General features: G+C 32.9%; 1 protein-coding gene and 2 long non-coding RNA genes across 4 annotated transcripts; 2 read left to right on the plus strand and 1 right to left on the minus strand.

Moving 5' to 3' along the window:
- Positions 1–1,095: 1,095 nt before the first annotated feature.
- Positions 1,096–3,379, minus strand: LOC149797587 (uncharacterized). Of its 2 annotated transcripts, none has more exons than XR_016421534.1 (4): positions 3,306–3,379; positions 2,363–2,501; positions 1,663–1,756; positions 1,096–1,199 (listed from the first exon to the last, which is right to left on the minus strand). It is a non-coding gene; the product is annotated as an uncharacterized LOC149797587 (long non-coding RNA). The 2 variants fall into 2 exon arrangements; XR_016421533.1 differs by having other exon boundaries at positions 2,363–2,542; positions 3,306–3,339.
- Positions 3,380–22,783: 19,404 nt separating this feature from the next.
- On the plus strand, positions 22,784–25,409 carry LOC149797588 (uncharacterized). Its single transcript, XR_016421535.1, has 3 exons — positions 22,784–23,056; positions 24,595–24,655; positions 25,272–25,409. It is a non-coding gene; the product is annotated as an uncharacterized LOC149797588 (long non-coding RNA).
- An 11,925-nt stretch (positions 25,410–37,334) lies between these two features.
- Positions 37,335–40,527, plus strand: LOC149797589 (uncharacterized). The gene is made up of 4 exons (XM_089960435.1): positions 37,335–37,395; positions 37,691–37,972; positions 39,674–39,734; positions 40,313–40,527. The coding sequence occupies exons 2-3, from the start codon at positions 37,693–37,695 to the stop codon at positions 39,721–39,723; spliced, it is 330 nt and encodes a 109-aa protein (XP_089816561.1). The 5' UTR covers positions 37,335–37,395; positions 37,691–37,692; the 3' UTR covers positions 39,724–39,734; positions 40,313–40,527.
- The last annotated feature ends 31,562 nt before the right edge of the window (positions 40,528–72,089 follow it).

Below are 72,089 nucleotides of genomic sequence, written 5' to 3' on the forward strand. Positions count from 1 at the left end.
TCGAAATTAAATTGCATATCAACCTCGATTACTACGTTTAGTTATCTTCTCTTTTCCGAACAGACTCGAAACCCACTCTTACATAACGTTATACTATTCTGGGACAAATGCTAATCCAACGATATACATTGTACGAGTTACACATTACCTTCATTTCTCAAGTACTGGGAATTATTTGATTGAAGAAAAACGTTTACGCTATTCTCTCTTCAGTATTTTATCAAAAGCACTGTTAACGAGTTATAATCTAAAATATTCACAAAGTACTAATTGACGTGAATCATCCCTGCTGTGTTTCAATTAATTCATTGAAAAGATATGTATTAGACACTTGATAGATAATTTGAAATGTACATATATATAATTCAATTCACTGTTTCCCATTATACTTATAAACGTGCACTTAACAATCCGCTTTTAAGCGGAATGAGAAATATATGGCCACTTTGTTAGTCTTTATTACACTGCATATAGCCAATGTTAAGATGTGTCCAAAGTCACGTTTGTACAACTATCGGGAAATAAGTCAATAACAAGATGGCCTAGAGCTTATTACGTTTAATGTGGTTGTACGTGCCTTTGGATGTTTTTATCATTTATTAGGACTACCGTTTTATTTCCCAATATAGCTTTAATGCGCTTGAGGTCTATATGTCAACCGTTCTCGAGTCTATTTATTAAATGTTAATTAAGAAAGAAGCCTCAATAAATAAAATGCACAGGCTTAGTTAGTAATCATATTTTGAAATTAAAACTATTTTCTTTGCTCCAACAATTATTTTCCATGTATTCGGAAAAAAGTTGTAACTCCTGCAGAATAAAGACTATCGTTACCAGTTTATATTTTCCATATCTAACTGTATCTCTTGAGCTACTTTGTTATGGTTCAGTTGCAATGTTTGTTGTTTATGAACCTAAAGTAGCCATGTACGTGATTGTGTCAAACAAGTTTGCCATTACAAATATGCCTATATATATATACATATATATATATATATATATATATATATATATATATATATATATATATATATATATATATATATACACACACAGAGAGAGAGAGAGAGAGAGCATTGTACAAATGTAAACATCTGTTGTATTACACTTTATTAAATGATCTCATGGAAAAACAAGTGTTGTATCCTTTGAATGAATTTTCATTTCTTTTAAATCTGTGTACATATTTCAGCTGTATCCTGAAACAAATAGAATATTTTAAAAAGGACACTAAACGCTGCTTGGGATGCATTAATTAATTAATTTAAATCGGTAACATGGAAATGAATCAAATCATCTTCATAGAAATTCGTAAAGCATCGAGCTGGCATAATTTTGTCTTGATATTGTCGTTAAAATACGATATGTTTTTCCTCCACTAATAGTGCTAAAGATTATTTTACATAAAAATGTCACAACTGTTTAATGGTATTCAGTTTCAAAGATATAAAAATACATTACTTCATTCATTTAGCAGAGGTATTATTTGAATAATTTATCATATTTACATATAGTTTGCTGCTTAAAAAATAGCTTTGTTCTTATCGCTGTTACTGTTATTCGTTTCAGCAGAATAATTTTTTTTGCAAATAAGTACATGCTAATAAACACGATATACTTTAATTTTTTCACTAAAAAAAAACAGTTCAGTCACGTAGTTACCTCGAATCTGCTAATATTTGGTTTATTTGGTATTAGTACTTCAGGATGTTGGTTCTTTGGAGAATGATCAACAGAATTATGACAAAGAAAAGTGCTGCAAAAGTAATTAATTATAACTACTGTACATATATGTTTATATATTTACAAATATCAAGCATGAATAATTCAGTTTCTGATGCACATGACGCTTACTTTTTTTATAGTGACAAATTAAGTAACCAAATCTATCTACCTATCTATCTATCTATCTATCTATCTATCTATCTATCTATCTATCTATCTATCTATATGTCTATATGTCTGTCTGTTTGTCTGTCCGTACGTCCGTATGTCCGACCGTCTGTCTTTATGTCTGTCCGTCTGTATGTCTGTCCCTCCGCCTGTCTGTCGGTATGTATGTGTCTGTCCATCCGTCTGTCCGTCCGTCCATCCGTCCGTCCGTCCGTCTATCTATCTATCTATCTACCCTTAAAAACGTCATTGAAGGAATCCATCTATCTATATCTGATTTTTCTATACTTTCCAACGACTTTTGATTTTGCGAATAAGTTAGGGCTCTAACATATCCCAATTGACAGAAAAAACGCAAGTCTAAATAATTATGTTACTTTAAGATATCCATTTAGATCACATATTAACTGAAATAAAGCGATGCTATATTGATTTCATACATATGTTCTCAAATAGCTATTCAACATACATGACATTATGCCTTGACCTCCTCCAGGACCGAATTGTGTCCCTCCAAGAAATGGGCTGATGAATACATATCCCGATGCGACACCAATGCTTGAAATGATGGCCACGATGCAAAACACGACGAGCTTGTTCATGTCTTTCTGAAGTCAGAATTTGAAGATTTCCTTATAAAACAGTTACTCTGAAATAACAATCTTTCTCAAATTAAAATCCTCATGTGTGCAAATGCTAGCGTCAGAATATAACAAAATCAAACGGCAAACTTTGCTCACTCATTTATTTCATTATAAGTGTATTGATAAATCAAATGTACTAAGGATTAAAATTTCAAAAATACCTTCCAAAATGGCCAACATTTGCATTCATTTTAAAGGTGCAACGCATGGCATTCATTTCAGAAATATAAACTGAAATCTAAATTTCATGTTATGCTTTTTTGATTGTGGCTTCCTTTTCTGTGGTACATATATTTGTGATAGTTCTGTTCGATTGGGCGCATTGTACTAGACATTCAGGTACACGATTTAGGTCTTTGGCTTTGAATCTGGCTACGCAGACAGGCCATCATTGAAAGAATGTTTCCCGACGTCAAAAGAAACATATGAAACTCGAGACTCTTCGCATCTGCTACGATATAATGAACATTAAAAAGCCACAGTAAGTGAAACGGTAAAGGCAACAAGTGAGACCAACACATAAATGAGCTTGTGACATTTACAGTAGTACATCTATATGTACCTTTCTGGAAAGCTAATCAAGAAAAAGTAAATCCACTCACACCACCGTACAACCGCTACCAACACAAACACACACCTTCGGACGTCCCGCTTCCCACTCCGGGACCGTATGATATATTTGCATTCAGAATAAAATATATAAGGTTTCTGAAATTGACCATATAGTAAAAGATAATGGGTTCCTAATTAAACGAACGCTAACCTTACCTTTAAAAAAGATGGTAACTTCACAATTTGCCAAATCGTCGTCGTTATAACATGACACCCACAGTATAAGTAGGAATCCCCCATCCTAAAGATTGACGTATCCATCGACCACCGGAACGAAACATTCCCTCTCAGTCACTGTGTCATTTAGTATGAGATAATATACAATCCCCCTAAATTCCATTGCAATGTTTTAAGCACATAAAAATAGCTGAGAGTATATATATATATATATATATATATATATATATATATATATATATATATATATATATATATATATATATATATATATATATATATATATCTATCTATCTATCTATCTATTTATATATATATATATATCTATATCTATATCTATATCTATATATATATATATATATATATATATATATATATGATTACTCACCATCGCCTAGAATTGTGTCCCTCTGACAATAAATATAACGATACTAATCAAACACCCATATTTCACTTCTTTTGTGCATGTAGAAGTAAGTGTTAAATAGGAATCTAAGGACATTTCACACCTTAAGCAACAGACCATTGAAGTTTTGGGACTTAACTTTTGCAAAATATAGTTGTCGTGCTCTTCTTTCCACGGACATGCATTGTATTTGATCTGATATCATGCACTATTCTGATTTTGAGCAATTTTATTTTGTGTGCGAAGAAATGTCCAGTTTTCTGTTACCAACTCCCGCCGAAGATACTGATTATCATATTACAATACAGTTATGCAAAGCTCTCACTGTCAAAGGAATTGTTCCTGTTTCAAACTAGTGTTCTTTTATGGAAGCAATAAAACAAATATAGTTGGATCTTTTCTAATTATTAATTGTGCATATGTGAGTTCGACAAAATTTGAGTTTGTCATAATTCTGATCGATATTCTTGAAATATCTTTTGGTAGATGATAAGAGTTTTATATAAATGTGACTCGGAGAAAAACAGTTTTGAAATGTGCTGATTTCCGTAGGATGCTAAAGAAGGAACGAATGTGTATGGGATTTTAATGTAGGTAAAATGGTATTTACATTAGTTTAAGAATTGTTTAAAATATACCAAAATTAATAGAGCTCGAATGTACACACACACACTTACACACACACACACACACACACACACACACACTGAAGAAAAGGGTTCATCGGATCAAATATTTCAAATAATTTTTTATCCATATGTATATGCTTGCAACAATGATTCCAATCTTTGAATCGTCTCGTGTTTTAATCGCTCTACATCGGCACTGAGTCAAATTTGGTATTAAAACAAAGGGAACAAGAAAAGGAAGTACATGACATTCGTAAGGTCGACTTTTTTTCTTCTTATTCAAATGTGTGCCAATACTAATACGGTTCTTCGATATGTGAACGAATGTGAAAACATGATCATTAAATTAGGTATCCTTTTTAGAACAATAAAGGTATTATAGAACGTTAGGTAAAAATATCATCATTGTAGTTAAAATTAATAAAGAAGATTGGTGACATAAACATATACTTTCATCTTTAATTTAAAGATGCTTGCCGCATCATAGACAGACAATCTTCATTTTGATTGGTTAATGGAAAAAGATATGACGGCAATGTTGAAATGTTGTTTCTGTTTATATCGTTATATTTTCTCATCGTTATTGATGTAATCTTTATGGGTGACCTTGTAGTACATATGAATTGTTGCTGTTGAGTTTTATTTTAAACTATTATGGTTTAGCTTTTATGATTTCACGTTCATCTTTCAATTTCTCGTTTTGACAAATTTTACACACTGAACTCACTCAACCTTTCTTTCGTGCTCGTGCTACTCCTCACCCTTCATCTTACGTTGGATATTTTTTGTCTTTTAGTTTACCGCTTTTGATAGTTCAACTTGCATTCAAATGGCACATAATAGTTTAAGATCTGTATTAAAATAATACGTTTTTTTGTGTGCATATAATTCAAAATGCATATAAAATGAATGCACGCATAAATGATTTAAAAGACAGAAAAGTTGCAGACACCATACATTTGAAGGTTAAATAGAAGTGTAAATTTAATAAATGACATATTTTTCCGTTATTCCTCAACTGCGTAAAAAAACAAGAGTGTGAATAAACGGGAATTTTAATCATTTCAACGGGAGTGGTCTGCGATGACTGACTCATTGCATGATATCTTTATATTCATGTGACATCAACTTCCGTCTGTTACTTCCTGACTTCGTTAAGGTGGGAGTGATACCTACCTATGCAGATCATATGTAAAATCACAAATATTTCGTCTAACAGAAAAAGCAGGCAAGATAAAAGAGAGTCAGTCATAGTTCCAATAAAGAAACCAATCTATAATTAAAATGGAGACACGACAAATCAAAATATGTAACTTATCAGGAGCTCGTCAAAGTGAACTTTGGTGCAATTTTAAAAAAGGTGGATTAACAACAAATATATGATATACTGTGATCAATCTAAGCAGTGGATTGCTTGAGCCTGGATGCACATCGGCTCGCTTTAAGTCACCAAGCTAGTCTTGTAATACCGACAACTGCTCATATTCACTTCTCTTTATCTTATTCTCTCTCTCTCTCTCTCTCTCTCTCTCTCTCTCTCTCTCTCTCTCTCTCTCTCTCTCTCTGCCTCCCCTCGCTTGTAAGAAAATAATAATAATAATATGACTCTCCAAATCTTTCTATAATACTACTAATATTATCAATGCACAACTCTGGAATTATTGGGATTTTTTTTACGAGGTAAGACAACTCGATTTCAATTATTAATTTAATCATTATCAATGCAAAAGTATATATATATATATATATATATATATATATATATATATATATATATATATATATATATATAGATACATACATACATATGACCTCGCGTGCACTTGTGTCAAATAGAATGTAAAAGTTAGTGCTGTTATATTTATATGGTGTGCTTGACCTTTGTCCTCTACTAAGGGTAGAGTTTTTGCGTAAATGACAATTGTCATGTTGTATCTACCCGATTGTTCACTCAGTTATAAATGGTAAAGAAAGTGTTAACTAAAATTTAAGTTCAAGTCCTGACGTTGTTTACGAATTATTCCATTACAAAAGACCAGTTTCCAGAATATCAAGTGACGTGTTAGGTCAGATGATATAAAGATGTTAGGTGTATTCATTCATTTTCATATCATTCTTTGGGAATCGATTATCAACGTTTTAATCGTGTTCATCTAGACATTGAGATTAGTCATTTATGAAAATTAATGATTGGAATTACCAATTACTGACACTTTGGACTAAAACACTAGCTTGGGATTATTGTGAAGTAATTCAAAGACGTTCTGGATTATGCTAATGTGATATATCAAGACCCTTGGTACATTAACACATTGAAGACTATTGGTACATCAACATATTACAATTTTTTTGTATATCATTTTGAGTTTGTTTCTTCGCTTGGACTTCCATTTGATCATGTCGTTTATTCGGAATTTAATTCACGATATTTTAAACGTAGTTTGAATTTTAACTTTGTATACATGGAAACAAAATTTGTTAGTTTTGCTTAGTTTTGTTACCTTGAAGTGCGTTGATACATTACGGCTCCTATCATGACTTCCTTTTAGAAGGGAGTCAACTCTAGAAGCATCTGCTACTAGCAGGTAAGTTTATCTGGATAGAAACCTCTATCTATACCAACTTGAAAGTCATTAGGAGAATATATTTTGGTGTATATATCTCTCTTAGCTTTGTCTTTTTGTGTTTGACTAGACAGTTTTGAATTTACATTTAATCTGTACATATAGAGCTATTACTTCCATCTCCCAGAAGACAGGAAGTGACAGCCGGAAGTTGAAGAAGCGTGTGTATAAAGAGTCACACCCTTTGGAATGATTACCATTCGCTTTGAAATGTTGGCAAATTATCTCAGACCACTCCTGCCTAAATCATTAACTGTGGTTTGATTTGCGTTTTGTAGGATAATAATGGAGAATAAATATTTTGTTATTTATCAAAGTAATACTTTAATAAGACCTTCAAATGTATCGTGTACTCAACCAATCATTCTTTGAAATTATTTGTTAGTGAAGGCATATAGCGATGCGCATACATGTTTACTTCCTTTTTTTAGGAACAGTACGTTGGAAAATAGAAAGACAAAGGAAAAGTTATGGATAATTCAAAAAGTTAAATGAAATTGTTTAAATCTTACATGCTTGCACGAGACCATTTCTGAACCACTTCTACGTTTTGTACCAAAAAAAATAAATGAATAAACAACTGACTGAAAACTCTTCAACAATGGTGATGTTACGGAGCAGGGCCACTCACAGTGTTAGAATATTAAAGAGTTTTCGCAGATGAATCTACCACTTGTTGCCTTTAACGTGCAAGTAACAATCACAGGACAATGAATAACATGCACTTGTTTACAAATTTCAATCGTGATGCATTGATTTACAAAAGAACATTGGAGATTTAGATATGTTACTTTTAAAACCTGCATATACATATCTTATAATATTTTAGAACAAATGTACATATAGAGTTTACAATATTTGGCGTTAGCATCGAAATCAACTGCGGCAAATCGCATAGCAAAATGATAAATACCGTATACTACTATAAGGAAGAAATACATTACTGTAACAGGATTTGACCTGAATGGATGCTTGTATCAAATGACAACACAACCCATGATGAAAGATGGAAGTTTATGAAATGAATTAATAACATGTATATACTCTACAAGTATAGTGATTCTTTCACGCCCTAAACACAGACTCATTCAATTACTTTACACAAACATTCACAGATACGAAAACAAAAATGTGATTCATATATTCTCGTGTAATGAAGGGAATATTCGTATATAGTCTCGTTGATGAAAGTAAGATTCATGTAATCTTATGTAATGAAATTAAGATTCATATAATCTCACATAATGAAAGTAAGATTCAAATGATCTCATGTAATGAAAGTAAGACTGAAATAATCTCATGTAATGAAAAAGACTCAATGGTACTCATTTGAAACAACATAATCAATTGAAACAAACATGACTCGTGACCAAATCTTTTGTACAGCCGTATGACTCATAAATACTTGCAAAATCTTGCAAACGTGTCCACTGACAAACCACACAGTTCTCCTGAATTCTTGGGTTGGCACACACTTGTATTCGCGACACACACCTTCATGGTCTTGATGGTCACATCAGCTTTCATCCCCATACAGACACACAGACGTCCAGACTGACAGCCTAAAATACCCGCACACATACGTACGCACAGTCAGATACAGTAAAACCAAACTGGTCATAATAACATGTACAGAATTAAAATCTTTAAATCAATTTTACTAAGCTAAACTCCTAACATCAACTTTTAACAATTCAAAAGTTTACAACGTTTCAAATCCGCGTAATGGTAAAGGCAACATTTCACACCACGACATTAAAAACTGAATATGCTTCACATATCAAATAACATAAAAATGTAACTCTTACCCCTATGACTGTAGAAGAAAAATGGGGAACGTACACTCCATGACAAGATCCAAAAAGACCAGTGTGACAGTTAGAAAAGAAACTTGTGTCTTAAATTGACAGGAGAATAAGCATCAATTTGTAAGGGTAAAATACCCGTGCATACCCTGTTTTTAGTGACTCTAGCCGCAAACGATCTACGACGAGAAAAACAATTATCCACCATAGTAACACTGTACGCATGTATGACGAAAATCATCAAATGATTATAAGGCGAAACCATGTTTTTTCTTGCCTTATTCTGTGACAATTACGTAATTGAAGTTGCTGAACATATATATCTATTCGGTCAAAGATATAGTACAGTTCGAAAATCTTATAGATTTTACAAATATAATTTAAAGTGATTCAGCAATAATCATAGTAGTAATTTATGGAATAGTTGTTGTTGTTGTAGGGTTTACCGCCATTTGTCAGCACCAGATAGGCTATACATGGTTGCAAGTATTAACGGTGGAGGAAGAACCCCGGAAACCCAGGAAAGGACCAGTAACCCACGAGAAGCTACTGGCAAGCTTTCTCACATACCCAAAATGGCCGAACCCGAGACTCGAACCTACACAGACAGAGGCAAGATAGCAGTGTTCCGTAACTGTGAGCGTTCTAGATTACTCGGCCACTCGGGGCCCAAAATATATGGAATAGATGGTTTTCAATACAAAGCAGCACAAAAGGGTAATATTTAGCCGCTTTTGAAACAAGATTGGAAATGAATAACGAAATTAAATTAATATGAAAACGTGTAAACATTTGTTCCGACTGAAGAAACGTCGCTAAGTACTGAAACTAAACTTTAACATTATGTACTCATGCGTTGTCGACATTACCTCAGGAAGTTCTGTTAAAAGCATTCTTTGAATTTTTTATACCGTTTACACACATGGTAAAAGAGTTTCAACAACAAAGTGTTAACGATCTTTAACGTTTAGGTGCATGAACAAACACCTATAGAGTTTTCCACTAAACTGCAAAGGACAATAAGAGTATTTCCTGAGAAAATGGCCCTTAATGGACGGTGATCAGTGGCAGACTGATACTAATGACATGCAAGCATACACAAATACACATTTTAAAATGGAAACGCCAAAGTTGGAGGAGAATGTATCAGAAGAGATATATCACCTTGAGAAGAAGAAAAATCGAGAATAACGGTCTTCTATCTGTTTCGTGCAAAGTGCGATGTCAGCGTGTTTCATCATCGTTGTACCCTTGCCTATTGTATTCACAGTACCTATCTCTGCTCTCATCCATCCAAGTGTTTGAGTGTTTCTACATTATGACATTTGGCAATATATTCAAAATCTATAGGTCTCTAAAATTCGATTAATTCTTAAGTTTACTACATATCGGACTTGTATTCAATTGCATCAATTATTAGCCCAATTTGATTTTAAATTATTATTCACTATATAAAATAACAGTAGAAGTCATCTTACGTTTTGCCTTTGCTTCGAATTTCCATGCCAAATAAATGGAAGGTGATCAACAGAAGAAAAAGTTTAATAAACGATTGTGTAATCATCACGCAACAAGTCAAGTCACAAAGCCCGAAGGCTCATGTCAAATTCAGCTTGGATTGGATCGAACATAGAAACCCAACGATATATATCAAATTACATGATACTGAAATAACACTACTTGAAATAATTCAAACAAACTTGACTATGTTCGTTCTCCAGATCCAAGCAACATCCATTAATTTGTAGTTCATGGTCATATTGTAAAAGAAATTAAATTAACATCGAACAAACATTTAAATCACATGAACTGAATACAACTAGTTATGTATCTCGCAATAGCGAGGCGTAGAGATTCTTCATCTCTATATTAGAAATGTTTAAGAATAACTCTAACTTTTCTGGCTAATTCCTAAAAGGATGCAATGAAATACGATTAGATATACAATTTTAAACTCTTGTTGAAAGATCTGATCTTATAGTTGCTTACAATATGCTTTAGGAAACTCTATTGAAGTTTACTATTGTTTGGAATAGCTACTATAACATTTGTTTCACATGTCTTCATATAATTTAGCGGATTAGATATAGGAAATGCTTCAAGAGATTTGAAAGATTAATTAATTTGCAAACAGGTTATAAAATATGATTGAATATATGCTTTGCCAAAGTCTAACGGTATATACTAGGTGATACTCAAAGCGATCAGACAAAATAAAAATATCCATGAAGGTTTGCGCCGTCAGCAACCAAGAAGCATTCAGGAACAATACATACAAAGGAAGACAAAATATTGAAAAAATCAGAGGCCATCACAAAACTTACTAAAACCACAACATAAGTTGAAAAGAGAAAATGTCGCACAATATTTATTATGATGAGTAAAACTAGTACAACAGTTTATAGAAGCCAATAATTAAAATTGTTACGTACAAGTTACCAGCATAAGTGTTGATAAGTTTTATTCTGACAATAGTAACATTTTGTTTGATTTGATTGGTACAGAATATGATAGATTATATAGCAGCGGTCTTAAAGTAGCCAAGATACAAACGGTATCAAACCAGTAATATATATATATATATATATATATATATATATATATATATATATATATATATATATATATATATATATATATATATATATATATATATATATATATATATATATATATATATATATATATATATATATATATATATATAGCATTGGTTTATATCATTTAATGAGTCTTTAGTATAATTACTAACTTTTGTGTATGAGAGGATAACAAGAGCAAGGAGAAACGTAATAAGGAAAGTAAGAATTTGAGCATAACGAATAACGCTGGAAAACGATTTGTTGATGTAGGCCGAATAAGTGTCACTTGTATTAAAAATAATATTGTGTTCATTTGATCTAATATGCATTAAGTTATTTACAAAATTACTTTAACATACTATTTGATAAAATACTTAGTTGAAATTCAGACCTGAAGGTAAATTCGTAAACCATCAAACCAAAATCAATACATTTGGGAGCTGAAACCGTCATAATATACATATAACAGAAAGAACCATGACATTTCGAAAAAAAATGTTTTCAAATATATACAAATAACAAAGGATACAAAGACATGAAATAATTTGTGTAGTACAGGTGTGAACACCTTCATCATACAATGTTACTACTGAGAAATTCATCTGAAGCTGCAACAAGTTATGTTCATATGATATAACATGCCTACAGTTATTTACAAAATGACTACAACATAGGAAGCTATATACTAAGGCGGTTGGTGGGGTGGTGGTGGAAAATGTAAAATCTTTGATCGCAAAATATAAAACCCGTATCTCCAACAATTATTTTGCCAGTGACGCTAAGATTTCTGACCCATATATTCGTGCAACTTGAAACTATTCCATTGGCTGATAGAGTCACTTGTTCCCATTCCTGGGTTTGTTTGGCCCCAGAGGTCCTATATTACCTTGTTTACAGTGCCCAACAAGACCCATTCACCCCTCATCACAAATATCCTTGCGCTAGCGCAAATATATTTTCCAGATCTATTTAATTACAGTGAATCGGAAATTAAGCTGATATTAATCGTTAAGTGCTGATTTATTAATTCTAGTTTGATATGTGTTTAACATAATACTCCGCGGATTTGGAATATGTTGAATATGACCAAATGGCACCTATATAAAAAATTCAATATAGTCCAACAGTTTATATTTTCCGTGTTTTATCTTATCTCCAGACCGATTGCTGGTTTGATTTTCATGGAGGAATTTGCAATGTACATGAATCAAAGGAAGTCATTTTATGTGTACGTATGTAACGAACACGAGATCATAAATTGAAATATATAGAGAGAAATTTGTGCTGATTAAAGATTGTAAAAACAAAAGAAAACAGGTTTTCTTTCTGACATCACTTACTTAATTGTATTAATGAGAAAACATTCATGACTTCTAAAATATAATTTAAGGATGATTTTACAATTCAGTCTGGACTTCCTGGAAGTAAAAATATATTGATAAACGAAACCAAATTGCATTTGGCGCTGCATTATTTAGTCAATTACACTTGGTTAAAAGGTAATGAATCGTAAAAATGAAATACTATATAATCAAGCATTATATGGTTTGATAAAGTTGTGGTAAACGAATATGTATGGCGCATCGAGCTGAATATAAAATAATGTGTTACCATAGTACACTCCTTTGTAATGAAACGTCAAAACTGCTCTCTGGGATTAAATCATGCGAACAAGGAGAAGATTTAATAAATCTTATGCCTCCAATTACCTTAAATCTGCTAATTGTTTCTGTGTTTGGACTTACGACATCACGATGTATATTTCGTGGAGAAGAAATGAACAGAATGATGCAAAAGAAAATTGCGGATAAAAGGATAAATTTATAGCCTTATACACAAATGTTTATGCCCTTTAAAAGTAAAAAAGTACTACTGATATTGACGTACATTAAGATTCAGTTTCCTATTTGAAAGGAAATTCAAGGCTTAACTAAAAATATATTTATTTTTGTTATTAATAATTGAATCCATGTGTCAGTCTTGCAAAGAAGGAATACATGTACCAATATTCTGATTTTTATTGTACATTTCAATTTTGTTACTTGAATGATATTCCATTGTGCTAATGTGTTGCTCTTCCAGGATGCTCCATTTCATTCCTATTTGATTTTAATAATCTCTGACATTCCATTTGACTGAACTGGGATAAAACGGAAGTCTAAGCAGATGTGTTTGTGCAATACATCCCTTTAATTCATAACTTTAATGGCACAAATAAACTCAGTATCATTTGCATATTAATCGTCTCGAACTGCTTTTCCTCCAAAAATAGCAAAGACCTTTAACTCCTTCTAAACTGAATTCTGACCCACCAAAGTGACAACAAGAGATTGACCACGACATGACTTTCAATCGGGCGACAAGTTTCCTTACAAAATGAATGTTACACAATTGTAATAAGATTTATAACAAAATACCATAAGTTTCTTGATTTAAGAAAGATGGAACATTATCTGTGCCTTTTGTTTACATCTATCTCAGTTTCTAAATAAAGTAAATGAACATAACTCCAAAGGGAATAATCGTCCAAATTAGCCCAAATTGGTATAACATGCTTTTTAGAAATATACATCTAACATATTGAGTTGAAAGTTTATCTAGTGTGAAGGGGAGGCGGCTTCCTTTCCACTAGCACATATATGTTGCAATGAGCTGGTCTATACTTCGCAGTTTTTATGATTTACATATTCACAATTAGGCCCTCGCCTTTGATTTGGCTATATTGATGGGTCCGTAATGAAAGAATCTCGACTGTGTATTTTGAATTTATTGTCTATTTGTGATTAAAAACTTGACAAAAAATCTGAGACTGTGCACATCTACTCTTACATGTATAGGCTTACAGCACGAAAAACATTATACGGTCATATTAAAATTTGGATACTCCACTTATGACTCAGAAACCCAAAATAGACACAAAAAGTCATCCTGTAAAATTGGAACGTTTCTCATGGTGATGAAAATGCAAATCTGGGATTGGGACCAGTAAATCAAATTTGATACAGGTTTAGAATTCAGTTTGGAAAGCTACTGATTGTAGACTAATGTCTCCTGGCTTTCATATTAGCTGTAATACTATCACAGTTTAGACTCAGAAAAAAAAAACGAAATGAAATTGAATATTAATATAGTGTTCTGCTTTAAGTACTGGTCCTTTCCGTTACGTGTAGGCTGCTAAGCCCAATCTAGTAGAACGTTATATTTATTATGAGACAAATGGCACTATCTCTTAACTGTTTTCTAAAAAGCAGTATCTATTATTTCTAAGCTGTTTTATAACATATACTATCTCTGAGCCGTTTTCTGAAATATACTATCTCAGAGCTGTTATTTGTATTATTAATAAAATACTCCCTCATTTATTCATAACATAAGCTTCACTCTATTCCTTGTCAATTATATCATTGAAAAGTTGTATATCAGTTACTGGATATACCGTTAGCAATGTACATAATATATATAATTATATTCCCTCTATTCCAGGTATAATCATGCACATGTATTTGACAATCCGTTTCTTTTTAAACTCGTGTGTTTAAAATATAGCCATTATGTTACTCTTTATTAAAATGAATATACACAATGCTAAGATTTTTTGTTTTACAAATCACGTTCGTACAACTATCCGGAAGTAAGTTAATAAAAGTCTAGCCTGGAGCTTGATACGCAGAATGTGGTTTTACGTGCCTTTGGATGTGTTAATTCTTTAAAAGGATGACAGTTTTATTTGCAAATATAACTTTAATGCGTGTAAGGTGCGAAGATCAACCGTTCCACAGTCTACATATTGAATATTATTCGCGAAATACCCTGTCATGGATTAAAGTTTAAATAAATACTCATAGTTTGACATTTCGCTAAAACTTTATCCCTTGTCCCAAAACTACTTTTCGAACACTGGGAAAGACTATGGCTAAAATCCAACAGCAACTCTATAACAACTTTATTACTGATGTTTATATATCCTTTCTCATGCTAGACTTATTTTCTATTTTTCAAAGAAGACGTAATGTTCATGAACCAAAGGTAGTTATGTATGTGGCTGCATAATATGCAATCAGAAATATGACTAAATGGAGAGAGAGAGAGAGAGAGAGAGAGAAAGAGAGAGAGAGAGAGAGAGATTATTTGAGTACTAAATTTGCATAATAATTTTAAATGAAAAATACTAAACATATGCCATACGACATTTTTTATTTTATTTCAGTTCATCGACCAGACCAGTGTTTGTTGGGTTGTTTATTACTCTGCAAATATTTCAAAGCTGTTTTCATGTTCCGCTGCACAGTGTCGAGACTTCCTCAAAATATTGAAAAATCGATACCAAATGCTACTTGTGGATGCATAAAATATTTAATTAAAACTGGCAACGTCAAAATGAATCATAATCAAATACTGTGTAATTAACGTTTATGCGGGTGAAAAACGTACATGAAAATTCATAACACATCTAGCTGGCACATTGTTGGACTGAACCTTTCGTTAAAATAACTCAGTGACATTCAAATTTCATGATACAAAAAGTGTCCATTTCATCTTTGTGGCAAGCGTATTATATTTGCTTATAATTGATTTAAAATATTTTTCTTATTGCTGTTATATTTATTGTTTCTAGAAGAACAAACACAATATACCTTCAACTAATATTTGCATTAAGAGGAAGCATACAGTTTAATTACGTAATTACCGCTAATCTGGTAATACTTTTTGTGTTTTCACTTACTATTTCAGGATGTTGGTTCTGTGGAGAATAATCAAGAGAATTATGATAAAGACAATTTCTGCGAAAGAAATTAGTTATATTGATTTTACACAAACGTTTTTTGAATATTTACAGGCATATACAATTCAGAGTTATGTAATTGACATTGAAGATTTCCTGTATGAAGAAAAACGTTAGGAATATATATATATATATATATATATATATATATATATATATATATATATATATATATATATATATATATATATATAGTGTGTGTGTGTGTGTGTGTGTGTATGTGTGTGTGCTTAATTTAATTATTCAAGGTAAGGTAATGATACATGTACCAATATCTGATTTTTAAACAGTCCAAGAATTTATGATTTTCCGAATCTGTAACATTTCAAATATGCTCAAATTGTTACACTCGTGTGGTCAAAATGTCTTCATAAATATATTCCTTTATGATATCGATTCAAAATCAAATACTAACTGAAACAAAGTGACATAGTAATATTCGCACACATACTATCTTTGGTCTCCTTCTACACCAAAATGGTTTCGCTCCATGAAAAGAGCCGGTGACGGCATATCCATATGCGAATAAAATGGACTAAATCAAGATTAGGATGGCAAAAAAGAGCCTGTTCATGCCTTTCCACAGTCCGAATATGCATGGTTTTCTTACAAAACAAAACTGCATTACAATTATAAGCTTTCTCGAGCAAACAATCAAGGTTTTTAACTGTTTAGCATTATATGATCACGGTAAGTAAAACATTGGTAGCTAGTCGTCAGACTAACATACGAATGGGCATTTGACTTTTACAGTGGCACATAAGTGAGTAAATGGTTTGGAAAGCTATAAAAGGAAAATTAATCCTCTCACACCCACACTCACAACTCCACACACACTTTAGTCTTTACATATTCTCACTCACTACCTTAATTATAGATTTGCATTCAAAATAAAATATATAACTTGTTTGAAATTGACCACAATGGTAAATATGAATACATTACTATTGTTAAAAAATAAAACTAAGTTTACCTTTTCAGAAATTCTACCTTGGCCTCATCGTCGCTGCTATACCAAGGCAACTGTGTCTGTGTGCGCGCGCGCGTGTGTGTGTGTGTGTATGTGTGTGCGTGCGTGCGCGCGTGTGTGTGTAACTCTGATTTATAAATCTCGTCAACATTGCTAAAAAATGTATGTTTAAAACCTACCTAAGACTTTTAGAAAGTCTGACTTAGGGACTTTATGCAGATTTTTATATATACGAATTTCATTTTGGGGACTAAACTGGTGTTTGTTTTGGTTGTCTTGCTCCAATATTCGTCGAATTCCTTCCATTTCTTATATCATTTCACTCTTATCATATATATATATATATATATATATAATAGATTTTATACAGTTTCTATCACACACACACACACACACACACACACACACACACATATATATATATATATATATATATATATATATATATATATATATATATATCCAATTTTGTCTGGTTTCGTCGCGTATATTTTTGATCATTGATGGTTCAACGTTTATGGTTGACCATGTACCGTTTATGAATTGCTTACGAATTATCGTTAAACGCATGCCTTGTGGAGTATTTTTTTTAAAGTTTATTGTTTCATTTCTCGATGTGAAATGTTTCACATCAAGCACATATCGTTTATTGCCCGCTCGTTCCGCTCTAATACATAGTTGTTTTTTATATCATTTACTGTTCATTGAATATCCTTTGATCGTTACACTTGTTGTTTAAAGGGGTACATACATATTTTAAGATCGGTACATAAAAGCTGTCTTCAAGTGCAGTATTACATTAGTAAATGCATGCACTCGTACATGATTTTAAAGATGTTCAAATGACAATTTTTGTAGGTTTAATAAAAGTATGCATTATTAAATGACATACTATTTTCTATGCCTCGCCTAAGAATAAAAAAATGAAAAGATGTTGATAATTTTAACGGGAGTGGTAATCACTTCAACGGAAGTGAATATCATTTCGCATGACGCATTAGATGATATATCTATCTTCCCATTTCCTCATTTTCCTTCTGTCGCTTCCTGTCTTATTTTGAAGTGGAAGTGATACATACCTATATGCCGATTATATGTAAAATCACAAATATTTCATCAAATAGAAAAAGACAAAGCAAACAGAGCCAATTATAGTTGCACTCCTAACAAGAGCGCACTATACTTATGCTTAAAATCGAGGTGCATATAAAACAGAATTCTAATAATAAATGTGTAATAATATATCAGTCACCCAATATTATTTATTATACATCCGGGAAATGAGCTTTTGTGCAATTCGGAAACAGTAAATTAACAACAAAATGTATTATTTTTCTTAGGAATAGATTCCTTAAATTGGAAAATCCTCTAGGTTTAAAGTCATCAAACTATTTTCTGCTACCTCCAACTGTGCTCACTCTCTTTCTTTCTCTAATCATGCTTATAACAGTCTTCCAATATTTCTACAACAAAAACAACAATAATAATAATAATAATACTTATAATAATAGCAATTTACACTAATAATAAAAGCAAGTAATAATAATAATAATAATATCAATAATAATAATAATAATGATAATAATAATGACAAATACTACTTCTACTAATAATTATACCATTAACAATAAAAATTAATAATGATAATAATAATAATATTAACACCAACAAATAATAAAATAACAACAACAATAATAATATGATTAATAATGATAATAATAATAACAGATAATAATAATGATAATAATAATAATAATGATAAGTTATAATAATAATAATATCAACAATAAATAATAATAACAACAACGTATAATAATAATAATAGTAATACTACTACTAATAGAAACAACAACAATAATAGTATTAAAAATAATAATAGTAACAATAACAGCAACAACAAATACTAATAATAGGAATAATAATAAGAAAAACAATGATAAAATAAAAATAACAATAATAATAATGGCAAAAAATAATGATACTACTACTACTACTACTAATGATAATAATAATAATAATATTCTTTATCAAATATGATATATAGATAACACATGCATGCTTGTGTACAAAGAATGTCTGAATGTATGGCAGCTTATTGTTTTTGATAGCAACCTTAGACGAGTATTTGTTATCTACGATTCCTAATCCCAGCTTCTTATTAGAGGGAGCCAACTCTTGGAACGACTGCTATGGGCAGGAACATTTATTTGTATAGAAACTTAGATCAATACTAGAATCAAAGGCATCGGGGGATTATTTATTGTTTTAGGCCAGGCTGTATATATCTCTAATTGCTTCTTCATTCTTTCATTTTGATAAAAGATGTGTGACTATTATATTTAATTTGTACTTACGTAAATACCGTTCCTGGTTTCGTTGATGATAGGAGTAAGTAACTGTTGAGAAAAAGTGCATATAGCGATACAATTTCAGGCATTGCTTTTCGCAGAGCACTCCCGTCTAGATCACTAATGCACGTTTGAATTTGTTTCCTAGGTGCAGCATTCAAGTAAATAACTTATCATTTATCAAATGTACACTTTGATAAATCATGAAAATGTATCGTTTGCACAGCCCCTCCTTTTTGAAATCAGTACGAGTGCACTTATATAACAATATGCATGTATGTTTTCTTCGTCTTTTTTAAGTGAAGTAAATTTGAATAATGTAAGTAGAAAGAAACGATAAGAGTTATCGATCACTTACAAAGTTTAAAATCAAAATCTAATATCGTCTCGTATTGCTTTAAAAGTTCCTTTATGAACCTCTCCCATTTGTTAGGAAAAAAATTAAGACTGACTCTACAATAAATCGTTTTCTTTCTTTCCACCTCACCCGACACAGTCAAACCCATACACATGGAGATTGTTGTCCTATTTAGTGTTTACTATTACATACATCACATGTTAACTCGTAAAAATCCTGTAAAACCCACCGAAAAGGAAGATGGTGCTGCTACTTATGATGACACCTATCGATGCCTTGTACACAAAAAAGGATCTAACAGGCTTAATCACGGGTATAATAAAGTAATTAATGCGATGCAACTAATCAAATTAAAACTCCCCGTGTTTATTAGTTGCTCGTAGCATTGTTCCGAAGCAATGGTTTTAATTTTGTTCTCTCTTCGTTGATGTCTTTAGGGTTACAACGAGCATGGCGACCGTTGATGTCACCCAGTAAAACAAACTGTACTTGAGATGTAGGGGGACATATTCCAGTTCTCTAGTCACACCGAAACAGCATGATCTGCTACCGTAATGTAGACAGTCCTAACTCGATCGACTCTTGACTCCGCCCTTAGACGTCATATTCTTGCTAACAGTATATGTTTCCCTTAGGCATCATTGCGACCTTAATATTTATGGAGACATGAGGAAATTAAGTCTCTCATTGCAGTAGCTTTCCGGGACTAGCCGATTATTCAGGCAAGGCCCGTATGACCGCCCGTCCACTCTGACGTTGAGAAAGAAGTAGTGTATTTCAAATGAGTGGACGAAACCCAGTTCCTCCTCTACCAAAACACTAGGATGCTCTCTTCCACCGTCACGTGATACACCACTCGGTACGGAGACTGTCCAAATAATAGTAATCACTTTCGACATAACGGGTTGTATGTGTACTCCTCATGGGTATTCCATATATTTGAGCCATCGGGGGAGTTCATAAAAGGATATATATAATATACTCGAGTACAATAAAGATGTTTTATACTACATATAAAAGACTATCTCATCTACGAAAACAAAGTTGGACTAATGGTTAAATAAAGAAATAGGTATATTACCGATTACATGTAACGATTGGAATTAATATAAAGATGGAGATAAATTATCAACACAGATGAGACAATGATTAACAACATAAGGATATAGCCATGCAGATGTTCAGGATTTTATCGACACACGTACAGGAAGAAGCATCTGGAAATAATTTAAATGTTCCAAAAGTATCAGGTTAGAGGCTTGGTCACTTAATAATCATACTTTCCTGATGAGTAACCTAGCATATATGAAAAAAATAGTCAACAAATCCTATTCGTATTTACCAATAACTTAAAAGTTATCTTTACTATGTCTATCAAACATCACTCTAAAAATTTACTTATCTGCATATTTTATTACATTTGTATGCAGTGCTGCATTGATTATTTGAAAAGAAAACATGTTGTGATTACAAAAAGCAGAAAATAGAAATAAATCATATCTGAGTTTTCGTTTGAAAAAATATATAAAATATAGGGGCACAAAATGAAACTATTGCCATGCAGACATTCGAATAAAAGCAGAGATAAATCAAAGTTAAAACTGTTAACAACTGTCCATTATTTACATAAGTGTAGCTGCCATTCGTTACCATACATGTTGATAGATCCTAACAGCAAAAATAAATTTGTTCACATTTTGAAACTAATAATGAGCTCAAAGTTTGAATGTGCTATTTGAAACCGTGTTCATGTCTAAGAGTATCATTGCCAAAAAAGGTGAGAAAGATTTTTGTCCAGTTCACACAGCTGTGTCATCTATGTATGTATGTATGTTTGTATGTTTGTATGTATGTTTGTATATGTGTGTTTGGCAATGTATGTATGAAATACATATGCAGGTAGGTTGGTAGGTATGTAGCTAGGTAGGTTGGTAGGTAAAACGAGTAGGAAGACAGAGAAATAACTTCTATGTTTATACCTTAAATACATAACTATATACCGTATAGTTCCTTATGTTCATATAGTTATTAGTTTCACTATATTTGCGAATAAGCACTCATCTGCAAAGAGAAACGATCCCGCAAGTATCTCAAAGACAATATCAACACAAGAACAATAACAACAACGACAACAACTAATGCTACTACTACTACTGATGAAAAATAGCAATGTGGAATAAATCCACCCTAAAAATATTTTAAGATTTGATACGCTCATTTGTCGATTTGCAAATAACCCACACTGCAGTAAATGTACCAAATGATTCTGAAACAATGTCTTAGAGAACAACATGCGAAAGACACGAATTAAATTCTTACAAAAGGTGTAAGGACCTGTGAAAACACTTTGACGGAAGGCATTAATCGAAAATGAAGTCCTGTTATCGACAAGTCATATTTTATGGTTATGTATTGATATATTAAAATCATACATATGTTTAGTTAGGGACACAAGTGTTTTCTATGAGTAAAGTATCACGTCTAAAGTTTAGAGTATTTCCTTCGTCATTTCCGTCTGTCATTTCCTTTCATACTGTGGGAGTGTTATATTCCTATATAAACCTGTACTTGTCGGAGTAACTTATCTGACTATCAATTCGTTCCACAAAGCTGTTAAATAAAGAGAAATCGCCAAGCAAGTATAAATTTGGATCTCAGAAAAAGTTTTCAAATTATGTTGGCACTAATGAACATGCGAGGATTAGTGGATTGATTAGTGGATTGTGCCAACATTTGTTACCTGTGTTTATACTCTTCCTAATTTGTATAACACACTGCTTTTTACTTGTAATTTCCTGTATCGTCTGCCATGTATTTATAAAAAAAATACTAATACTACTAGAAATATACTACTACTACAGCTGCAGCTACTACTACTACTGTTAATGATATTACAATGCAAATACTAACAAAACTATTTTCGTTGTGTTTCAGAGATGTCTTTGTCCGTGTTTGTTTATGGTTTTGTCTTGATCTGCACCTTGGGCATTGCATATTGTAGCTACAGCCAAACATACGGATCATCCTACAAGGGAGTTCAGTCTGGTGGGGTCCTCTACCAGCAGGCACCCGTACCCGTATACAAACCGGTTCCCGTGTATAAACCAGTACCAGTACCTGTCACTTTAACCAAAGGAATCGGGGGATACGGTGTTGGAGGGTTCCCAGGTTCATTTGGAGGATTTGGAGGATTCGGTGGATTTGGTGGAGGTGATGCGATAACCTGTAAGTTTTACTGTGGTGGGAGCTAGTTCGGGTGTTATTTTGTCGTGTGACCAAAGCAGCCTGTTTTGACAGAATTATCGGCTATTCATTGTTAATCGGTCCCGTATGAACCATTTTAGCTAATGTGGTACATACAGACATGCCGACAACCAGTCAACCTCAATGTGAAACGGATATTAATGCTCATATCCAAAATATTGCCGAAATAAAACTATTTTCGAAATCTGCAAATATCTGATAGATATGATCCTTAGGATACGCAAAGTGCCGTATTGCAACAAATATCCTTGATGCTGCGATTTGACAACAATGACATTTCGCTACCATGGACACGGCATCTCAAAGTGAAAGTGAACCGTGTTTCGTAGACTGTATCTGCAATGATATATCATATTCAAACTGAAATCGTCATAACCTAAGTTGTGTTAATCCATTCATTCTTAAAGATTTAAGTGGAAAGGAAATTTAATGTTAATTCACAAGAGGGAAGAAATAACATAAAGTATAAGATTTTGTTACGGTATATCGTGACTATGATATGAAAACAAACTGCACAATATAAAAGCCAAAATCAAGACCATTCTTAGTTGTCAATACAAAGGAAAGGCTACGTTCACATTTATTCATGTAGAAGTTTTCTTTGGAAATGTTTTATTTATACTGTTTTGATCAAACGTTTAATTTATTGATTACCTTTGTTAATTTTTGTTTGATAGTTCAATTTCGACTTGTTGATGCCTGTAGATATTGTCTCTCATCTACAACTGCATCAGGTTTACGGTCCATGGCAGGGTTCAGCTATACCTTTGATCGGGTCAATAATCTTGTGAACAACACCGGCTAGCTTAAGCTTGTCCTCCCATTTCCTTTCACGCTCCGACTACCTATCTTCACTTTGAAATATTTGTTTAATTTATAACTCGCTTTGATGAGTGTTTGATTTGAAAACAAAAACGCAGGCTTTCTTTTTCAAATGCTTCTCTACTTGCTGTGTACGCATATTGAATGACGGTTTAGTATAAATATGTTCTGAATAATCGGCATCAAAGTATCATAACATTATTTACGCAGTCTTTAAATAGGAGCTTTTGTTAACTAATAATAAAGTTAAATTGTTGAATTCTCCATGTGAAGTGTGGATAACCTTGAAATAATCATTATAAGGCCACTGATATTGTATGAACCAGATAGATCACTCAACTAATCAATCAAGAATGTTTATTTTAGCTACCTTAATCAGTTATATATATAGAGAGAGTTTCAAGAAGATATATATATATATATATATATATATATATATATATATATATATATATATATATATATATATATATATATATATATATATATATATATAAATATATATATATATATATAAATATATATATATATATATATATATATATATATATATATATATATATATATATATATATATACATTAATCATAAATAATTATCTCTGTCGCTTTTATTTCTAATAAACTACAAAGAGCTTATATTTACCCTTTGTAGTACTTTTTATTTTCTTTCTTTCAGCTGTGATATTCTTGGTGATCATTATTTCTGTTATACGGAATCTGTTCTAACAGATGAAGTGGTAAGCCACCTTCTGCTACTGATAATGTCGCAGCCGTTAGAACTATTACTTCTTCGTCTACTTTGTCATCATCTTCATCTTCTTCTACTATTGGTACTGCAACTGTCCTGATAGTGCTGCTAAAAGTATTACTACTGATAGAACTACAAACACTGATACAACTACTACTATTACGATTACTTTTACTATCAAAAGCAAGACTGCTACTCCAACTAGTGAGCAGGCGGAAGAGGACAATGTAATACTTCACAAAATGTAACTTACAACGCCTCCATTTTATATTCCTATGTTTAATATAATTTTGCCAACTCGAGAATTAAGCAGTAAGAGACAAATATGTTCTTGATAATGCTTCTAGTATACACAATTATTGCAATAATAAAATATTGTTTACATGTCATGAGACAGTTTTGTTTACCTGAACGATCTAACCTCAAAGTGAGTTTTCGTAAATTATTCTGTAATTGCAGGAACATTATTGGCATGTAACGTTAAATTGACTGTTGTTATTGACATTTATATAATTGGAACGTAAAGAATATTTAGAAAAGGATTCGTTCCGCGTTTGGTATGTAATCGTTTGAAATATGATCAAATTATATTATTTCTTTTCTAGGTCAGCAAACGATATAAATGGTACCATTGTCTCTCGTAAAGGACCAGTACACTAGTTTTATTTGTATCTGTTTTTCGAGCCGATCAATGGAAACAGACATATGCTTTTTACCCCTCTAAAAACTATCGTGAACTGTTTGTTGTACGTCCAAAATAATAAAACTGGTTAATTGGTTGAAACTTTAGGACGTTTGGTTAAAATCTCTCTCTCTCTCCTTCTCTCTCTCTCTCTCTCTCTCTCTCTCTCTCTCTCTCTCTCTCTCTCTCTCTATATATATATATATATATATATATATATATATATATATATATATATATATATATATATATGTAAGTTGCTTGTCGATATAATCTTGAGCTGGTTGAATCTGGTACATTTTTTCACATAGCGAAAATGCCTACTGCGGATATTCTTTAGTGCAAGCTACCATAAGCACTGACACCCGTGTTATAAAAAGCACCCCTTCAAGATTGGATGCAAACCAATTTAAAGACGAAAACAAATCTGATTAATTGCACGCCTATATGCAACGAAATAGTTTTCTGATATCAGCTTGTGGTGCTCCATACTTATTTGTAATTAACTGAATATTCCACAGATTGGTTAATATTGTATCATTGTGTTCAAATTGATACATTTTTCCTGGGTAGAAACAGAAACATATTCGATGGAAAACTCCGATTTATTAGATTGTTTTGTTTGCTTTTTGAGATTCCTAAACAAACTTGAAAGCTTTAAGGCCTGGTTGTTACTATTATGAGAATCGTGTTTTGCATATTTTAACATAATATTGTTTAAATAGATCCAATAACGTTCAGTTGGTAAGCGTACCAAAGATTTTAAACATGGGGTTTATGGTGTATCAATTAATATTTGAAACGACGTAAGTATCTAGTTGGGTTAACGTCAATGATCTGGTATGGGTACGAACAAGAATATCCCCATTATGGCTTTTTTGGTAATACATGTAAATTTAATGGATGGTGTGAGGATACATCGGCATTTATCAAACTGCAATTACAGCGGGAACGACCGGAACAATTACTAAGACCATACATACATACATACATACATACATACATACATACCTACATCCATCCATCCATCCATCCATACGTACGCACATACATACATACATACATACATACATACATACATACATACATGCATGCATGCACACACGCTCACATAAATATAAACAAACCTACCTATCTACATACCTACCTACATCCATGCATCCATCCATCCATACGTACGCACATACATACATACATACATACATACATACATACATACATACATACATACATACATGCATGCACCTGCCAGGCGTCATTATCGAAATCGTCTTCCCTTGGGATCAGGGGTTGATTGGTTAGGTGGCTGCTTTTTCCTTGTTGCGTCTGCTGTTGCATTTTTGAAATAACACCTGTAATTGTTAGAGTTTGTATTGTTTCTGTCAGGTAGCATCAGCTGCAGGGCGTATTTCTCTTCCTAGCCGCATTAGATGTTTTGTTTTTCCTCCACCACGAAAACATTGACCAGCTCTTTCTCAATCCTGAAGTACACATAATGCGTTTTGTCCAAACGATTTCATCCTTGAAGTATATGCAACTACTCCACTTAACGCAAATGATGCCTAACTCTCTTCAAAAGCACTAAAATACTTTTGATTATTTGCTTATGCTATCGCTTGTTTAACAGTCGAATGGAATAACAGTGAACCAATAGCAATATGGCTAAAAATAATTACGCGGTTGCGAAGGAAAATATTCCTGTCGAAGTATATGGATATGAATGCGACATCGCCCTTAGGAACACAAGAAAGAGTGACTTAGAAGAGAGAAGAGGATGAAAGACTTTGAAATATACCCTATCAAGTTTTTAAAAATAATCACAAAGAAAAAAAACATGCCATCTTTTATCTTTTCATAATTTACGTACTACTTAATCAAAGTAGGGTTGTGGATTAAGAGGGTTCCTCCTCTTAGTCCATATTACTTTAATTATGACGTGATTTTAAATACAAATATGTATACAATATTTAAATGTATGAACGTGTTTTATAAGCTGACAACGTAGGTATGTGTGAATTTGGATCGTTTGTGTCTAACCACATATTCATACTGCGTGTATGAGGTTTAGATATTGAAATCCATAATCATCACGAACAAACCCTTCGATTTCCCTCTTTAAGAGAGAAATTAGGTCGACAAAAATACAATAATTGTTCAAAAGGAAATTCAAGGTATTTTGATGAATAAATTAAACATTATATCGAATGCACATTATATAGACGGATCCTGACTCTATTATATTGTGAAATTGTGTCGCAAGTGCATTTCTTCTTAAAAAGAGTTGACATCACTATTTATGATGACATCGGCTCGAATGTGAGCGATCAGTGTGCTAGGTGGTAATCCATTTACCAGGTAAAACACTTACAGATTTTAAAATCAAAATCCAATATCTCGCATTCATATAAAAGATCCATTCTTAACCTCTCCAATGTCTGAGAAAAAAAATGAAAACACTGTCCAATGTTCTTCAGCCATGATAATGCTTCAGAGATGGACCCCTGATATGCTAACACTTTTTTTCCTCAAATCTCATACATGTATATCAGAAACTTCATGACCACCAATATTGTAAAAAATTGAAAATGCCATACATGTTCAGGAGCATACTAGTACCATTAGTCTGCATTATGGTGTGAGCAAAACAAATTGTGAAATTTCGTACATAATAAATAATGACACAAATATGTTAGACTGAAGAGTTTTCAAAAGCGAAGAATTTAAAACTTGTTGCCTTTAACATAAAGCCAATGGTCTGTGTAGAAGACGCAGGATGTACATGTTTACAAATGATGCCGGGATACACGTTAAGTCAACGCCTGGTGTCTTGCTATAAAACACGAAGACAACAACATTGTCGGTACGTAGATTTAAGCATACACACATATATTGGAATACTTTCTAACATACATAACCATGTAGAGATTGCAATAACTGATGTTAACACTGACATACATGTCATTGTTTCTGATAGGATGATCGATACAGCGTTTAATAAGGAAGGAATACTTTACATAAAAGATGCTAATGAATATATACCCATATATTCGCCCAAATATATAGCACGATTCAAATATATTGTAAATATTGCAACATAAATCCTCAATGACTCGGCCAAAAATATAGGATTTATGAACAATATTCATGTAAGGCAGAAGAGCCGGAATATCTTATAGCTGCTTGTGATTGAACAATGCGAATGGTAAGAGTTGAAATTAATATGAAATCGCGCATACCTTTGGAACTGCTGAAAATATAAGTTAACGTTAGAGATGGATTTCCTGTTGGCATGCATACCGATTCTTCAGCTTGTGTAAAGCATTCTTTGTATATTCAATGCAATGTTAAATACATGATACATATTTTATTACCACAACTTACTGAGATTTGTGTTGCTTAAAGAAATACCACTCGATCGTTCAAATGCATTACACAGGATAAGCAGAATATTTTGTGTCCGAGGTGTCGATGTTTCTTGCGTGGTGACCATATAAGCAAAGTACAAATTGTAAGCATCCGATAACACTATATTTGTTGCTTATTAATTTATGCAAACCATTTCATCCAATTAACATTCACTATTGTCTGAGATAAAGATACAAAAAATAGAAATAAAAATGTAAAAGATAGGATTAATAAGCCCTGCAAAAAATTATAAGACAAATAGTTTGTTTGTTTGCTTTGTTTTCAATTGGAAATTGATAGTATTGATACGATTAATAGAGGACATCTGTTATAGTAGTCAATTCTATTTTGGAGGAAATTACTTTACTATAATATAAAAAAATTCAAGAAAACGGTTGATTCCACAATGTTGTTTTTGCAATATAAAACTTAGGCAGATACTAAACATTTAAATCGGGCCTTTAAGAGTTACTTTCTTCCAGATGTACTGATTGTATATACGGGATATTTATTTTAAAATAGTTATACAGTATATTCCTTGTACGTTTTGTTGCTGGATCACCAAAACGATTTGCGGAGTGAAAATTTAATATCGAATCCAGTGTTATACTTTATATAGCCAGAATATTTAAATATGACAATATTTCCAAAACAGATGTTAAATGGTTTCTTTAAATTCTTCTTTGAAAGAAAAAAACAAACATACATTTGTTTTGGATTACATCTCTATTGTTTAAACATATTTTTCTCGTTAATGTTCTGTGAAGTATTATATATCTGTCAATGAATTTAGTCTTCCGTGTGTTCAGTATATTTTTATAAATTAGTTTGCCTATCCCTGGGTTAAAATAATAAACAGCAATTAATTTCTGTCATGATGTAGAAGATAATTTTTTTCAGTGTACTCATTATTCTTTCACTCATTTGTATTTTGCAATAATGTCTTAAAATATGGATCGTTATGCACGAGCATTAATTTTTGTTTGTTCCATATCTAATATTGATTCTAATATTCGTACAAAGGCCCGGATCAAGTAATTGATTAACTTGTAAAATGAAATTTTTATGTAAATATGCTATTATTAAAAACATTTAGAAAAGATATTGATTTAACTTTTCAATATAATTGCTTTATTACTGTACGTTTCGAACAAAATTAATATCACAAAGACCCGGATATAATAATTGTTTTCCGTTTATCAATATTAGATTTTATCTTAACGTTTTCTGTATTCAAATGTAATGTTATACATATATAACTTTTACACTTCTCTCCACTATAATGTCACGAGACATACTGCATAATTTTATCTGCAACCTTAATATTTTTCATTTCCCAAATAGGTGGGTGTAACAATTCTTCCAAAAAACATAAATGGCAAACTTGGATGTAAACATTAAATGCAACTCTCAAAACTATTTTGTTTGGCGATATTTCTCCTAAGTTTTGTTCTGAACTGTTAGATCGCAGGTTCTGAAACAAGTTTAATTTCCCCCGCACAATTAATAAATATGTGATCCCAACCCTTTTATTTTATTTAATATTTGCCTAATCCATGAACATTACAGCGAATGCATGATGTGTTTTTATTTAAACTTATTTAGTCCACCATTATCTTTGTTGCATATAATTATTTCGACCATTCTAATTATGTTTTATACAATTATATCCATTTTTAAAATGAATAAATTCTTTTAAATTCACAATATTTTGTGCTCCCTTTTCATAATTATCTACATTTATATCCACTTTTATCATGTCATTTTGCCAAATCATTTCAAAGACATTTTAATTAGTGTCTTTTTGTACAATTACGGAGTGATTGCATCGTGCAGATGTATTTTTGATAACTTACAATTTAATAATTCATGGGCTTTGTTTCAGATGACATTACAAAATAACATTTATTGGATTTAATGAATCACAAATGTGTGGAATTTATTTAATTTTCTATTTGTAAGCCATATGGAACTAACATATATGGGGATATTTTGAATCGAAGTATTCTGAATTACTATTTTGATTGCAGAACGTGACCTATAATGCATACACATATCATTTTAATAGATTTAAACTGAAACGTGTCATGGACTTCTGTGTATTTTATAAAACGGTCACGAACTAAATATATAACCGCTAAGATTGTCTCTTTTCATATTTGCAGTTTTATAGGACTTCTCAATACAATCATTTGTACTCTCTTTCTCACGCTGTTTAACAAAACCACTTCGAATGGTCTAAAGCGCTCTCCGTTACGGATCATTGCCATCTCACCTCTATCTGCGTGGGTTCCAGTCTCCGATTCGGCCAATGTGGGTATGTGAGTAAGCTTGCCAGTAGCTTCTCGTGGGTCGTTGGTTCTTTCTGGGGTTCTTCCTCCACCATTAATACTGGCCGCCATGAATATCCTATCGTATGCTGAAAAATGGCGTTAAACCATACAACAACAACAACAACAACAACAACAAAACCACTTAATTTGAAAGGATTGGCTTTCTTTTATGATCTTCCTTACCCTTACTTTGGACGAAAAGAGAGAGAGAGAGAGAGAGAGAGAGAGAGAGCGAGAGAGTGAGACAGAGTGACAGAGAGAAACTGTGTCACTCTATCACTGCCTATTGTATTATTTGACTGCACACAACTGTTTCGCATAAATAGATCGAAGGAATACCATGTCGACATTTAGCGCTATGGACGAACACACACAGTAGGCTGAATAATGCAGACGTCTTTAACAAGGCTACTCATTCACTCAATAGTACATGATCTGTAGATTGAGACAATACTATCATTTTTATGACTATATTACCAAATAAATATCACGTCGACTTCTTAAAAGAAGATTGCTGGTACGTTTAGAGAAAATTATTAAACTGGTTTTCTCCCCATTTTCTTTAGGCGACGTATCCGGAAACCGAGATACAGCAAAAGTCTATACTAAGCATTTGTTAAGCACCCTATAGTCACAGGGATAAAAGGGTCAAAGATTGTCAGTATCTGAGTAGAAGTTGAACGGACAGACACATGTGAAAGACAATAGAAATAGAGCCACATTGATTCTACAATAAATGGGTTCCTTTCTTTCCACCTCACCCGACACAGTCAAACCCAAAATGCATGGAGATTGTTGTTCTGTTTAGTTTAATATTACAAAAATGACATGTTGACTCATAAAAATCCTGTAAAACCCACCGAAACGACCGATTGTGCCGTTTCTTATGATGACACCTATCGATGCCTTGCACACAAAAAAATGATTTACTGTCTTCATATCGGGTATAATAAAGTAATTAATGTTATGCAACTAATCAAAGTTATAACCCCATGTTTGTTAGTAGTTCTAAACATGGGTCTGAAACAATACTTCTTAATTTGTTTTCTCTTTGATGATGCCTTTAGAGTCCGATGATGTTTCCCAGTGTATCAAACTGTACTTGAGATGTTCGTGGATATATTCCAGTTCTCTAATCACACGAAAATACAGCATGATCTGCTACCGTAATGTAGACAGTCCTAACTCGATCGACTCTTGACTTCGCCCTTAGACGTCATGTTGTTGGTAACAGTATATGTTTCCCTTAGGCGTCATGACGACCTTAATGTGCGAGGAGACATGAGAAAATTAAGGCTGTCATTGCAGTAGCTTTCCGGGATTAGCCGAGTATTCAAGCAGGGCCCTTATGAACGCATTTCTATTTTGACGTTGAGGAACAAGTAGTATATTGCAAGTGACTGGAAGAAACCCAGTTTCTCCTCCACCCAATCACTAGGATGATCTCTTCCACCGTCGCGGGATACAACACTCGGTACATATTCTGTCCAAATATTAGTAGTCACTTTCGATTTACAGGGATGTATGTGTAAGCCCCATGCGTATTCCGTCTATTTAAGCCTAAACGGGATATCATTAAAGGATATGTTTAATATACTCGAGTACAATAAAGATGTTTTATATTACATTGAATAGGCTATCTCGGCTAACAAAACAAAGTACGACTGATGATGTAATATAGAAATATGTATATTACCGATTTCATTTAACGATTGGCATTAAAACAAAGATGGAGAGTAAGCATCAACACTGATGGGACAATGATTAACAACTCTTTTCATAATGATATAACCATGCAGATGCTCAGGATGTTATCGACACACCTACAGGAAGAGGCATCTGTAAATAAATTAAATGTTCCAAAACTACTGGGTTAGAGGCTCGGTCACTTACCACCAATAATTTCCTGATGGGTAACGTAGTATATATGATAAATTAGTCAACAACTCCTGATCATATTTACCAAGAACTTAATAGTTATCTTTAACTTATCTATTAAACATGACGCTAAAAATGTGCTTATCTGATTTTACAAAAATCTTTATTGCATTTCTATGAATTGCTGCATTTATTATTTGAGACGAAAACATGTTGTAATTACAAAAAGCAGAAAATGGAAATAAATCATATCTGAGTTTCGTTTGAAAAAATATATAAAATCTTATACAGGCTTCGCATATTTTATTCTACAGTATTACTGCTTGTTATGATTGATGAATATTGATTTATTTATTCAAACATAAAACTTGTGTGATAGTTGTAACCGTATATTGATTGTCCGAAGTTGCAATAACCGAAATCGTTATTCCAAAATCAATTTATCCATAGGTTTTCGTATTCTCTCATTGATTTTATCTATATTTACGATTGTTGGTAATTTTATATGAAAGAAACCAATGAAATGTGTTGGCTGAGTATATAGCGTTCTAGATATGCAACCATGATGCTGTGGGTTATCATTTTACCAAGACCAGACCCGTAAACATGAACTGAACAATATTATCTGCACCACCAATCTCGTTCATAGAAATTTAAAGAGACCTGACATATTGTTTCCAGGAATATCATCCAAGATGTTCGCATTCAAAGAATGAGCTATGAGATGTATTGTATTTTCCCCTATGATGCAAAATTCACCCTAATGTTCTGAAACCACCTTTCATGCAGAAGAACAATAAAATGTTCCATCTGCCAATTTGGAAGCACAAAAACAAATATATGCAAATGTTGCCCAAGCGGATTAACGAATATATCTAAATCGAATATTATTTTTGCAAAGTGTTATGAATTTATATTTTTGGGACATATATGCTCCAACAATCATGCAAAGGATTTTGATATTCAAACCAAAATCATACCTGGAGAGCCAAAACTTAGAAATATAATTTCTATTTGTTAAGAATATGTAAGCGAAGAAAACAATTCCGACTCTTGATCTCTTAGGATGACAAACAGGTCTGATAAACATTTAGCCGGATTGAAACAAAGTAATTCCAGCTTGTGAAATGTTTGCATGTCCATCTGTTTAGCTGTTTGTCCTCAATACGTAGGATTGGGTTGGCTTTTTTAAATTTGCTGAGAGAGAGTTAATTTCAGATCCACATGATTTACTTTTAAATGTTTCATATGGTGTACCACATGCAAAAATGCAAGATGTATCATAGTAATTCATATGGCATGGTTTATAATTCAGCCACAAAGTCTTTGTTTTAGTTTTCGTCTGTGTTCTTTATGAGCTGACGAAACATAAATTCGTGTTACACTTCACATATTTAAGTGTCACGGGAGTCTGAAGTCATTGCCAGAAATTAAAAGACTTTTAAAAAGCATTTGTACTCTAATATTTTGACATGTTTTGAGTGGTATAAGTGGGGAAGGTGGCATGTCCTTAGGTATACATTTAAAAGAAAAATTCCGTAGTTGTACTTACAAATGGAAAATCAGTAGTAATGCTTTAATATAAATTGAAGTATACGTTTGCATTATATTTAACTTGCTTTCGTATAGTCAATAAACGATGCATTGCTTTGACAAGTATACAATACTGGCATTCGCCAAGTCTATTTTCCATGTATAATGTATAACGGCACCAATTGCACAAGTGCAGGTGGGCGGTACTTAAGGTGTAAGGAACATTGCATTCAGAAATAAAGAACAACACTAGCTGTGACTGGTGCGTTTTGTAAGAGTTTACTTTCTGTTAGGCTTACAAAAATTTTGTTCCTCTTGGCAACACATGAGGTTATGTTAAATCATATCTAGATAATATTTTGTAATTTTTATGATTGTTGTGGAAAACATGGCTAAAACTGTGTCTGTTGTGACTAGATACGTCTTACACCTGTCTAGTTCCATCAGAGTTATCTCTCTTAAATTGAATGGAATACCTGGTTTTGTCCTTGTCAAATTGACAATCTAGCATTGTTCACTATGACAGTGTGTAACACTGATGCTGAGGTGTGATAAAAAGTATATTTATTTCACAAAACATTATCATTGAGGTATATGGAGAAACAATTGGCACCGTGATACCATAAAGCACAACATTTTTGGCGTGTACAGTGTAACAACAAGAAAACGAAATGTATAATAGGGTGCACATATGAATCCTAAAGTGATCTGATCGAATTCGACCATTAACAGACTTACCTTCTACTGAGCTTTCAAACATTCAGGTCAACATAACAACCGGAGAATATGTTGTAATCTTTCATTCCAAATGGAAACCGTTAATATCGATATTTACAGTCAAGATTATGGTGACCTATGCTAGCATTATTCCATTAACGTTTTGTTATTCATCTGGGAACACATTTATGCTCTTTTATACAGGACAATTATTAAAATGGCATGAAATGCAGATTCCTTATGTGTAACGTAGGGGCACAAAATGAAATTATTACCATGCAGACATTTGAATACAAGCTGAGATAAATCAAAAGTTAAACTTTTTAACAACTATCCATTATTTAGATAAGTGTAACTGCCATTCGTTACCATGAATGTTGAAAGATCCTAAGAGGAAAAAAAAATTTGTTCAAATTTTGAAACTATTAATGAGCTCAAAGTTTGAATAAGCTATTTGAACCCGTGTTCATGTCTAAGAACGTCATGGCCAAAAAAGGCAAAAGAGAGAAAGGAGCACTTTCACATGTATATAAGTACTATATTGATTTGTGGTTTCATCCATAAGACATCTTTATATATTATTATAATTAATATAGTATCAAATGTATATATGAACATTATGTAAAGAAACATGTATCTATCTCTCTATCTCTTTGTATATATATATATATATATATATATATATATATATATATATATATATATATATATATATATATATATATATATCCTCTGTCTATGTATCTATCTAACTATATATCTATCTATCTATCTAGGTAGTATGTGTATATTCCATTGATAGAATGTTCTTGCTGTTTGTACTTTGATTGAAAATAGGTTACTAGCCTAATCGAGTTTTCCCAAGTAATACGCTATGAAGAATTATATTTCTGAAATTTGTGTTCATAGTTTTGCCATAAATTTTAAACATAGACTGATCTTGAAGTGAACTTGTGTCCTACATCCTGGTCAATTTATTGTTGCCTTAAGTTTATATGTACGGTTGTGGAAAAAACAAAGTGTTGCTTCCCGTTTCAAGTTTAATTTGGGAAATCATAAACCACTGTATACATGTGTAATTTAAGAGGAATCGAGTATTTAGTGTATTCATTGGAATTAAAGCGTTGTCATTGACATTTAGCATTATTGTGAATTTATTCAAAGGCATTCTGCATTATGTCATTTTGAAAAATCAACACCGTTGGTACATCAATTTATTCAAAGGTATTCAGATATCTGAACTCGGAACATTATATGTTTGGAATTTTGACAGAACGTGCAGGAATATATTTCGGATTCAATTCTTAATACTGTTAAGTCTCATAGTGGGTTAGTAAGTGTATTTATCAATTTTAATGTGTGTATGTATGTATGTATGTATGTATGTATGTATGTATGTATGTATCTATGTATGTATGTATGTGTGTGCGTGTCAATGTGTGTATCCAATATGTAGGCAACTCGGTTGGTAGATATATAGATAGGCAGATGGGTAGGTAAAACGACTAGGAAGGCAAAGAGAAATAACTGCCATGTTTATACCTTAAATGTAGAAATATATACCGTATAATTCATTATATTCATAGAGTTTTTAGTTTCACTATATTTGCGAATAAGTACTCATCTGCAGAGAGAAATGATTCCGTACGTATTTCAATGACAACATCAATGCAACAACAACAACAACAACTTCTACTACTACTGATGAAGAATAGAAATGTGGAATAAATCCGCGCTGAAAATATATTAAGATTCGATGCGCTTAGTCGTCGATTTGCAATAACACACAGTGTAGTAAATATACCAATTGATTCTGAAATAATGTCTTAGAGAACAAAATGCGAAAGACACGAATTAAATTCTTTACAAAAGGTGTAAGGACAAGTGAAAACACTTTGACGGAAGGTAGAAATCGAAAATGAAGGCCTGTTATCGACAAGTCATATTTTATGGTTATGTATTGAATATATTAAAATCATACATATGTTTAGTCAGGAATACATGAGTTTTCTATCAATAAAGTATCACGTCTAAATTGTAGAGTAACTCCTTCATTTCCGTCTGTCATTTCCTTTAAAGCTGAGGGAGTGTTATATTCCTATATAAACCTGTACTTGTGGGAATACTTTAGCTTACTATCAATTTGTTCGACAACGCTATTAAAGAAAAAGAAATAGCCAAGTAAGTACAAATTTGGATGTCAGAAAAGTTTTCAAATTATGGAGACACTAACGAACATGTGAGGATTAGTGGATTGATTTGAGGGTTGTGAAAACATGTGTTACTTGTATTTATACTCTTTCTAATTTATATAACTACTTAACCTTTGTGCTTGTAATTTCCTGTATCTTCTGCCTTATATTTATAAACAAGTATACTACAACTTTACTACTACTACTGCTGCAGCTATTACTACTTCTTCCATTAATGATAATACAATGCAGATAATAACAAAAATATTTTCATTGTGTTTCAGAGATGTCTTTGCCCGTATTTGTTTATGTTTTTGTCTTGACCTGCACCTTGGGCATTGCATATTGTAGCTACAGCCAAACATACGGATCATCCTACAAGGGAGTTCAGTCTGGTGGGGTCATCTACCAGCAGGTTCCCGTACCCGTATATAAACCGGTCCCCGTATACAAACCTGTACCAGTCCCTGCCACCTTAACCAAGGGAATCGGGGGATACGGTGTTGGAGGGTTCCCAGGTTCATTTGGAGGATTTGGAGGATTTGGTGGAGGTGATGCGATAAGCTGTAAGTTTTACCGTAGTGGTTGCTAGTTCGAGTGTTATTTTGTTGTGTGATAAAAGTAGCCTGTATTGACAGAGATATCGGCTATTCATAATTGTTAATCGGTCCCGTATGAGCCATTTTTGTTTAAGTGGTACGTACTGACATACCGAGCAGCAGTCAACCTGAATGTGAAATGGATATTAATGTTCATATCCAAAATATTGCCGAAATAAAACTATTTTTAAAATCTGCAAATATCTGATAGGGACAGAAACCAATTGTTTAATTCGATATATATGAGCATTAGAACACGCAAAGTGCGTATGTCAAGAAGTATCCTTGAGACTGCGATTCGACAGTTCGCTACGATGGACACGTCATCTGGAAGTGAAAATGTACCTTCTTTTGTATACTGTCTCTCCATATAGCATATTCAAACTGAAATCGTCATAACCTAGACTGTGTTAAACCCTTCATTATTAAAGGTTTAGATGGGATGGAAATTTAACGTTAATTCACAAGAGGGACGTATTAACATAAAGTAAAAGATTTTGTTACGTATATCATGACAATGAGGTGAAAACAAACAGCAAAAGCTTAAAGCCAAAATGAAGACCATTCTATGTTGCCATTGAAATATAAGCCGTCGTTCGACTGTTATGCATATGAAAACTCACAATTATTCATGTAACAGCTTTCTTAGGAAATTCACTATTTATCCTATTTAGAACAAAAATGTAATCTATTGATTACTTTTGCATATTTTTTTCGATAGTTCATTTGCCAGTAGCAAATGTTCGTCGTCTACAACTGTATCAGGTTTAAGGTCCAGGGCAGGGTTCAGTCACACGTTTGATCGAGTCAATGATCTTATAAAAAAACCCAGCTATATTAACCTTGTCCTCCGATTTCTTTTCACGGTCCGACTACCTTTCTTCACTTTGAAATATTTAGACCATGTATACTTCACTTTGATGAGTGTTTGATTTGAGAAAAAAAAACGCTGGCTTCTCAACTTGCTGTGTTTGCATATTGAATGACAATTTAGTATAAATATGTTCTGTATAATCGGCATCAAAGTATCATAATATTATTGATGCAGTCTTTGAAAAGGAGCGATTTCTAAATAATAATAAAGTTGAATTCTCCATCTAAAGTGTGGATAACCTTGAAATAATCATTAAAAGGCCACTAACATTGTATGAACCAGAAAAATTAACCAGTTAGTCAATCAGAAGAAATGTATATCTCAGTGTTTTATATATATATATATATATATATATATATATATATATATATATATATATATATATATATATATATATATATATATATATATATATGTATATATATATAACATTAATCATAAATAGTTATCTCGTGGCCGAGTGGTCTAAAGCGTTCGCCGTTACGGATCACTGCCATCTCACCTCTGTCTGCGCCGGTTCGAGTCTCAGATTCAGCCAATGTAGATATGTGAGAAAGCATGCCAGTAGCTTCTCGTGGGTCGGTGGTTCTTTCCGGGGTTTTCCCGGGTTCTTCCTCCACCATTAATACTGGCCGCCATATATGGCCTATCGTGTGCTGAAAAATGGCGTTAAACCCCACAACAAAAACAACAACAACAACAACAAAATAGTTATCTCTGTCGCTTTCATGTCTAGGATACTACTAAGAGCTTATATTTACCCTTTGTAATGCTTTTTATTTTCTATCTTTCAGCTGTTATATTCTTGGTGATTATTATTTCTGTTATACGTGGTCTGTTCTAACTAATGCAGAGGTAAGCCACGTTCTACTACTGCTAAGTTGCACCCTTTAGAACCGGTACTTCATCGTCTTCTTGGTCATCATCTTCGTCTTCTGCTAAAAGTATTAATAGTGATCTAACTACAAAAAGTGATACAACTACTACTATTATGATTTCCTTTACTACCACCAGCACTACTACTACTCCTACTAATGAGCAAGCGGTAGAGGACAATGTAATACTTCATAAAATATAACTTGTTACGGTTTCATTTTATGTTCCTAAGTTTAATAAAATTTTGCCAACTCGAGAATTAAGCAGAAAGAGACAAATACGAGCTTGATAATGCTTTTAGTAATCACAATTAAAGCAATTGTAAAATATTCTTTACATGTCATGAGACAGTTTTATTTACCTGAACGTCTAACCTCAAGCTGAGTTTTCAAAAATTATTCTGTAATTGCAGGAATAGTATTTGCATATAGCGTTAAATTGACTGTTGTTATTGACATCTTTATAATTGGAAGGTGAAGAATACTTAGAAAAGGATTAGTTCCTCGTTTGGTATGTAATCTACTGAAATATGATCAAACTATATTATTTTTTTCTAGGCCAGCAAACGATATAAATGGTGCCATTTCCTCTAGTAAAGGACCAAGACATTAGTTTTATTTGTACCTGTTTTTGGATCCGATCAAAGGAAGGAGACACGTGCATTTTACCTCTCTAAAACCTTTCAGGAACTGTTTCTTGTACCTCCAAAATAATAAAATTGATTAATTCCGTTGAGGATCTCATACGTGTGGTTAAAATCTCTCTCTCTCTCTCTCTCTCTCTCTCTCTCTCGATGAAATGCAGGCGCGGAAGTAAGTTGCTTGTCGATATAATTTTGAGCTGATTGAATCTGTTACATTTTTTAACATAGCAATAAATGGGTAATTCGGATATTCTGTTGTGCAAACTACCACAAGCACTGACACCCGTGTTTTAAAAACCACTTCTTCAAGTTTGGTTGCAAACCAATATCAAGAAGAAAAAAATCTGAATAATTGCACGCGTATGTATCAAAATTGGCTATATGATTTCAGAACGTGATGTTACATTCTTATTTGTAATTAAATTAATATTCCAAAGATTGGTTAATAGTGTATCATTGTGCTCAAATTGTTACATTTTTGTTCTGGGTAGAAAAACAAACATATTCGATCTGAAATTCGGATTTATGAGAATGTCTGAATTTTGAAATTACTAAAGAAACATGAAAGCTCGGAGACCTGGTTGCTATTACTATGAGAATAAATGAAATCGTATTTTGCATATTTTAACAGATCATTTGTTAAATAGATCCAATAACGTTCAGTTGGTAAGCGAACCAAAGGTTTTAAACATGGAGTTTATGGTGTATTAGTTAATATTGGAGACGGCGTAAGTATCTAATTGGGGTAACGCAAATGATCTGGTATGGGTACGAACGGGTAACTCCCCTTTAGGGCTATTTTGGTAATGCATGCAAATTTAATGGCTGGTGTGCATTTAACAAACTGGAATTATAGCGGGTACGACGGGAATGCAACAGTTACTTAGACCATACCTATATACATACATACATACATACATACATACACACATACACCAGGCGTCACTTTCGAAAGCGTTTTCCCTTCGGATCAGGGGTTGAATTTTGAGGTGGCTGCTGTTTCCTTGTTGAGTCTACTGTTGTATGTTTGAAATATCACCTGTAATTGTTAGAGTTTTATTGTTCCTGTCAGTGTAGCACCAGCGTATTTCTCTTCTTAGCCTCTTTGTTTTCCTCCACCACGAAAACGTTGACCAACTCTTTCCCAATTACTGAAGTACGCTGAATGCGTTATGTCCAAACGATTTCATCCTTGAAGTATATCCAACAACTCAGCTTAGTGCAGATGATGCCTAGCTCTCTTCAAATGCAATAAAATACTGTTGACTATTTGCTCATGTTATCGATTGTTGAACAGTCGAATGGCAATAACGTTGAACGAATAGCAATATGGCTAACTTTTTGTACGCGGTTGTGAAGGAAAACATTATTGTCGAATTATATGGATATGGATGCGACATCACCCTTAGAAACACAAGCAAGATGGACTTAGAAGAGAAAAGAGGGTAGAAAAGAGGGTGAAAGACTTTGAAATATACCCAAGCAAGGTTTTAAAGATAATCACAAAGAAACAAAACATGCCATCTTTTATCTTTTCATAATTTACGTACTACTTAATCAAAGTAGGGTTGTGGATTAAGAGGGTTCCTCCTCTTCGTCCATATTACTTTAATTTAACCCCTTCGATTTCCCTCTTTAAGAGAGAAATTTAGGTCGATAAAAATACAATTATGGTTTGAATGGAAATTCAAAGCATTTTGATGAATAAATTTAACATTATATCGAATGCACATGATATAAACGCATCCTTTCACTGTTACATTATTACATTGTGTCGCAAGAGCATTTCTCCTTTAAACGAGTTGACATCACTAGTTTTGATAACATCGGCTCGAATTTGAATGATCAGTGTGCTTGGTAGTAATACATTTACAAGGTAAACATTCTGTTCACCTTGCGATTGTAAATAAGTATGGAGAATGGTTTATAATTGGTTTTTATTAACTGGTCACATAGGTACATAGAACAGCGGAATGTATCTTGCATGAGAACTTCGACTCAGTTCTAGTCATTAGTTCTTCAATCTTTCCTTTTGGTCAAAAATTTTTGACTGCCACATTTAAACTGTTCTTACTGAAATATCGCTCCTGGTTTTGTAGATGATAGGAGGAAAGAACTGTTGCGGAAAGGTTGATATAGCGATAAAATGTCAAGCTTTACTTTTTGCAGACCACTCCTGTGTAAATCACTAATACACTTTTGAATTTTGTTTCCTAGGTGCAGCATACAAGCAAATAACTTGTTATTTATCAAATGTAAAGTTTGATTGATCATGAAAATGTATCGTTTGCACAACCTATCCTTTTTGAAATCAGTACGAGTGCACCTATATAACAATAGACTTATATGTTTTCTTCGTCTTATTTAATTGCAGAAAATTTGAATAATGGAATTAGAAAGAAAAGATAAGATTTATGGACCACTTACAAATTTTAAAAACAAAATCTAATATCGCGTATTCATGTAAAATATTCTTTCTGAACCTCTCCAATGTTTGAGAGGAAAAATAATAATGAAAACACTGTCCAATGTTCTTAAGCCATTATAATGCTTTAGAAATGGTCCCCTCATATGCTAACACTTTTGTCGTCAAATCTCTTGCATTTGTATCAGAAACTTCATGAACACCAATATTTTAAAAATATGTAAAATGCCTTATATATCCAGGAGCATACTAGGACCATTAGTCTGCATTGTGGTGTGAGCACAATAATTCGTGACATTTCGTACGTAATAAATAATGACAAAAATCTGCTAGAGTGAACAGTTTTCAAAAGGGATGAATGTTTTACTTGTTGCGTTTAACATACAAACAATGGTCTATGTAGTAGACGTAGACTGTACATGTTTACAAATGATGCCGGGATACACGTTAAGTCAACGTCTGCTGTCTTGCTATAAAACATGAAGACAACAACGTTGTCGATACGTATGTTTAAGCATGCACAAATATATTGGAAAAATGTCTAACATAAATGCACATGTACAGATTACAATAACCGATGTTTAACACTGAAATAAATGTCATGGTTTCTGATAGGATGATCGATATAGTGAATAATAAGGAAGAAATACTTTACATAAAAGATACTTATGAATATATACCCATCTATTCGCCCGAATATATAGTACGATTCAAATATATTGTAAATATTGCAACATAAATCTTCAATGACTCGGCCAAAAATATTGGATTCATGAACAATATTCATGTAAAGAAGCAGTGTAATAATATAATATATATAGCTTCTTGTGATTGAACAATGCGATTGGTAAGAGTTGAAATTAATATGAAATCGTGCATACCTTTGGAATTGCTGGAAATATAAGTTAACGTTGAAATATAAGTCGACGTGCGTAAAGCATTCCTTGTATATTCAATACAATTTTAAATACATGACACTTATATTGTATACCACAACTATCTGACATTTGTGTTGCTTATGTAAATACCACTCGATCGCTGAATGCATTAAACATGATGAGCAGAATATCTCTTAACAGATTCGTCTATGTTTCTTGTGTGGTGACCAGATAATTATGACACGCAGGCACAAGCAAAGTACAGATTGTAAGAATCCGATAACACTATATTTGTTACTTATTAATTTATACAATTAATGTCATAAAGTTAACATTCACTATTGTCTGAGATAAAAATACAATAAATAATCCAAATAAAAATAAACATTTTAAAGATAGAAAGGAATAAGCCCTTAACATATTGTAAGACAAATAGTTTGTTTGGCTTGTTTCCAATTTGAAATTGAGAACATTGATACGATTGATATAGAGCATGTGTTATAGTAATTAATTCTATTTTGAAGGAAATTACTTTATTTAATATACCCAATTTCAAGTAAAAGGTTGAAGCCACATTGTTGGTTTTGCTACACAGAACTTAGGCAGATACTAAACTGTTGAAACATTTAAATCGGGCCTTGTATATCTACTTTTGAACTGGTTGTTTATACGGGATATTTATTTAAAATAGTCATACGGTATATTCCTTGTACATTTTGTTGCTGAATCAACAAAAGCGATTTACGGAGTGAAAATTTGATATCGAATCCAGTATTATACTTTATATTGGCAGAAAAGATTGACCAGAAGAAATTAATATGGCAAAATTTCCAAAACAAATGTTGATTGGTTCTATTTTAACTCTTATTTGAAAGAAAGAAAAGCACCTACATTTGTTTTTGGATTACATCTCTATTGTTTAGATATCATGTTCCCCTTAATATTCTCTGAAGCATTATATACCTGTCAATGTATTTAATCTTCCGTGTGTTAAATGTAATTTTATAGATTAGTTTACCTATCTCTGGGATACAATAATAAACAGCAATTCCAATTTCTGTCATGATGTAGAAGATAATGTTTTACAGTGCACTCCATAGTCTTTCACTCATTTGTACTTTGCAATAATATCTTAACATACGGGTCGGTATGCACCAGCACTAATTGTTGTTTGTTCCATATCTAATATTTATTCTAATATTAGTACAAAGGTCTGGATCAAATAATTTATTTCTCTTGTAAAATATACTTTGTCTAAATATGCCATTATTTAAAACATTTAGAAAAAGATATTGATTTCACTTTTCAAAATAATTGCTTTTTTACTGTACGTTTCGAACTAAATCAGTATCACAAAGACCCATACAAAATAATTGTTTTCCCTATTTCAATATTAGATTTTGTCCTAAAGTTTTCGGCATTAAAATGTAATGTCTTACATATATAACTTATTAATTTATCTCCAAAATTATATCACGAGACATACTATACAATGTTATCTGCAACCTTAATATTTTTCATCTCCCAAATAGGTGGTTGTGACAATTCTTCCATAGAACATAGATGGCAAACTTGGAAGCAAACATTAAATGCAACTCTCAAAATGATTTTGTTAGGCGATATTTTCCCTAAGTTGTGTTCTGTACTAGTAGATCGCAGGTTCTGAAACATGTTTAATTTCCACAAAACAAATGATATGTGATCCCAAGACTTTTTTGTATAAGTATTTTTATCATATCCATGAACATTTCGATGCTTGAATGACGTGTTTTTAATTACACTTATTTAGTCCACCAGTATTTTTGTTGTTTATAAGTATTTCCACCATTCTAATTATTTCTATACAATTATATCCCTTTTTAAAATTAATAAAGTGTTTTAAATTCACACTATTTTGTGCACCCTTATCAGTATTATCTACATTTGTATCCACTTTTTATCATGTCATTTTGCCAAATCATTTCAAAGACATTTTAATTAGTCTCTTTTTGTACAATTAAGGAGTGATTGCATCGTGGAGATGTATTTTTGATAACTTACAATTTAATAATTCATGGGCGATGTTTCAGATGACATTAACAAATAACATTTATAGGATTTAATGAATCACAAATGTGTGGACTTTATTTAATGTTCTATTTGTAAGGCCTATGGAACTAACATATATGGGGATATTTAAAATCGAAGTATTCCGAATTACATTTTTGATTGCAGTACCTGACCTATAATGCACACAATTATCATTTAAATGGATTTAAAATGAAACTCGTTATTTAATTCTGTGTATTTTAAAAAATGGTCACTAACTAAATATATAACTGCTAATATTGTCCCTTTTCAGATGTGCATTTTGCAATTAAGTTGAAAGAATTGGCTTTCCATTACTTTGGACAAAGAGAGAGAGAGAGAGAGAGAGAGAGAGAGAGAGAGAGAGAGAGAAAGACATGTCGCTCTATCATTGATTATTGTATTTTTTGACTGCATCCAACTGTTTCGCATAATTCGTTCGAAAGAATATCATGTTGACATTCAGCGATATGGACGGACACACACGGTAGGCTGAATAATGCAGACGTCTTTAACAAGGCTACATATTCACTCGATAGTACATGATCTGTAGATTGAGAAAATACTATCATGTTTTGTACCATATTACCAAGTAAACATTACATGAACCTCTTAAAGGAAGATAGCTTAAAGGTTGAGAGAAAAAATGAGAAGCTTGTGCTTCACTCCAGTTTCTTTTAGCATCGTGTGTGTCCGGAAAGCGAGGTAGAGCTAACATCTACACTAAGCTTTTGTTGTGCACCCTATAGTCACAGGGACAAACGTGTCAAAGATTGTCAGAATCGGAGTAGAAGTTAAAAGAATAGACAAATGTGAAAGTGAATATAAATATATACAGACCGATTCTACAATAAATGCTTTCCTTTCTTTCCACCTCACCGACACAGTCAAACCAAAACGCATGTAGATTGTTATCCTGTTTAGTTTACTATTACATACACCACATGTTGACGCGTAAAAATCCCGCAAATCCCACCGAAAAGGCGGCCGATGATGATGATCCTTTTATGAGACCTATCGATGCCTTGTACACAAATAAGGATCTAACTGGCTTCATATCGGGTATAATAAAGTAATTAATGATTTGCAACTAATGAAAGTTAAAACTCCCCATGTTTGTTAGTATTTCTATGTATGGTTCTGGAACTATGCTATTTATTTTGTTCTCTCTTGGTGTCCGTTGATGTCGCCCAGTAAAACAAACTGTACTTGAGATGTTCGTGGATATATTCCAGTTCTCTAATCACACGTATACAGCGTGATCTGCTACTGTAATGTAGACAGTCCTAACTCGATCGACTCTTGACTTCGCCCTTAGCCGTCATGTTCTTGGTACAATATATGTTTCCCTTAGGATCATGACGAACTGATGTGTGAGGAGACATGATGAATTTAAGGCTGTCATTGCAGTAGCTTTCCGGGACTAGCCGAGTATTCAAGCAGGGCCCGTATAATATACTCGAGTACAATAAAGATGCTTATTGCTACATAGAAATGGCTATCTCAGCTATAAAAAGAACAAAGTACGACTGACGATGAAACAAAGAAATAGGTATATTACCGATTGCATTTAACGATTGGAATTAAGAGCAAGATGGAGAGTAAGTATGAACACAGACGAGAATATAATTAACAACTCTTTTCATAATGATATAACCATGCAAATGCTCAGGATTTTGTCGACACACCTACAGGAAGAAGCACCTGTAAATAAATTAAATGTTCCAAAACTACTGGGTTAGAGGCATGGTCACTTGATACTAATACTTTCCGGATGATTAACGTATTATACATGATAAATTAATCAACAACTCCTATTAATATTTACCAATAACTTAATAGTTATCTTTAACTTATCTATTAAACATGACTCTAAAAATGTTCTTATCTGCATTTTACAAAAATATTTATTAAAAATGAGCTACTATATGTATTGTATTTTCTACTATGATACAATATTCATTACCCTAATTTTCTGAAACCACCTTTCAGGCACAAGAGCAATACAATGTTCTATCTGCCAATTTGGAAGCAAAAACCAAATATATTGCCCGGGCTGAATAAAGAATATAAACGGTAATCTGAATATAATATTTCTTTCAGTTTAGCTCCTCTGCTAAACAAAACAAAGAATGACAAATGGTTTTCAGACAGAAAGAGTAGGAACCGCGTTGTGTAAGTCAAATATGACATGTGGGGATCATAGAATTCGTCATAACCAAAACGAAAATAAATTTTTTGTTGAAATAGAATATGATCATCGTGTAAATTATGTTGGAATAATACTCCATGTACTCCCACTAAACATATCGATATGTCTTATTATTATGGTAGAATGGTTTGCAAATCTACGCGATGGCTTATTTTGAGTTTCTTCTGGTTCTAGCTATCCACTTTAATGAATTTAAAATGTACATTTACATATGTGGGACTAAATATGATCGCTTTCTAATAACAGATCTGACTATATTGAGACATTTGCTAAACTCTGAAATGAAATTGTAACTAATCGATTATTTTATGAACACATGTCAGCTGTACTTTGGAGTGGGGGTGGAATTCACGTTTGAGGGAACCAAATTTCGTCTGCTGCTCTTATCCCTCTGCTCAAAGTGACTTTTACATATTTGCTTGTGTTTAGTTCACACTGTGGAGAGGAAGAGTTTGGTTAAAACGGTTTGACTGTATCCGTGTCCTGACACAGGCGATTCATATGGCACATACCTTTGAATAAATAATATTATATTATACATATTATATATAAATCAAATATTTCTTTTGCAAAGTGTTATGAATTTGTTTTTATGGGACCCTATATGCTATAACAATCATGCAAAGGATTTGGATATTGTATCTAAAATCATACCCGGACAAACACAATCTAGCAATATTTACTCTAACTGTTAATATCATGCAAGCGAAGAGAAAAATTCCGACTCAAGATATTTTAGGATGATAAACAGGTCTGACAAACATTTAGCCGGATTGAAGCAAAGTAATTCCAGCTTGTGAAATGTTTGCATGTCCATCTGTTTAAATGTTTGTTTTTAATACATAGGTTTGGGTTGGCTGTTTAAATTTGCTGAGAGAGAGAGTTTATTTCAGATCCACATGACTTACTTTTAAATGATTCATTAAGTGTACTACATGCATAAATGAAATATTGGTCAGAGTAATTCATATGGCATGGTTTATAATTCAGACACAAAGTCATTGTTTTAGTTTTCGTTTCTTTTCTCTGTGAGCTGATGAAACAGAAATTTCGTGTTACACTTAACATATTTAAGTTTCATGAGAGCCTGAATTTATTGCCATAAATTAAAAGACTTTGAAATATAATTAGTAATCAAATAATCTGACATGTTTTTGAGTCGTATAAGGTGGGGTAAGGTGGAAAGTTCTAAGGTGTACATTTAAAAGAAAAACTCCGTAGTTGAATTTACAACAGGAAAATCAGTAGTAATGCTTTACTAGAAATTAAAATATACGTTTGCGTTATATTTAACTTCCTTGGGTATTGTCGATAGATACTGCATTGCTTTGATAAGTATACATTGCTGGCACTCACCAAGTCTGTTGTCCATGTATGAAGCACAACATTTTTGTCGTGTACAATGTAACAACAGAAAACAAAACTGTAAAAGGGGTTCCCCAAGGAATCCTAAAGTGATCTGATTGAATTCGACCATTAACAATGTGACCTGTTTCCACTTAGCTTTTAAATATACATGTCAATATTACACAATGAGAAGACGTTGTAGTCTTTGATACCAATAGCACTGTGAAGTTGTTAATATAGAAATATATATTTACAGTTAAGGTTATGGTTTCCTTTAGCTGGCATTAATACATTAACGTTCTGTTACTCATCTGGGAATACATTTATGCTCTTTTATACAGGATATTTATTAAAATGGCATGAAACGCATTATTACCATGCAGACATTTGAATACAAGGTGAGATAAATCAAAAGTTAAAACTATTAACAACTGTCCATTATTTAGATTAGTGTACCTGCCATTCGTTGAAGTTTGAATGTGCTGTTTGAACCCGTGTTCATATTTAAGAATTTCATGGCCATAAAAGGGCATAAGAGAGAAATATTTGTGTGCAGTTCATACAGCTGATTCATCTGGGTGACTCTATGTATGTATGTATGTATGTATGTATGTATGTATGTATGTATGTATGTATGTATGCATGCATGCATGCATGCATGCATGTATGCATGTATGTATGTATGTATGTATGTATGTATGTATGTATTTTGAATGTATGTATGTATGTTTGTATGTATGTATGTATGTATGTAAGTATGTGTGTATGTATGTATGTAGGTATGTATGTATGTATGTATGTATGTGTGCATGCATGCATGCATGTGTGTGTGTGTCAATGTATGTATCCAGTATGTAGGCAACTAGGTTGGTATATATGTAGGTAGGTTGATGGGTAGATAAAACGAGTAGGAAGACAAAGATAAATAACTTCAATGTTTATACCTTAAAAATGTAGAAATATATACCGTATAGTTCCTCATACTCATATAGTTTTTAGGTTCACTATATTTGCGAATAAACACTCATCTGCAGAGAGAAACGATCCCTCAAGCATTTCAACGACAACATCAATACAAAAACAATACTAACAACCACAACTACTACTACTAATGATGAAGAATAGCAATGTGGAATAGATCCGCCCTGAAAATATTTTAAGTTTCGATGGGCTTAGTTGACAATTTGCAAATAACCCACTGTGCAGAAAATGTACCAATTGATTGTGAAACAATGTCCCACAGAATAAAGTGCGAGAGACACAAATTAAATTCTTTACCAAAGGGGCAAGGATCTGTGAAAATACTTTGACGGAAGGCATTAATCGAAAATGAAGTCCTGTTATCGACAAGTCATATTTTATGGTTATGTATTGACATATTAAAATCATACATATGTTTAGTCAGGGACACACGAGGTTTCTATGAGTAAAGTATCACGTCTAAATTTTAGAGCATTTCCTTCGTCATTTCCGTCTGTCATTTCCTTTCATACTGAGGGAGTGTTATATTCCTATATAAACCTGTACTTTTCGGAGCAATGTAGCTGACAATCAATTTGTTCCACAAAGCCGTGAAAGAAAGAGAAATCGCCAAGTAAGTACAAATTTGGATCTCAGAAAAAATTTTCAAATTATGTTGACACTAATGAACATGTGAGGATTAGTGGATTGATTAGTGGAATGTGCCAACATTTGTTGCCTGTGTTTATACTTTTCCTAATTTATAGAACTACTTAACCTTTGTGCTTGCAATTTCTTGTATCATCTGCCATATATGTATAAAATAATACTACTCCTATTACAACTGTACTACTACTGCTGCTGCTTCTCCTACTTCTATTAATGATAATGCAATGCAAATAATAACAAAACTATTTTCTTTGTGTTTCAGAGATGTCTTTCCCCGCTTTTGGTTATGTTTTTGTCTTGACCTGCACCTTGGGCATTGCATATTGTAGCTACAGCCAAACATACGGATCATCCTACAAGGGAGTTCAGTCTGGTGGGGTCCTCTACCAGCAGGTACCCGTGCCGGTATACAAACCGGTCCCCGTATACAAACCCGTACCAGTCCCTGTCACATTAACCAAGGGAATCGGGGGATACGGTGTTGGAGGGTTCCCAGGTTCATTAGGTGGATTTGGAGGATTTGGTGGATTTGGCGGAGGCGATGCGATAAGCTGTAAGTTTTACGGGGTGGGGGCTTGTTCGGATGTTATTTTGTCGTGTGACCAATGCCGCCTGTTTAGGCAGCGTTATCGGCTATTGATAATGGTTGACGCGTCGCATATGAGCCATTTTAGCTAAAGTGGTATGTACACATATGCAGACAACCAGTCTACCTCAAAATGTAACGGACTTTAATACACATATCCAAAATATTGCCGAAATAAAACTATTTTGGTAGTCTGCTAATATCTGATAGGGAAAGAAAAGCAATAGTTTCAATTTCATAGATATTATCCTTAGCATACGCAGTGTCGTATTGCATGACATATCCTTGATGAAGCGATTTGACAGTTCGCAATGTGTCGTATTGCAAGACATATCCTTGATGAAGCGATTTGACAGTTCGCAAAGTGTCGTATTGCAAGAAATATCCTTGATGAAGCGATTTGACAGTTCGCTACGATGGACAAGGCACCTCAAAGTGAAAGTGAACCGTGTTTCGCAGACTGTATCTGCAATGATCTATTTATTATTAAAGGTTTAGATGCAATGGCAATTTAACATTAATTTACTAGAAGGATGTATTAACATAAAGTATAAGATTTTGTTACGAATATCATGACAATGAGGTGAAAACAAACAGCACAAGATAAAAGCCAAAATCAAGACCATTCTTAGTTGCCATGAGAAATATCAGCCTACGTTCGATCGTTATGCATACGAAAACTCACATTTATTCATGTAACAGTTTTCTTAGGAAATTCTTTATTTTTATCGTTTAGGGCAAACATGTCATTTATTAACTACTTTTGATCGGTTCAATAATCTTGTGAAAAACATCAGCTAGCTTAAGCTTATCCTCCGAGTTCTTTTCACTCTCCGACTACCTTTCTTCATTCTGAAATATTTGGAAATTGTATAACTCGCTATGATGAAAGCTTGATTTGAAAACAAAAACGCAGGCTCCTTTCTCAAATGCTTTTAAACTTATGCATATTGAATGACAGTTTAATATAAAATATGTTCTTTATAATAGGCATCAAAGTATCATAATATTATTTACGAAGTCTTTGAATAGGAGCTATTGGTGAATAATAATAAAATTGAATTGTGGAAAACCTTGAAATGGTCATCAAAAGGCCACAAACATTATACGAACCAGATAGATCAATCAATTAATCAAACAGAAAGAATGTATATTTTAACTACCTGAATCAGTGTTATATATAGTTATATATATATATATATATATATATATATATATATATATATATATATATATATATATATATATATATATATATATATATATTCTTTTTATTTGGATCAGTTTCAAGAAGATATATGTAGACCATTAATTATTAATTATCTTTGTCACTATCATGTCTAGAAAGCTACTAAGAGCTTATATTTACCATTTGTAATACCTTTAACTTTCTTTCTTTCAGCTGTGATATTCTTGGTGATTATTATTTCTGTTATACGAGGTCTTTTCTAACAGTTGAAGTGGTAAGCCACCTTCTACTGCTGTTACTGTTGCAGTCATTACAACTATTATTTCTTCGTCTACTTTGTCATCATCATCATCTTCTACTACTACTGAAACTGCTCTTATAGTGCTGATACACTATTACTAATGATAGAACTGCAAGCACTGATACAACTACTACTATTGAGATTACTTTTACTACAACCACGATTACTACTCCTGCTGGTCAGCAGGCGGAACAGGACAATGTAATACTGCACACAATATAATTTCCTACGGTTTCATGTTATATTCCTAAGTTTAATATAATTTTTGCCAACTTGAGAATTAAGCAGAAAGAGACAAATACGTTATTGATGGTGCTTCTAGTAAACACATTTAAAATAAAAATATTGGTTACATGTCATCACACAGTTTTATTTACCTGAGCGATCTAACCTCAAACTGATGTTTCAAAAACAATTCTGTAATTGCAGCAGCAATTTTGATATACATAATGAAATAGACTGTTGTTATTGACATTTGTATAATTGAAACGTGAATAATATTTACGAAAAGGATTACTTCCTCGTTTGGTATGTGATATTTTGAAATATGATCAAATTGCGTTATTTCTCTTCTAGGCCAGCAAACGATATAAATGGTACCATTGTCTCTCGTGAAGTCTACTACATTAGTTTTATATGTACCTGTTTTTGGAGCCGATCAAAGGAAGCAGACACGTGCTTTTTTTAGGTTATTAAAAACTGTCGTGAACTGTTTGTTGTACGTCAAATAAAATAAACTTAGTAAATTCCGTTGAAACTCTTGAACCGGTGGTTAAAATCTCTCTCTCTCTCTCTCTCTCTCTCTCTCTCTCTCAAAGGTAGGCGAGTAAGTATGTTACTTGTCGTTATAATTTTGAGCTGATTGTGTCTGGTACATTTTTTTAAAAATAAGAAGAAGAAAACAATTTGAACAATTACATGTCTAGATTTAACAAAATACTTGTCTAATATCTAGTCTTGGCGCTGCGTACTTATTTGTAATTAACTGAATATTCCAAACCTATGATAAACTTGCATCATCGTCTTTAAACTGTTTGATTTCTTCCTGGTTAGAAAAGCAAACATATACGATCGAAAAATCAGATTTCTGAGAATGTTTGATTTTTGAAATTACTAAAGAAACTTGAAAGCTCTGAGACCTGGTTGCCATTATTATGAGAATAAATGAATCGTATTTTGCATATTTTAACATAGTATTTGTTAAATAGATCCAATAGCGTTCAGATGGTAAGCGTACCAAAGTTTTTAAACATGGGGTTTATGGTGTATCATTTAATCATGGAAGCGACATAAGTGTCTAATGAGGGTAACGCAAATGTCCTGGTATGGGTACAAACGGGAAACTCAGCTATAGGGCTATTTTGGTAATGCATGTACATTTAATGGCTGGTGTGGGGATACATTGGAATTTAAGAAACTGGAACGACAGGAATGCAACAGTTACTAAGACCATACATACATACATACATACATTCGTACCTACGTTCGTAGATACATGCGTACATCCATACATGCATGTATGCACACAGGTACGCACGCTCTCGTGCATAAATACATACATGCATACATACATACATACATACATACATACATACTCCCATCCATACACGCATGTATGCACAAAGGCATACATACCCACATCCATACATGCATGGATGCACATAGGCACGCACGCACTCACGCATAAATACATAGATACATACATTATACATACATACATATATACATACATACATACATACATACATACATGCATACAGACAGACAGACATATAGACTGACATATAGACAGACAGGCAGACTTTCTAGGGTTGCTGCTCCAGTCAGTCCTCATTTCGATATCGTCTTTCCTTGGATCAGGATTGATTGTTGAGGTGGCTGCTTTTCGTTGTTGTGTCTGCTGTTGCATTTGTGAAACAGCACCTGCAATTGTTGGAGTTTGTATTGTTCCTGTCACTGTAACACCAGCTGAATCCCGTGTTGCTCTTCCTAGCCTCTTATGATGTTTTGTTTTCCTCCACAACGCTAACGTTGATCATATCATTCTCAATCCTGACGTAAGCAGAATGCGTTATCCCCAATCGATTTCATCCTTGAACTATATGTAACTACTCTACCTACTGCAAATTATGCCTAACTCTCGTCATGCACTAAAATACAGTTGATTTGTTGCTTATGCTCTCGCTTGTTGACGAGTCGAATGGCAATATCATTGAACCAATAGCAATATGGCTAAAGGTTTGTACGCGGTTGTTAAGGAGAACATTCTTGTCGAAGCATATGGATATGAATGCGACATCACCCTTTGAAACACAATATAGCAGAAAAGAGGATGAAAGACTCACAAAGAAACAAAACAAGCCATCTTTTATCTTTTGATAATAGACGTAAAACTTAATCAAACTAGGCCGGAGGATTAAGAGGGCTTCTCCTCTTCGTCCATATTACTTTAATTTTCACGTGATTATAGATACAAATATGCATACAAGATTTAAAAGTATGGACGTGTTTTACAAGTTGACATCGTAGGTAATTGTGATATTGGATTGTTTGGGCTAGCCACATATTCATACTACGTGCATGAGGCAAAGATATTCAAATCCATAATCGTCACGAAACACCCCTTCGATTTCCCTCTTTACGAGGGAAGTAAGCTCGAGAAAATATAACAATTGTTCGAAAGGAAATTGAAGGCATTTTTGATGAAGAAATTAACATTATATCGAATGCACATCATAGAAACGGATCATTACACTGTTATGTTGTTAGATTGTGTCGCAAGTGCATTTCTACTTAAAACGAGTTGACATCACTAGTGATGATGACATCGTCTCGAACGTGAACGGACAGTGTGCTAGGTAGTAATAAATTTACCAGGTATAACTTTCTGTTCTCCTTGAAACTGTATTGTAGATTAGCATGGAGAATCGTTTAAAATTGGTTTTTATTAACTGGTCACTTAGGTACGTAGAACAGCGGGGTGTATGCCGCATGAAAACTTCGACACAGTTCTAGTTATTGGGAGTTTTGTATGGTCGTGCAGTCATTTAGGACATACATTCAAAACCTATACTTCATACCGATATTACTCCAATGTGTGATTTTAGATCATCATTTAACTTTGTTTGTGCTGTACTAGACCGAGATGGCCGATTTGATGACGTTACATGTAAGAATGCTCATACTTGCTGATAGAGAAATTCTCAGTGCATTTTCTGTTTACTTTCGCAGAGGGTGTCAGTCACTTTGCTCCAATGCTATTTTAAAAGCTCGCACTAACACACACACACACACAATACGCGTAACCTAGATTCAAGGACCCCAATTTACAAAATCAGCTGAATCGTCGTGAGATTGATGATCTTTTCCTGCTACAGTGATCTTAATTCTTGGCAATTTACGTTGCAATCATTCTGTACCATACTGAACTGCATTCTTTTGAGTTTGACTTTAGACACAGAGAAACGTGAACGATTACAGTAAATGCTTTCCTCAGTTTTTTCCATCCTAATGTTCGATGCTCTTAGGTCTTTTGCAGAAATGAGATAGTTTGAATGTTATGATTTAGATGTTCGAAGAGCATTATGAGTTGACAAGGAAATCCTCCACCGGGATTATCGGTAGGCTTTCCGCTTTCGTATTTTACTTTTGTCTATACTTTGTGCTTAGGGCCTCTGCTAGAGACAGTGTGAAAATTATATTTTAGCTACTCTTTCATTTATTTTTGTCAAATCGATGACTGTGTCTACATTGTTGCAAAGCTTATGTTATATAGGCTTGTAACTCTTCATTTATCTTTTTCTCCTCTCGTCAGCCGTCGTCTTCACATATACTTTTTGTCCCAGTGATCAAATTGAAACTGAGCCTTCTCGGTTACATTACATTTGGCGGCAATTGCGACATCCGATGCTCGCATCAACATTTGAGTCTCTTACAGTGTATTATAAGGGTAGGGGCCTGCCATAAGTTCAATGTAAAGCGTAAAATATAAATGTCCTTCAAGATGCTATAGCGATTGTTTTTCTCCCCATAACACCCCTCCTAAACGGGGGCAATCTTTCGCGCTGAACATGGTAATATCCACTTTGACTAACAACGGAACTATTCGCATTGGAAGAAATATTCCTTACGGAAGGAAAACGTTGTTTTATTTTGACTAACTGGAGTTGTTTTCCTGTTTCACGATGTGTAGAAGAATCTGAAGACCTCATTTTAATCGCTGTTTATGTCTATTTGCCTCGATGATCCGAATGTTTCTACACGTTCAACACATTTACCTACCATATCTACGGTTTGTTAGAAGGCTGTTAACTGATATTTTTGTTGCATTGCCATACTGGCTTTTGTGAGCAAGGATAATACATCACATTGTTGTGTTTAACGAGAAGGGTTGTCAGTTTTCTCTTATGAATTATTCCATGGCGATTATGACACTGTTAATCTCTGGGGAAAAGCGGCACGGAACTGAGATTTTCCTAGTCAGTACGTCTTGTTTTATACAGGGCTTTGTATCAGCGTTATACACTGGATGATGTCCAAGCGTTGTATTCGAAAAATACGGCGAACGTTTTGAACTACTCTATTCTTGTTACACTGTACTACCAACATATTTTTGTAGCAGACGCTGACGCAACACAAGAATTAGGAGGCGGGGCAATAGTGACGTCAAAATATGTGTCCATTTGGCACAGCATTTAATAGGATGGGAAAACTTGTTTCAATCAAGTTTCAATTGCACCATCAATTACTGTGTTGTCCAAACTGCAGATGTCAGCATCGATAACTATAGGTTGTGATTTCCTTGAGTATTCGTGCTTCCTGCCAAAAGTGGAACTCGCTCTTGGGGCTGTTGTGGTGGCTAGTGTGTGTTCGTTCCTCTGACATTTCTTGAGAGCTAAGACTTTGTGTGCCTTATATGCAACTCTAGTTGTTCCGTCTTTCTCTTTAGTGTTGCGTTTTCTTTGTTTGTTCTACTGTATTGAGCTCTCATTATTGAAGCAAACTAATAAGCCTTTCTACAGTAAATTTAATTCCACTGGGTCTCAAGACAATACGATATTGGAATGTGAGGGTATTGCCAAGACTTTTTCCTTTCAGCAGTTTACATTCCGTTAAAGTTAGCCATCATAATGCATCTTTGAGACTTATTTGAAAAGAATGGAAAATCAATTCTGCATTTTTCGTGCGACAGATGACATCAGTTAAGAGAGAGAACGAGATTGGAACCATGTTAATCGCCACTGGTGTTAATCAGCCATGGCGATCTTAAGTGCTTGGCCAAGTCTTGGACTTTATATTAATCCCTAAGACCGTTTGGGAAGACCATCTACTCAGCATATATTGTGGATAATGTGAATTATACTATCGACGATGTACTTTTTGTATCAACCAAACGTATAATTTCTTCTGCATATTAACTTAAGATGTCATCAAAGATTACGAGATGCATTTCACCGAAGTAAAACACGGTCCCATCGTCATGGCGAGAAAGACCTTATTTCAGTGAAAGGGGTTATTCTTCACCTTCTTTCAGTAAGAGTGAGCCGTTTGCAGTTATATTTAACACCAAAAAAAGAATTGTATAGGATGATCAAATATAACTGCTTGTGCGCTATCAAACGTTTGCCAGCTTCACTTTTGCTTGATAGATCCATCAATCAGCAAATAAAAGCTATAACAAAGATGCATGGCCTTCCAGGTTGAACATATGACTTTTAAAGCAATGAATTTAAGACGGGTCATACAATTAGAGTTTTAGAATGCCTTCAGTAAACGGTTGCCACATGAAATGTTTGCGCATGAGTACAGTGTTCACTATTTGTATTTAAGAAAATACATATCGATAAGAAATAATGGTCTAGTCTGTTTCGCTTTCTTCCCTGTGGTTATATTACGATCCAAGTTTGTTGTTGTTGTTGTAAAGGGTAGCCCTGCAAACATTCACACATTACCTTTGCATGGTGCCTCGTCAAGAGGCGTCGATTCCAAAAGTCTACAGTCAATTATATTATTATTGTAAATGAATGGCACAAGCGATCTAAGATTTCTGCTAATTGTGAATTATATAAAGAGTGCAACCAATACCTCGATAACGCATGGACAGATGGGTATTGATCACAAATCGCATTACATTCAACATCTTACTTTTCTTGTGACCGCTGCGGTGGTCTAGTGGTTAAAGTGTTCGCCTAGGATGCGGGAGGTCGTTGGTTCGATCCCCGGCCGAGCCATACCAAAGACTTACAAAAATGTTATTAACATCTGTCTCGCTTGGCGCTCAGCATTAAGAGGTTAGTGTTAGTACTGGTCGGCCTGGTGTCATGATAATGTGACTGGGTGGGATATCATTCTACATGCATGCCACAGTGAAAGACATCACTTTAAGCTGCCACACTGCAGACATCGTAGCGTAATGACTGAAAAATTGTTAACAATACGTTAAATTCAAAACACACACACACACACTTTTCTTGTGAACACAAATTGTTTTGTATTCGTGACTATTCGTTTCTTTTCAAGGTGATATATGTGCCTAACCTAAATAGCAGGTAAACTAAATCCCCAAAATAAATGACTCGATTACAAATAAAACCTCGTTCAAAAATAGTTTATAGTATTGTGGATTGTTTTCTTACAAAAGCCATTGATAGTTATCTAAGTTTGTAATAGTTCATTGAAATCTTCAGACAGAAATTGGTGAAACGTTGCATGCAAAGACGTCACATCGTTCGTTTTGCATCTTGTTGGTAGTATATCGTTGTCTATTCATTTTAACATTTTCAAAGTAATCAGCCTTCTTACAGCACGCACGACCGGTGTGTCCAAATGTATCATTTGATTTTGATTTGACCCTGAATAAATTAGCTGCAAGTGTTTTCAGTCAATTTTTCCAAAGGTAAATTCTGCATGAAGTCTTCTAAATCATGCTTAGCTAATACACAGGTTAGTCAAGTAAATGTAGGATAGACTGGTTATGTATTTCATAGTATGCATTTGCTTTTCTCTTTGCACAACGTTCTGCCCCAACAGTGAAACTAGAAAAGAAAATATCCAAAGAACGTGCAATATCAGCATATTTCATCTATGTCTATCAAAATGTGAGAATACCTAAATATGTGTCATTTTAATAGGATACAAGATTTATAAAAGTTGGTGCCTATTAGTAATCACGACAACATGAAAATTCTCTGCAAATAATACTCTAATTTGCTCATTCAAAAGAGAAGTTAAAACATCACAAAACAATGTGTTACCGCGTAGCAGCTTGATGATCAAAATGCACGAAAAGGGTTAAGTTGTGAAGTTCTTGAAATGTCAGGACCGTTTGTACTTTCCATTGTTTTATTTTAATTTGAGGAAATGATTAGTATGCACAAATTAAAATTGTTATGCAGCAATCAGATACATCACGGACAACGCAAACACTTAACCTATTGCATCAGAGTAATATGTGTACCTTAAGTCAGTTCCTAAATGATACGTACCAGAAACTAACATAAATGATGATAATATTCATGTCATTTAGATATACTTATGTTTAGAAAATGGATGACAAAAGCAGGCCAAAAAATGTAAGGCATGTCGTATTCACATTTGAAAAAGAAACACTGTTTGATTCAATTAAGAATTGCTACATCTGGCATGATGGTGAAGCTAATGCCTTTTGAGTTATAGATCACGGGAATGCACCTGGTAAATAAAGGTTCTGAACAAAATGATGCTTATTTAAATTCCACGAATCCAACATTCATCCCTTTGTTCATTCGCAACATGATAGATTTAGTTTGAAGATGCTTGTAAATATTGTCTACATGAAATGAATAAAATCAGTACGGCTTGACAATAAATGTTGCTATATTCAGGAATGATTTCATAGTTGATAGGTTCAACAAGGTTGGTAAAAACACAGCTGAAAAAAAATTCGATTTGAGGATAGGACAAACTTCATGTACGAATATTTATATCTGCTGGTTTGGAAATTTAAATGCTGAATAAATCCGCTGAGGTTTTGAAAACTGTTGGCGCCATGAAACCTAAATGTCTGAGATATGATTACGCATACGAATACTTCGATATTTTCGATAGCTTTAATGAATAGTTTCCCATTACCGAACGATTTAAACATATTCATTGGTAAGTACCAATATATGTATATATTATATGATGTCACATTTCAAGCTTCAATAATCATGAGACCTTTACGACTAATATACGAAAATAAATCAATTCAACTTGATATGTGTCATATTCGAATACGTTTGGAATGTCAGTAAAGAGACCTGATCCTGCAAAGTAACCAGTTTACCACTGTAAGGTGGTTTAATGCTCGCTAGTGTTGAATTACTACTTCGTACAATCTGGACATGACTTTATTATGACACGAACTAGATACGTAAATGTATATAAGATTTATATGTAAATGACGAAACCGACAGAAATAGAACATATGTACGGTCAAAGTCACATGGTGAAGCCAGGGTCCAGTCAATGTGAATGATTTGTGTATCCGAGCCAGTGAATAAACTTTAAATGGACGAGTGAGGAAAAGTATAGATGACAAGAAGCAAAATTATGCTCAGTTGTGCTGTGTGTTTTCAGCAGAAAATCTACTAAAATTTCCATATTCTCGTGACACAGTGTCGATGATTGAACTGGATATGCATATTGCCGACAAATAAACATTTTAAGGACGATCCCCTAGGACGGGAATGCATGTTTCACCATGTTCGACAATATGATGGGTTGCATACAGTTGAAAAGTGACCACTAACTTAAAGAAAGATACACACAATTATTATTCATTGAGTAACAGCGCTCATTAATCTGAATATCACACTGAGACAAATATCTTCTAATTGTGAAGAGACTTCTTCAGACGGATTAACAGTTTAATATTACATAAAAATCAGTCGAATTCGTAAGAAACTACATTATCCAAATTTTATATTTTTCTATAGTTAACTATGGTCTCTATTCTACATCTTTCCAAATAGTGCATTAACGTTACATAGAAATTATGGGTTATATGTAAACTCTGAATATATATTGCTTTTCTATCCCGATCACTGTTGTTAATATCCTATTTGTTAACTGTATTCCTCTGAAATTATTATTTTTTAATGTTTCAATACACACTATTTTAACTCATAATACCATTGATGTAGTTCATGATATCACTGATTTAGTCTAGGGAAAGTAATATATACATACATACATATATATAGATGAAAAACTCGCATATTATGTCAAAATCAATACATGCCTGTTTAGTTATGTGGCTATTCAATCCTAAAAACTAAGAAGTTTTATATGTGAGCTCCTGAATATAGTTATTAGTAGGAGTGATATTAATTTTGGGATGGGTTTGTAACATTTAAAATCGAACTTTCTACGTATCTTTAAATGAATGGATTAATGTTCAAATGCATGGTGATATCGTGCCAACGCTAAGGTCGGCAGCATTTTGTAACAGGCAGAAACGGACTGCACACCTTAAGTTAAATGTATTTTTCTTCAAAGTGATTGTATTAGAACCTAATTGGTTTTCATCATATAACAGAACTGATTTTCACAAGTTAAATTTTGTACATAAATGTTCACATGGGAATTTCATTAGAGTAGTTTCGGATTTATCTAGACATTATTCTGTTCTTTGCCAGTTCAGGTCCTCATCACATGGAAACATTCGTGCACCAAAAGTAACAACATAGAAAGTTAAGGCAATCTTCAATGCTCTGATACATGTTTCCACCACGTGTATCGTGCAGAAAATCTTTCAATACTTAAGATGAGATATTGTGAGAAAGTATGTATTACTAGTACTTTGTTGCAAAGTATCTAAATTATATTTTTATTCAGGTGTGTTTATACTGTGTTTATATTGTGATTGTTAACGGTACAACGATATCAGTGGGTATTCCAGATATATACAATCTAGCTGTGGAATAAAATACACGAACTGAAATTGATTATATACTTGATTTTGACAATTGTCTGTGTCTAATTCTGGATATATCTACAGATTATTCAGACACTCAGAATATGCTATATACGTCCACGAATACAAATCTATGTACTAAACTGTGAACTTAGTTAATGTTTTTTATTCCCAGAAAAAGGCAGCAGGCACACACTTAATATGGTGCATCTGCAATTGTGTTCGACGATTTTTGGTTTCTCGGTTGTGTCACACAGTGTGTTGTTCTTCGTCTTTGTATTGGTCATTGTTAAATTGTGCATCTTTTATCATTGTATTGTTGCCGCCTTAGGACCGTAGTTGGTCAGACAGAGAAATATATATTAAGTTGCTGGGAAAACTCTCTGTCACTCTCACAGAAAAAATACAAGGTCAAGCACAAACAAAATTATACCCGTGAGAAACAGATCATCAACTAAACCTGGTTTTACAGAAATTTCGAAATATTAAGTAAATGCCAGAAATCAAGAACACATATATCGGCTTGGATGTAGAATTCTTCAACATTTTAATGTTGGGAAAGGGTCAACGTTTCTAAAACGTGTAGGTTCTATTATAAAGATGAATATTTATTTTCAGTTTTCATGAACAGCAAACGTATTTAGACTTTTGATGTTTTCCACCCAAAATGAAACATTACATTATCAAACCTGTCATCTGCAAAGAAACAAATCAAAATATTTGGTAAATAAATCGTAATCTATGCAGTGGAGAATTTCCAAAACCATCAATAAATCACTAGATATCCATAATATAGATGATCGATATTTTCAAATGTTTTGTACAAAAGAATAAATCAACGTCACTTGTGAATAAATTGTTTTCAAATAATAGCATTTAATAGAAGTCCTGTGCGTGAATTTAAACAGAAAGGGAACTATGTTTACATATTTGGCTTACATCTTTGCTAACATTAAAGTTTTGCTGGGTTTGATAACTTAGCTGGCATCTTAATTGTCTTGGAGCTGCCTCGCGTTTGTCATATGGCATATGTGTTCTAGCCTTATACCTTATATGTATTATTTTAAATTGTTATTTATTATAAGTACAGTTGTTCAGAATTTACATCTGTATGATTTATTTTCCCTTGTCAATATACTTATTTCTTTTTCTTTTTCAAGTGATCAGCGTTTGTTTTTATAGATAATTAAACTATATATTCAATGCAACTATTAGTTCTAGCCCTTGGACGTAATGAGTGAAGATGTAAATATGATCCATGATGATCAAACAGATGTTTAACATATTTGGTCTCATTTTGTACAGGTAGGAAAGTTATTAATATCAATAAAATGAAGAATGTCCTGCGGTAAGTACTATTGCACTGACAAGAGCTCACCTTTCCATTTTGCTAGTGCAAGGATAACATCTTACCAAATGTATTACTAATACATATATTTTGCTATTAATTTTGCCTCTCCTAATTTTAGTAACTGTATGCATCCAAATGTTTCTCAAACTTGTTTTGTTATCTGCGAAAGTCATTGTTCATTTCTGCTGTCGCCTTTTAGTCCAAGTGATTTCAGTGTAATGAATGAAATAGTAAATACAAACCTAGACCATCGACTCAGGCGCGTTATAGCTTTATACCTTTAATACAATTTTCAGCTGAGAAACGAAAATGTGTAATAATTAATCGAATACAAACTACGACTTTGACAAAACGATAGAGAAAAATATGTTTCGTATACACCCATGAAGCAGCAGGTTAAGATAAAGATAGTTAAAAAATATTCGACATAATGCCAGTTACATAAAATTCAGATGGGAAGACGTTTATACTTTTTCACATAGGAAATAATAAAACCAATAAAGCAAAATCAGAATTATTTTGAGGAACACTCCGATAAAACACAAAACTCTTGAAGAAAGCTGTGAAAGATTTTGTCGTAAATAAGGTTGTCATATAAAGCAGCATAATATAAATTATTAACAATCATCATGATTGAGACGAATGCAATTACCGGTCAACCTTATCAGAAATTTATACTTTTTAATTTGCTGAAGTTTTAAAAATAAAAAATGAGTTCAAACGTTAGAAACATGTGATGCGAAAACATATTACATTTTGAGGAATTCATGACTCAAATGTAAAAAATGATAAAGATTCTTTTTTATAAAACCTTGCAGCTCAGTCTGATAGAGTACTATATGGTTAAATATATGTATAATATTATTGAATGACATTACGTATGTATGAAGATATGTATTCATGAAAAGAACCAAGAAAAAACACATCAATATTAAGCCATTAAAATAATGAAATGCATACCGTACAATAGGTTATTTCGCTAGGATTTAAATCAGCATCAAAACCAGCAGTACTAACGGTAGATATAACTATATCGCAGTACTGTGCAAACAAAGCAATTCTAAAACTTCGTGACATTAGAAGCCTTTAGTTGCCGCCCGGAAAACAATATGTAGTGTACGCAATGCACTTATTGATAAGTGAAGTAGCTTCCCAGATAACAAATATTTGGAAGAAACGCTTAGTTGAAGATGAAGATTTAATCTCGACAAGTTTATTGGTTTATTTTTGGTAGCATCGGTACAAAAATGTCTGGTCACTAAAAGATGAATGCTCCGTGATTAATGTAACACCTAGGATCTTTATTAAATTCTTTTCGTCTATTTCCGGCTGTCATTTTCTCTAGTAAACAAGGAGTGTTACCTACCTATATAAAAATGGCCTTGTGAAAATTTAAATGACAGTCAGCATACCTGAGAAAGCTGTGTGAAAGAGGAGTCACTAAGTAAGTATAAGACTGACCTTCAGAAAACGTGTTGACGTTATCTAGACGCCTTTGAAGTCATGTGGGCTAGTTGATTTTATCATCATTGGTCAGTTGCAGTTATTGTCCATCGACGTTATGCTGATACATGGCAATTAATTTTACGATTCTTCGACACATTGCAGTTTGATTTTAGAAGCGTTACTAAAATTGAGACTTTTCTCGTTAATAATGATAGCGCAATAAAAATAATTTCTTGCACAATGAGTCTTACCTACTGCAGCTATAGTTCCACATACGGCTCGTCATATAAGGGAGCTCAAACAGGTGGTATTCTCTACCAGCAGATGCCCCTACCCGTATACAAACCTGTACCCGTACCTGTCACCTTATCCAAGGGGATCGGAGGATAGGGTTTTGGAGGGTTCCCAGGTTCATTTGGAGGATTTGGTGGAGGAGATTTTGTAAGCCGTGAGTTTGCTGGGGTCATTATTTAGTGGCTCTGATCAGATTTAATGCTATAAACCAGATTTTTTATAACCAGAGACAACTGATGTGGCTAAATCAAACATGATAAATATTTGTTTCTATTTTGTTATAAGTTTAGCTTCATTTTCCAGCATTTGGCCTGCATTCGCCCATGCCATATGCTATGAATGCTTAGGTTATCATGAGCTGTGCTGATGTGCTGACTTGCTTACGTAAATGTATTTGCAACATAAAATCGCATTAAAATATGCAATCAATCAATCAATCAATATATATATATATATATATATATATATATATATATATATATATATATATATATTTTATATTTTTTATTATATATATATATATATATATATATATATATATATATATATATATATATATATATATATATATATATATATATATTGTATGATTATCGATATATTAAATTTACCCAACTTTTCAAAGAGGAAGTCAACTGTGCCCTGTAGACGTTGTCTCTGCTATAATATTTCATATAAAATTTAAAATTGTCATAGCCTAAATATTGCCTTACCATTTTTGGAAACGCTCCAGTATAACATATAGAGTTAACTATAATTCATAAGGAGTAATTGCCAACTTAAAAAATTGTATTTCTCGTGCAATTCCTATTAGTGAGGTTTTGAATATCTCTGTTCTGACAATAGATCCGTAGGTTTTATTTTCATTTAATAACTATCATTTGAGTACGGCGTGTGTGTTAAGGTTTGATGTCATGGTTCTAAAATACGGCAGCACATATTACCCGCAAAATTTCATATAATTTTGACCTTTTGTTACATATGGTATCTTATCTTTTATATTTATGCATGTAAGACAATTTTATCGCATCTTTGCTGGTTTCTTCTTGAACAATTTTCTTTTTTTGTCGAATTTAGATTTATTTTTCTTCTGTTAATGTATTCAATTGGAATTTTTTATCTTCACTTGACTTATGCTAGCTTAATATTGAACTAGGTTTTAAACTACGGGTAGCATCCGGTTGCACCTTTAATCGTCAAAATGATACTATTTAAACATAGGAAACCGCTGTGAAATGACAATGGACTTTTACAATAGAAGCAAAATAACTACTACTCAACAGCTAAGATTAGTTTTATGTTGGTCCCCACCTTGATTGCCAGATTAAAGAAAAGCGTGTCGATTTAAAGTGTTCGTGACAGTTAGGAACCGCTTTAAAAAGCATTAGCTTTGAAATATGTGTATTGTATTCCTCACATGTTACCTAAACCAAATAAACCACGTTCAATTTAGTATATACATATATTATCATACAACCAAATACTACAAGTCATATTTACTAGGAACATTGATCCTAAACATTGGTCAAAGATAATTAGTCTATATAATTTTTAATGGTTATACATTTCTCTTAACACTTTTTTCTGCTCTTCAACGTCTTAATCATATATACACAACTATAGCTAAATGTTTGATTTGCTAAACAAAATTTATTATTATTGCTAACGTTGAGAAACACATGTCATTTCCTTTGCTATGGTCACAAGGGTTGTTCAAAAAATGTTTCTATCTATTCATGTTTGTATATATGCATATATGTATGTATGTATGTATGTATGTATGTATGTATGTATGTATGTATGTATGTATGTATCCTTTGAATTATCAAATCTCTGTTTGTGAATCTATTTGGAATGAGTAGCATCAAGCTATCAAAATGAGCAATTTATTATATATATATATATATATATATATATATATATATATATATATATATATATATATATACATAGTAGGTAGTGAGAGAGAATATATCAATCATTAAATCTGTAAAGATCCAGGTTTGGAAAACGCTAAAATATTTATTACACTGACGTTCATCGTACCTTTTGTTTCAGCTCTGATATTCTTAGTGATTATCATATCTGTTTTACGGGGATTCTTACAATAAACGCAATGCGAAGGGTAACGGTAAGAAATTGATTACTATTCCTACTGTTTCTGGTGTTCTTCTAGCTATTTTACTATTCCTTCTTTTCCTTCGTCACCATCGTCTTTTGCTGCAATTATCGATATTTTCCTGATGTTTGTATACTTTCACAACTACCATACTATTGTTTCATTTTCTGCTTTTCATAACGGCTTTTATTTCTATCATTAAAACTACCAGTTTTGCTACTTCTACTAAGCCCAACATGTAAACATGGATACCTTTAATGGTCTTGGTAATATTATTAGCAAAGACAATTACGACAATAAAGACAGACTACCTGTACTCATACAGTTTTACTTATCAATAATATACAAAATACATGTGTAGTTAATGATTTTCACTTTTGCAAGGGAAATATTGACATAAATGATGGAAACATTTTATCTTTAACGGCGAAGATATTATTTTTTTACAGTTCCTATAAGTATATTTAAATCCTATTATTTCTTTTACAGACGCGTGACGCTTATAGAAACGTTAGAAATGTTTCTGAGGACACGGTCAATGAGTTGCTTTGATTTAGTCATTTTGAGAAGCATGTGATTTAGAATTATGAATGTTCTTTTGATATTTTTAGAAACTATTAATAACTTTTATTCATGTAAATACATGTTTAAATGTCCACTGGTATTCAAGTATCGGTTTATCAACTTATCTCCCTCTCTCTCTTTCTTCGCATAAAATTCAGACTGTTTGTATATATTCCCTCAGAAAATATCCGTATCGATATAATTTTGGGTTGGTTTGATCTGCATCCTGTGTGGAAGAAACAAAACCCTTAAGTTTGTAAGTGAGCAACATTTATGGCATTTATTAATAATTCTCCGAGTGTTAATATCTAAAGGCTGAGGTATAATGAAATCGATGAAAAGGAAGATAATCAAGAAGTCAAAATCACCTCCTTGCAAAAATTCATGCCTTTATTTTAAAATGAAGGTCATAATGAAGTTTAATACTTTTAGTTCGAATTGTGACAGAAAATAAAGATGTGAATGCAACCTATTGAAACAAAAATCCTGACTGAGCAATACACTTCCTTTCTAACCAACGCACATACCTACAGGCCAACACCTGTCTCCTGGCCAGTATATGTCCCACTTACTGAAAAATAAGACATGATAATACTGAATTATATCAGCTTGTTATAATATGCACCTAAGTAAAGCTTACAAACAAATATACATAAACGTATATGTAAAAGTCAAAATGCTTAAGGAAAACATAAAATTAAAAAATCTCCTAAATATTGCTACACTCATGATGGCATTAAAACTTATTTTCATCCAAATTAACAAAGACGAAGCAATTGCGTTACCTACAACATCAGTTAAACATTTATCCAGGTTAAGTTTTACCATATGCAATAGTCACACTGCTATAAATCCGTTTACTATACTGTATTATTCGAAAAAGAAGACAAATTAATTCATGTAGGACGCTTTTCTAAACCAAATGTTTTTGCATGATGCAAGTTCTTGACTTGTATAATGGTCATTTGGCAATTAACATGCACATAATTTTGTCCTTGTCATATTTCAGCGAGCCAGTGAACCAATAATCCCAATTCGGATATTGTAAAGGCATATAATGAGATCCACAACTTTCATAATGACACTAATTTATTTAATTTGATAATTAACATTTGAACATATGAAAACGAAGATTCCGTGAAAAGGTGCATACAATGATGCATTTAGTGGTTCTAGCAAATTTACTAACACTAAATATGATGGATATCAACAATACTTTAGTAGCAGCTCATACTGAAATTCAACTGATCAGTGTATCCTCAATTGTTACAGTCAATTTAGAGATTTCATATTTTAAAAAAGAAACAGGCTATTTCGATACATTTTTTATTTCTTTACTTGGTGTAGGCAATCCAACCAAACATAACATTGACATTACACATTTAACATAGTTTGCAGCACTTGTAACATTAAAAACCATGTTGACTGAATATATACTATGGACAAATGATATTTGTGTATGTAATCCTCGTGCAAATAGAGAACATGGAGTGAAAACGTTAGCAATATCCTTTGTAGCAGCATCTTTAAAACCTTAAAAATATTTTGTTCTAAAATATCACATGGAAATTGTACGGCCTCATCAACATGTATTTCATCATGAGCATATAAAACAGCATGATATTCATGCAAAGGATTTTAGATGAGTAAGGAAATCCAACAGCTCCACACTGGGTACGTTTTGGTTTATTCAAATAAGGACTAAATGGGCAAAGCACAGCTGGATAAAGACAGGTATTGCAGCAACTACATTTTCGCAGATAATGTAGAGAACAATGCAAAAATTGAATATGCCTTTTGCAATTGAGATTAAAAAATGATAAATCAAGAATATGAATTATTGTCTGTTCTACAGTTACTATCATTTTTTGTTTTTTGAAATGATATACGTTACTTAACTGGATGTTATCGTTTCTCATTCAGATGGGGACTGAAACTTTATGTATAAAGCAATTTGATAACATACAACTATAATAATTTGAAACCGGCACAAAAACCCCATAAACATAAGCACATTGCTTATAAATCAATATGTCATTATTAATGGCCGATTTTCGGCATTGAAGAAATTGGTAAATATAATTGTCATCACAAGAATGGTACATTATGATGCATATGACGCTGTAAAATCAACACTGTTCGTGAGGAGCCACGTGTATTAGCAAACTACGCAAGCTGCGCAGTGAAGGAAACAATCTTCCTAAATGACGAACATCTTTGCTTGTGATTGCCTAGTTATCTCCTCTTCGGATAGAACATATCTTGAAATGCATCTCGTGTATTCCCAAAACTAAATTTGAAATTACTTTTCACGACACAAAGTGAACTTGGAATTAATGTTAATTGTAACTATGACTCAAATGTATTTGTATCCGAGTCTCTCATTAAATTTAAAAACAATAAGCTAAAAACACAAAACACTTGTTAAAATGTCAGGGCTGTTATTAATCTCTACATTCCGGTTGAATGTGGTCGTTCAGTAAATATTGTTACAGACCCTGAGTTTAAAAAAGCAAATGACATGTTAAATGGAAAATTAAAGTGGAGCACCAAGAATGGCTAATCAAGATCAACTCAACACAAACCAATTATTACTCCATTAGACATGCATGTAATCAATCAGTACCTGATGCAAGATAACCCTATCACACTCCATCAGACATGTATGCAATCAATCAGTACCTGATGAAACGTCATCCAATCACACAAAGTTACATGGTCTGTGTAACAGGATAGGCCTAAATGGATGCATGGATTAAATAACAACACAACACAATGTAATGAAAGATATAAATTTATAAAATTAATTAAAATATATATATATATATATATATATATATATATATATATATATATATATATATATATATATATATATATATATATATATATATATATATATATATATATATATATATATTCTACAAATACAAATATGTTTGCACATTCTAAATATGCGTCTCATTCAATTACTCTATCCAAACATTCACAAAAAGGAAGCAAAAAATGATTCATATAATCAGATCTATAACGTTATGGTTCATATAGTCTTACGTAATGAAAACAATAATTAAATAATCTCATGTAATCAAAATGAATCAATTGTACTCAATTAAACCAACAACCAACTGGAACAAACATATGTCTCGGTCATGTGTACAGCCAAATGATTCATACATATTTGTAAAAAACTTGCAAATGTGTCTACTGACAAACCACACAGTTCTCCAGAATTCGTGGGTTGGCCCACATTTGTATTTGTCGCACATACCTTCCTTAAGTCACCATGCGCACAAGTTTACAAAGTAGTGGTTTCGTATTTGTGTAGCCTTGCCGGTTACATCAT

Source organism: Sinohyriopsis cumingii, chromosome 6 (assembly GCF_028554795.1).
Source record: "Sinohyriopsis cumingii isolate HCF-2022 chromosome 6, ASM2855479v2, whole genome shotgun sequence".
Taxonomy (NCBI): domain Eukaryota; kingdom Metazoa; phylum Mollusca; class Bivalvia; order Unionida; family Unionidae; genus Sinohyriopsis; species Sinohyriopsis cumingii.

What these genes read in the sequence shown, in the direction of transcription:
- LOC149797589 (XM_089960435.1), top strand. Translation starts at nt 37,693, where the DNA reads ATGTCTTTGCCCGTATTTGTTTATGTTTTTGTCTTGACCTGCACCTTG. An exon ending in TGGAGGTGATGCGATAAGCT is followed by an intron (nt 37,973 to 39,673) that starts GTAAGTTTTACC and finishes TCTATCTTTCAG; the next exon opens with CTGTTATATTCTTGGTGATT.